Below are 72,089 nucleotides of genomic sequence, written 5' to 3'. Positions count from 1 at the left end.
TGGCAGGCACTTTCCCCCTCCTTACTGACGTGTGCCTTTCATTTTTCTTTAAAAACTAGACTTTTGGAGAATGGATTCTTTGAAAGCTCTGATCAAAGTTAAAAAGGCATACAAAAAAATAAAACTGAGCTTCAATCCTAAATTTGCATTTTTTAATGTGATTTTTGTCTGCTGCTAAGCCAGCCCAAATCTTTGACAGCTCTAGGATGCCAACTTGTTACAGTTCCTGACAAATTCACTATGCAGTATCCTCTTTCCTGCAGCTCCAGCTGCCTCCCTCTGGTTCCCGGGACCACTTCACTTGCGTGAAGTGCCAGTGTGAAATTACACCTCAGAGTACCCAACTTCTTGTGTCTGTCCAGTGTCAGATGTAAAAGAGCTGCATGTGGTTGGGATATGTGGAGGCTGTCCAACCAGGCTTTGGGAGCTAGGGCTATTTGCACTTCAGATAATTGTGGCACTAATTGCTTTCTAAAGTGCATGCGGTACATTCAGACACACTTGGAATTTTGCTTAGGGCATGGTGGATTAGTCATTGTGGAACGAGTTCTGTTGGTGTTCTTACAAGTCAGCAGTCTGCACACCTGCCGAATTTTTCCTTTAGCTCATACTTAAGTATGTCCTTACCTAGTTGTCAGTCTTACAGTATCAAGGCATCTCAAAATTTGGTGCCTTGTTCCAAACAAACAAGTCCAGGGCACAGTCTGGACAACTCCTGCACTAGCATTTCCATGTCAGAGCTATAGTGTCTTGTGGGTGAATAGATTTCCCTACATTCAGACCACAAATGCGTTCTAGTGATAGTCCAGAAAAACACTTTCCAATAACTTGATCCTTGGACCTTGGATTTGAACTACTGCTTTAGCTTTTCCCAATCCTAGGTTTCTATGTAAGTCCTCCATAAAAATCTTAAAAGCCATTTTTATCTGCTGTGTTTAACCATCCATTATCTTAATCAGTCATCTCTTGTGTATTTTATCCTATACTTGAGTGTGTAGCATTCAGTTAGTGTGCTTGCTGTATAAACATCTGTTATTGCTAACAAAATTATTGTTTTTTTACTGTAAACATTAAGAATTGGACCAAAAGCTGCCACTACATTCTTTGAGGTAATTGGCTCTTTATTGTTGGTGCTATCTGATATACAATTACTGTATATTATTTTTGTACATAAAACATTTCTCAGTTCTATATACAGGCTAAGATCCCTGTCTTGTACCTATATGGATGCTATAATGATAGATGGGTATCTATGAGGATATGGATCCTGTATATATATCAGCAGGCATTCTACTTTGTGCAGGAATTTGCAGGAGCTCTGTGTTGTTCTTATTTGCAATATGAATTCAGGCGTCTGCACATTACTCTTGAAATGACATATGCACACCCTGCAATGCAAATTCTCCTCATTTTTCATTAATAAAAAGAATGTATCTCTTTCCAGGTTCCATCACAACCCTTTTTGTGTGCGTGTGTTTGCAGCTTTAGAACTCCAACTAATCTCAGTCTGCAGAAACAAGAAGTTAAGAGAAATCACTGTTCAGTTATGAAACTTCCATGTTACTCTTAAAGATCAGTAATGAACTAAGAAAACAGCAGAGAGACTGAACATATATGCTGCTGTGGTACAGATGACTCATCCTAATCTTGGTGTCAGCAATTCCTTGGGAAGTGATACTGACAAAACAAGGCTTTCTGGAGGTGTAGGAAACCACACAAGATGCTCTGATTGTAGGACATGGCAAGGAAATAGTTTTACTTCATTTTCAGAAAGACAGGTACTTCATTCTCCACTAATTTTTAATGACACTTCTTTTAAACAGACTGCAAAAAGCAGGAACATTTCTCCTCTCCTCTCCTCTCCTCTCCTCTCCTCTCCTCTCCTCTCCTCTCCTCTCCTCTCCTCTCCTCTCCTCTCCTCTCCTCTCCTCTCCTCTCCTCTCCTCTCCTCTCCTCTCCTCTCCTCTCCCCTCCCCTCCCCTTCCCTCCCCTCCCCATGTGGTTTCCTTTAGAAAGAAATTGCACTTGCTGTTCTGAAAAGCCTCTCTTCTGGATGATAATAAAATTAGATGTATTGAAGACACCATTTGACCTCAGCAAATATGGATTAGAAGTTCAAAAAATCACCATGTCTCTGGCTGAGGAATTAGTACACAAGACTTTCCATTTTATTCCTCCCACTGAAAAAAAAAAATGGTGAAGGTGAAGTAGAGGGGTGGCATCACTCAGTTTCATGGGTCTGTTAGTCACCAGGCTGAGTATGTCCTAAGAATAAGACTTGGAGGCATGTAGATGTCTGGTGCTGATACATACCCTTACATTAATTTAATTACCTACCATATATTAAACAAGCTAATACAGTGATTTTTTTTCCCCCCTTTATGGAGATAACACAACGTTTCTATTCAGCTGAGCATTTTATGAGAAAGTCTGATAGATTAACATGAAAAAAGGAACACAGTATACAACTGTTAGTTGTGACTGCTAGTTACAACTACTAATCAATAATAATAATTATCATTTAATATACTGAAGTACAATAATACGATACCAAGTTGGTTATTAATTGTAACAAGAATTAATTAACAGCTTGGTGTGGAAGGGACCTTAAGGATCATCCAGTTCCAACCTTCTGCCACAGGCAGGGCTGCCACCCACCAGCTCAGGCTGCCCAGGGCCCCATCCTGGCCTTGAACTCCTCTAAGGTTGGGACATCCAGCTTCTTTGTACAGCCTGTGCCAGTGCCTCACCACTCTCTGAGTAAAGAGTTTCCTCCTAAAACCTAATCTAATTTTCCCTCTTTTACTTTAAAGCCATTCCGCCTTGTCATATCTCTATCAGAACATGCAAAAAGTTGTTTTCCATCCTGGTTATAAGCCTCCTTCTAGTACTGGAAGGAAACATAATAATTATTATTCATATGCCAAAGTATGATAATACAATAATACTTTTATTCCCTCTTCATGATCCCCCAAATAACTTCTCAAAGCTTTATGCCAAATACATATGGAAGGAATAAAATAATAAAGGTTTTGACTGAAGGTTTCTTTTTCATGTACTTTTGTTTCCAGTTTAATGCTTGTTCTTCTAACTATAAGAACAATGTGCTGTTCTGAGATGCTGTCATATGGCTGCAAACAATACTGATACTGCATTTATATGCTCGTAGAAAGAACTGAATTCTGAAATATAGTTTTGCAGCATTCTGCTAAACAGGTATATTTTGTATAAAGGGAGCACCATTCCGTTGTTTGACACATACAGCCTCCCCTCACCTGAAGCAGCAATTGTACAGTGAATGCTCCCTAGGAGTATACATCTATATAGAGATCTGAATCTTTCTGAAATATGAAGCTGATTTACAGCATGGGCTTGATGCAGAAATTACAGAGTACGGTTGATCCCTACTTTCAACTCTGTAAGTATAACATTTGTTCCAGGACTATTACTTTGGAATTACATTACATTACATTACAGAGAAAACTGAATTTGCTCCAGCAGTCCTACATCTACTCAAGGCCAATATATTGTAAAGGGATAGAGCCAAGGAAGAATTCCCACTTGTAATTCTCCTTTTTTTGTAAAATGGACACTCAATATCAATGTCCAAATTCATCACTTTCTCTATCAATAGTCATATGTTGACACATTCCTTTCCTTTAAACACAGTCTGCTTTATAAGCTCTGTTGCTTTTTGCTGTTTCTTTGAAATCTATACTCTTATGGGAGTATATGGATCTTTATTTAGAAGAAAGTCTTGGCAAAGTATTTGTTCAGAATACTATGAAAGCAACTCCCTGGCTCAGGAAAGGACTGACACCAGTGGTTTTGTAGGCTTTTTCCCTCTGTCTTAAAAAAAATTCCAACATTGTATTCCTGTAGTTGTATGTTTCTCTTGATAGAAGATTTTTTTGGGTTTAATATGAACTAGGAAGACCATACATGAAAAACCGTGTTTATTTTAAAAAAGATAACCTGGGATAGGGAAATTGTTAACTAAAAGTTTCAAAAGCAGCTGTCCTTCGGTGACCTCTCCTAAAATCATCCTGGAATACTAATGCCAGCATGAAATCTGCTTCTAGATGATTCTGGGGTTGGTTGGATAGTTACACTTTATGAGTTTTTGTCATTGCGATTGTTGGAGGGAAAATTATATTTATGCTTCTGGTCAGTAGTGCTTTATAATCCCTCCTTTTGAGAGCTGAAGAGTTAATAAATGTTTGGCTCTGTTTACAGGGAGGACACAGCTATGGCAATTCTCTGTCCTCTGACAATGCCCAGAGTAACTATGGACTTTGTGCACAAAAGCAGTGTCTATAGAAGTCGTGCTGAGGGCTGAGCTCCATGAGCTCACAGGGAGCAGCATAGGGGGTGCTTCAGGCCTGCTTGTCAGGGATGCATATCTCTCCCTTTGGTTTGGGGCTGAGTTCTCTTCTTTGACTTAACTGTATTAAGCATGGAAATCCCTTTCAGTACTTTCCTCTGAAGATGAGATCATCCACATGGCTCTTTTTACTTTCAACTTGAAGAAAACTACCACTGTAGTTTTGGACCCATTGTCGAGTAATCCAGTGGTTAGGGCACTCGCCTGGGAGAAGGCAAGGCCTTTCAGTTCTTTGTTTTGCAGTGGGGAAATCTTTAAAAGGAGGACTTGGGTGTACCAGAATATTTTCTTGCCTAGAAAGCAGATGATGGAGATTCAAAGCCTCTTCAAAGGAGAGGATTTATTCTGAACCTTTGATGTCACCTTTGGGGTCAAAGCTTTAATCTGCAGACTGTTGGGGAAAGGAACTGGGAAAAGTATTATTACTACAACCTTTGATAAAATGATTTCCTGTGAAGACCAGTGTTACTGACGACTGGACTAACACATGCTCTACTGTCACGATTATCTGGTCCCTACTTCTTCAAAGAGCAAAATGCTGCTGGGCTTTCAGCAGGAAAGGAGAAGAGATCTTACCTTCAGTAGCAAAGGGACTCAGTGTCTTTAGTCTGAGGCCTTATTTAAGATTTTGAGTTTTGACTATTGGCTTTAAAAGGTTTTTGTTTTGTTTGTTTTTGTCTGTTTGTTTGTTTTCTTTCTTTTTGATGGATGGTTGCTTAAAGGAGAAAGAACCCAACTTCCTGGTTTTAGGAAGTCAGTTCGTGTCTTAGTAGGTTCATACTCAGAGTCATGAAATGAGCTTTGTCAAAAATAATATCTGGGGAGAATCCTTCACAGAATCACAGAATCACAGAATGGCTTGGGTTGAAAGGTTCTCCAAGGATCATCAAGCCCCAACCCCCATGCCACAGGCAGGGCCACCAACCTCTGGATCAGGTACTTGACCAGCTTGACCAGGGTCCCATCCAGCCTGGTCTTGAACCTCCAACATTTATTTCAGGTTTCTGTTAAGAATGAGGGAGGATATCAGATCATAGCTAAAAGACAAGGACTAAGAGGAAGGGTTAACTTTTATTTTTCCATGTGCAAGCTTCAAGGCATATGCTACACCTTCAATTCACGTAGAGTGCATTTGTACTTCCTAGTGGTGCAGTCTGACAGACTGTTACATAGAAATCACAGATTTCAAAGCCTAAGCTGTCAAACTACAATACAAAAGCTTTTAAGACGAAATTACATACTTTCCTTTAATTTACCTGCAATATCTTTGTCACAATGTACGTGCTAGTTTGCCATTACATCTCCATAATAGACAAGTGATCAAACATACACCTTTGAATTAAGCTGTTTATTTATTTGAATGAAGACAGAAATAACCTCAGTCTGCCTGTACTAGTTAAGTGTTAATGAATTCTGCCTTTCCTATTGCTGAAATTGAAAAAATAATGATTGAATTGCCATGTGATTGTAGATGTACGAGAAAGCCTTTTTTTTTGTAACTAAAATGGAACAAACTGGCCAGTATTTGAAGTGTTAAATCAATGTCTCAAACTCTAAGTCAATGTATTTAAAGTCTTCATAAAGTGGCAGAACAAACTTGACAAAGTTACCCTACAGTATATTCAAGAAGGGAAACTACAGTTTCCCCTCCTCTTATTTAGAGACTTAAGTGAGCAGGAGATCTCTGAGCCCAACAGAAATCTTTTAAATTAAGGGACGTATAAAACTGGAATACAGATTTCCACGTGACTTGAACTGTAAAAAAAGAAGAGAGAATAGAACCTAGAGATATTTCAATAGTTCTGGGACTTCTGGGTCTTAAGGAAAATGAAAGAAATAGTGAAGTAATTATAGAGCTGCTTTTGTAATTCTTCATCAAGGAAGATGATGGGACAGGATCTGCAGTTTTCAGGGAAAGATGAAGTGTTCAGATATGAAATGTTGAAAGAGAGATGCACTAACTTAAAAACAAGCAAGCAAACAAAAAGCAGAACAACAAAACAAAACAAAAAGAAAAACAACAACAACAAAAAAAAACAACCGAAAACCAGAAAAGCAAAATAGAACATTTTATCACAAATTGCTAAACTGCTCTGGAAACATCAACAGGAGCATTGCAGCCTACCAGATAACATATACTGTACAAGTAAGGGTTTCAAGGGTACTTGTATCTAAGTCCTCAGATTAAAGCAAACTAAAGAATGAATCCTAGCTTGGGGTAAGATCATTCTTGTTAGAAGTCCCCTTTCAGTTTTTTCTGAACATGGAAATGGTTGTGGCCAAGTTATGTGTCATAACAAAAGCAAACTCACGTGGTGAGTACAGAACAAAGTAAGTTACAAATGAAATGCAGTATGTGTAGTAGGGCTGGTAGTCACTGGTGCATGATCTTAAAAGAGAAAAGAATAGCAGAAAAAGTGGCAGAAAATCAATCCTGTTGAGAAAAAACTTTTAATAAATTCAGTGGGATCAAACTGGATAGAGATATATAGATGTTGCCATGACAAAAATAGAAGTAACAACAAAAGAAGTTACTGAAAATAGAAGACAATTTACAGCACAACAAACCATTTTGATGTCTCATGTTTGTTACAGTGTTCTAAATAAGCCACAGCAAGAACAGAGAAAAACATGATTCTGAATGTTCTGGGAACAGCAGAGGGAAATGGCAATGTATGGTAGATAACCAGAGAAAGAAAAGATCAATGTTATACTAATACATATAAAATGTGTTTTGGTAAAAACAGACTGGATTATATGCAGCTATATTGAAAGCGAAATACTGTGTTCAGTCCCAAATACCACCACTGACCTAATTAGTTATGATAGTTTTGTGTTACATTAGCTTTGCAGCTGCATACAAGTCTGAAAATAGAAAAGAATATGGTGTAAATGGGAAGGAAATATGTTTCAAGATGACATACATCTTCCTCTTCCTTCCGCCATGGAAATGCAAAGAAATTTAATGTGAAATATACTACTGTTGTCACGACCCTTTCCATTTTCAAGTACCTACCCATTACCAGTGAAGGTTTAAAAGCAGAGCCTTGTAGCTGCCTGTAGCTACCCATTACAGCTGGAGGCATGTAGCTGGCAGTGGTAGTTACGTGCAATAAGGATGCTGCAGTGAGCAGGCCCCAGATGCCTCTTACCAAGGATATCAATGTGCTTTCTTTTTGCCCCTTGCGTGACTGCTCAGATGAGTGCCCTTTTTGGGTTCTGCTTTGATTATATCTTCCAAGACTTTTTTAAAATTATTTTTTATTTTTTCCCAACCCAATATGTTGTTATGTACTGAGTAGTGTTTTCTGTGTGCTTATCAACAGCAACTGCATTGTAAATCATTTAGTGTCCAATTCTGCAAAGACCTTAAAAGTTATTTTTGCAGAACATACCGAGCATAGATGGATGTGGCTCTGAGTAGCCTGGTCTAGTGGTTGGCAACCCTCTCCACAACAGGGGGGGTTGAAACTAGATGATCTTTAAGGTGCTTTTCAACCCAGGCCATTCTATGATTCTGTGATTCTATAGGTTACTCATTATTTTTGTATTGGTAGTGTGCTAAAATTCAAAGTAGTTACTTGCTTCTTTCCTAGCCAGCAGTTAGATGCTCAGTTCTTCTCATTCACTCGTGCTCAGCATTCCTGTCAAAACTGTTTTAGCAAATGGGAATATCTACTGCATAGTCTTAATTCTGGGAGACAGAAGTTGTAACTTTTAAATATTTTCTGAATGCACAGCCCGTGGGTAGCAATCACTGAAGTATTTTGGAGAAACAGAAAAATGCTTTAAAGAAAAGAGCCTGAATATTTCATGGGGGGCAGCAGGGGTGGATGGACAAGAGTTTGTGAGCTTCTGGGAAGACAATGACTAGTCTCATGGGTGGCTGAGATGAAAGCAGGTCTCCTGCCATCAAACACTGACAGAAATATTATGCTGAGATGCTTTTGTTCAAGATTCACATCAACATAAATGATAGTAAGATCTCTGTGATGGATTAAATTAATCATTTCATCTTTTGAAATCACAATATCTTTACAGAAATACAGTCCATGCAGGATGGGGCTTTGAGCAACCTAGTCCAGAGGGAGGCATCCCTGGCTATAGCAGGGGGTTAGAACTGGATGATCCTAAATGTCCCTTCCAACCCAAACCATTCCTTGATTCTATGATTCTATGAGACAGCTAATGCAAACAGCTGACAATTATGTCGGATATTTTATGCTCAAAATTCAGTAGAAGAATACTGGGAAGTTGTTTTTTCTTTTACTTTTACAGGCCAGTTACTAGTACAAAACACTGAAGAAAGGCACGTCTACATATATTTTCCAGTCCTTGAGTATTCTCGTATATAAATCAGGAAAGAACATAGCTGTCATCTGGGAGATTTATCATTTTCACCTTTCAAACAAAAAAAAAACCAAGAAATGTTTGGGGCAGAACGTGTTCCCAAAAAGAAGGATCAGGATCCACAATTGATAAGGTAACATGTGGCTACACGCATATATACATACACGTAACACTGCTGTAGAAAGCTGTGGCATGTGGCTGAACTGTGTTTGGGACAGCTAAACAGCAATTGCTACTCTTTGAGCAACAGAAGCATAACATTGTGCCATGGTTGGGACTAACATTATGTGAGAACATAAACAGCTGTTATTAAGAACCACACTGCAAAGTTTGGGAGTTCCTGAGTCTGATAGACAGCCATAGATGGGCTACTTCAAAGGAAATGTAACTTCCCTTTGTGGCTTTGTCTCATACAGATCTGTTTTGTAAAACTAAGACTTATCAGCCCAAACACTTGATTTTGAAGAAGAAACATATGATAGAAAATGCAATGAGAAATTTGTCAAAATGAAATTTCTGATGCTAACATTACCTACCATGGGGCCCACTGCAGCACAATTCCTTTTTCAGACATCAGGGGAAGAGTTAGCAACTGGATTTATTCGCCAGAGTTGTGGCAATGCTGATTACACGTTGTTATCAGCAGATGTAATGTGGTTGAAATGCATGGACAATTCTGCCATTGCCAAGTTTTAGTTTGGCAAGTACTGCCTTTAGGAAGACAAGTATTTTAGATTGTGGACTTTCCCAAAGCTTCCAACACCTACTTCCCAGAAACTTCTCTATTGTTGCTGTCAGGACTTCTTTCAATTTCAAGCCTATTTGATACACTCAGATTCTTAATTTTTAATGTTAAAGGTCACCAGGAGGGTACAAAATTTTGACGGTGCTTTCAGATCGGTGAGTCCAGAATGAAATTCTGTGTGCTGCCCTTCTAGCAGTCAGATGCTGCATAAAGACAGGAGAATACTGCACTTCTGGTTTCTGGTCATCAGCTGCAATCAGCTGCAGGACCTGCTGTACAATCCCAGGTTTATTTCCAGCGCTTATGGAAATTTTCTTTGTGGGGCAGGGATGCAGATCTTACCAAGCTCTGAAAAATGATGGGTGTTTTAAGAGATTAAGGATGAAAGTCAAGCCTATAAATTAATCATGTAGAAGATGCACTTCCATTACTTTGTTCTCATAATTAAAAAAAAAAAAAAAAGGTTCTCAACTCCTTCCCAGGTCCAGCATGGCTGTTTGGATTTCTTTCTGTCAGCATAAATTCTAATCCTGCTATTTAAAATACTACCCAATGCCACCAGGAGGTGTCCGCGTGCTATTTACTGGTTATTTTCTGGAGCACTTCGATTATTCTGCTGGGGAGGAGGTTCTGTAATAACAGAACAGTGGTAGAAGTTTATAGAATCTTCATTATTATGTAGTGTTGGTGTTTCACTACTGAACAAATGAGGATGTCATAGCTGTGTTTGGAGAGTGCGCTGAATTCTTTCCCTGGATGAGAATAATTATAGATGAAAAATGCCTAGTAAGTCATCCATCTTTTCTCCCTTACAGCATGCACTATTCTCTGAAATTTACTGTGTAATGCATTGAGGATATCATTCTGTTGCTAGGGAAATGATGACTGTAATGAGATGTTACACAGCCTGCGTTTTGACTGCACTGCAGGATCAAAGATGAGGCTGTAGAATTGAAGATCTTTCCAGGAAACATGTTAAGTTGTGTCTTATCTGCATTCATGTGTAACTTCCAAGTTAAAAGTAAAAAGACGACTGCATACTATGCAAAGCCAAATATCACAATGTTGTTATCTTGCATCCCCACCCCCCATTTGGTCTGTGATATTTAACTGAAGCATGTCTTGTGTATTTTCAGTGTAAATATAGGGATAAAATATAGAGATCCATGATGACCGGTAGAACTTTACAAGTAACTACAAGACTTCCTATACAGCACACTTACCTAAAGCAATGCTGACATTTATTACCATTTGGGCATTCTCAAGCATACATCGGAGTGAATAGTAAATCTGTTTTCATCTGAGCATGAGATAGGTAAAAAATAATTAGTTGATAAAATATGATCAGCCATGCATGGTGACACACTGTTGCCAGAGGTTCGAATCTATTTGATAGGGTTCTTTGAAAATAGGGTCCAGCCACGACTTAACATATCACTGAGTATATGGCTCCCCAAATAAAGCAGCAACCCCTGCAGCTCCCCACCAACTCCTCCTTTCCTGAGTTTATTTATATTCTAGGTCTTTTCTATGTGCCTGTAACAGTGACACCTTCCACCAAAACTTATCATGGCTCATCCAGGAGTGGATTCCCACCAGAAATAGAAATTCCAGGTAGTTTTTGAGTAGTTCCCAGCCTCAGTGCTGTTTGATTGATAAAGAGAATTATTAATGCAGCAGATAGGACAATGAAGCTGGTGAGGGGTCTGGAGCACGTCTTATGAGGAGTGGATGAGGGAACTGTGACTGTTCAGTCTGGAGAAGGGGAGGCTCAGGGGAGATCTTATCACTCTCTGCAACATTCTGAATGAAGGTTGTGAGATGGGGGTTGGTCTCTTCTCCCAAGGAAAAGTGATAGGATGAAAGGTAATGGCCTTAAGTTGCATGAGGGGAGGTTGGTTTTCTTTTCAAAAAGAGTGGTAATACACTGGAATAGGCTGCCCAGGGAGGTGATGGAGTCACTGTCCCCAGAGGTGTTCAAGAAATGTAAGGATGCAATACTTCAGGACGTGGTTTAGTAGTCAATATTGGTGATAGGTGGACAGTTCTCCAGGTCTGGAGCAACTAGTACAAGAAAGACAGAGAGCTATTGGAGAGGGTCTAGAGACTCACAAAGATGATCAAAGGGTTGGAGCACCTCCCCTACAAAGACAGGCTGAGGGAGCTGGGCTTGTTCAGCCTGGAGAAGGCTGCAGGGTGACCTCATTGCAGCCTTTCAGTACTTAAAGGAGCCTACAAACAGGAGGGGAGTCAACTCTGTAAGGGTAGATAACAGCAGGACAAAGGGAAATGGTTTTAAGCTGAGGGAGGGAAGATTTAGGTTGGATGTCAGGGGGAAGTTCTTTACTATGAGTGAAGTGCTGGAACAGGCTGCCCAGAGAGGCTGTGGATGCCCCATCCTTGGAGGTGTTCAAGGCCAGGTTGGATGGGACCCTGGGCAGCCTGGTCTAGTATTAAATGTGGAAGTTGGTGGCCCTGCATGTGTGGGGGGTTTGGAGATTCACGATCATTGAGATCCCTTTCAATCTGGGCCATTCTATGATTCTGTGACAGTTGGACTAGATGATCTAGAGGTCTTTTCCAACCTCGATTCTACAATTCTAAACTGTTAGCTTTCACATTCTGTGTTCTTAAATCATTAGACAGCTAAATGACTAACATGACAATAATGTGGACAGTAGAAATTACTTTACAGGCAAATGAGTCATTGAAGTAGTAGATTTAGTGAAATTCCAATGCAAGCAAGTGATACAGCCCATCCCATGACTCTAGATATAGTTAATCACAGAATCATAGAACCTTTTGAGTTGGGAGGGACACCTAATGGTTATCTAGTCCAACTCTTCTGCAGTTAACAGAGACGTTCACAGCTAGATCAGGTGCTCAGGGCTTCATCCAGCCAGACCTTGGATGTCTCCAGGGATGGGGCATCCACCACCTCTCTGGGCAACCTGTTTCAGTGCCTCACCATCCTCACTGTAAAATACTAAAATACTTTTTCCTTCTATCCAATCTAAATCTCCTCTCTTCTCATTTGAGGCTTGTCATTTGACATTCCAAGTGATAGCAGAACTTTGCTGAGACAAATGCATGGTTCTGCTGATGCAAAGAAATCAGCATCATAGTGTGCGCACAATTACATCTATGCTGTTCTTAGTAAACAAAAAAAAGTGACATATGAATGGTACTGTATCAGTAATGAAGCAGACCCGTCACCATGCTACACAGCAAAAATCTGCCTTTCCCTTTGCTGCCTTGGAAGCCACTATTTATCTGCTTATACTTAAAAATCATGACTGGTTGTGTTTATAATGTCCATGTTTAGTCAACAGAATGAGATTTAATTTACATGCTAATGCAGCTTCACAGATGTAGAACAGATCAGCTTACCTGCAAACCTGCATTATTCAAGTCACACTAGTGCTGATGGAATGACAAGTAGCTTTAATCCCAACACCGGTTTGCAGAGCTGCTCAAGATCTGACCTCCCAGCCAATATCTCACTTCCATCTCTCAGATAATATGTCACTATTTCCTATAAATTACAGCTGATTTTTTTTTTAATTTCCTCTATCTTTTTTTTCTTTTTTTTTCCCCTCTTTCCTAACAAACTGTGATTGATTTTTCAAGATGAAATATTTTTTTTTCTTTCCCACAGAAGTAGAATTAAGCATTACCTGTTTAACCATGCATTCAATAGTTTTATTATTTAACAGATACATTTTTGTATTCGTTTGCACCTCAGACATTTTGGGAGCACTCAAGGTTCTGCCTTGGTCAAGTCTGTGTCAGGCTAGTAACTGTTAGACAACACTCATGGAGAATTTCTTAATGGCCAATAGAATTGAGTATGTATTCTGATGCCAGTCTGCATCAGTGCACTTACTTAAGGACTTGTAAGCTAGAGATTACTAGCATCAGTCTTTTTATTTTACATCATTCCAGGCTACTGAAGCATAATGCCTGAAAACACCAAGTGATCATTTGTATATATACATCGTGAGTTGACACATCTTTCCTGCCTCTACCTGAAAAACTAAGCAGATCCAACCCATAATGAAAGTGTCAGTGTAAGAGGGTACAGCATGGTGCTCTGCTAATTTCAGAAGCCCAAGATGCTGCTTAATTGCAGCACTTATTAAGCATTTATGCTTAGCTTTACTCTCTGCTTTTAAGAGTTGACTCTTGTTAACTAGACTTCTTAGTCTATATCCATATAGTTCTAGTTCTATATCCATATACTTAGGAATTGATTCAGTACCCTATTAACCTATTTGACCAGATCACTGTATTTGATTATTATTTATTCTCTGCAAGATATTAACAATATGTAACATAAATGACATGCACCAAACATCCACATTAAACACCCCTGTTCTTAGGCATTCTCTGGCATTCCATACAGTATTGTTAATCACGACAAGAAAGCAAGAAAGAAATGTCAGCCCACGAGGCTGAAGAGAACAGTGAGAAGGTTCCTGCTACTACCTTGATTTCTATAATTTTCCTAGCTGTTAATAGTTTCTGCTTTTCAGAGTCTACCATATATTATCTCATTCTCTTTCATTAGAACCTGATTTTCATTCGTCTCAGTGGTGTGAGCTACAGATTTATGTAATCTTCTGGAGCACTGTTGAATATCTGGAGTTGTTTCTGATGTCAAAGTATCACCCTAAGTTGAGTAATTTCTTCCTTTTAGCTGGAGATCAGCACATGCTGACTGCCTGTCTTATGATGAAGGAAGCTATTTTCTGCTTCTTCACATGCCTTACTTTTAAGAGAATATATCCTCCTAATATTGTTGGCCTTCTTGACTTCACATTTCCTTTTTGGCTCTTTTGCTTCTATCTTACGTTAGGAACTTTGTGCTTTGATCAAGAAGATGAAGAGAAACACTCTACTACAAGACTCTAAGTTAAATATACAGAAAATCCAATACAGTACTCTGTGTCCATTGAATTCTAGGATATTGTTTTACTTGAGGGAAGCAAAGAATAGAAAAATATCCAAATGCAACAAACAGAACAAAGACACAGGTCAGGGCACAGACACACAGCAGTTTAGCACGAGACTACTGCTGAGGCAAGACAAACTTAGACAAAGTTCAACTTGTATTACTGTGCTCAGTTTCAGCAGCAGCTCTCAGTCTTTGCTTTGTGAAAACATCACAGATGTTTCTGAAACATTGCATATAAACATAAAGCACACCTGGAAATCTTCACTGTTTTGCTGAGGAAGCCATACATGCAGTGAATTTCCAGCTTAACCACTTCAGTTGTCACTTCCTTCTTTGAGACACCAGAAAATTCCATCAGCTATGTGTATGAAACCTAACTCGTCAGGACCTGCTACTCATACCAACTTACACTTCTTCCACCTGAAACTTTAAAACCATGGGCGGGGGGGGGGGGGGGAAACCAGCATGACAAAAGTTATGAAAACAATTAAGCAATTGTTGTATAGAAGATCATGGTAAACTTTTGGTTAAAATGATAGCTTGATGAAATCATTGTTTGTGCTTGCTGGTATCTTACAATAAAAGCTTTTTGAAGCTCATGGTGCTGAAGTATATAGCTATCAGGGTGATTAATCTTTTTATATTGCTGTTTGTATTTGCTTTACATTTAAGCTGGTTCACATGAAACATACAGGTTCACAGGATGCTTACAGGTGCCACAGGAAAAAAGCAATAACAACAACGAGAATGAGTAAAAAGAGCCATCAGAGTTCAAGTAAAAAAGTAAGCACTTATACTTTTGGGGATAAAGAACACAAACAGCCTTTTACTCTACTAAAATTTTCTGTGCCATTTTCCATCAAAGAAAGATGTATCCGAATGCATTGAAGGCCTCCATCTTTGCTTTAGAAACAAAGGAAAATGAGAAATAGAAGGAAGAAATAGATAGAAAATAAAGAGGAATGGCTGAAATTATTTTGTCCCATAACATAGAAGACTTTGGAAGAAGGAAAATGCACTGAAATAATAATTAAAAAAAAAAAGCAGTGAAGTAAAATAAGGAAAAAGCCAACACTTTAATATACTGCATTACTTATTCTATTATTACGTTTTCCCGTGACAATTTATCGACGGAGTTTCATGGATCATCAATAAAGTAACACTATATAAATCCCTAGAATCTTATTTCCTTCTGGAGTTAGTGCTAAATTGGTGCTAACTTGTCATTTATGACAAAAGGGCAACCAGTTTCTTTGCTCAACTTGAATACCCAATTCAGGAACATCAAGATAAACAAATTAATAAATAATTAGTTTCAAGGTAACAGTATTTTCAAAGCAAATGGACAACTTCTGTTACCAAGAAGATAAAGCATTTGACAGCTAATAAGACAGCAAGGCATTCAACTTTCAAACAAGAAAAGGTGAGAGTTTATATTACACTGATGAACCACAAGCATACTGCTGGCTGTTTTTTTTATTAACATTAATGAATGAGCTCATAATACTGATCAGAAGTGGTGGTGGTGGTTTTTTTTTGATTTGTTTAGGGTTTTTTTTTCTTTTTCTCTTTTTTTTTGTTGGTTTTTTTTTTGTTTTTTTTTTTGTTCACACACGTCACAAAAAAATTTCATGTGACAAACACTATGATACATATGGCAGAAACAAACAGCTGTGGCCACAAATATGTTTTGTTAACTGATGATTAATATATTCAGGAAGCAATCACACCATTCATTAGTAAAAGTTTACAAACATTAAAAAGTGCGTAACATTTGAAACCAACAACAACACAAAAATATATATAATATATATAATATATATAAAGAAAGTGACATCACCTCCCATTAAGAAAAGATCTTTCCACTTTGTGATTAGTGCTTATGTGATTGCCATGGTTTACTAGTCAGTCATTGTCCTTACTCACCTTAATCACACTGAGGTGTAACTGCCCCATCCTGCATTGTTCGGCCTCATGTACGGCCTTGTCTACTGGGGCTGATGTGGGAAGGAAACCAATCAACACAGCTACTGCAGAATAGGTTATGGAAAAGCTATCCCAGTACTTCAGTGAATGTTCAGTTTGGACTGCCATTTTGGAATAGCTGAAATGCAAAAAATCCAGTATTTTGGGTGCTAGATTACAGCTCTCTCACTTCTGTTTCCACAGGTTGGGCCAAAAGGCTGCTGTAGCAGCTTTTACCGTTTGGCTGTGCCCAGTGCATCATAAACATGCTACTGGCTGTGTGAACTCAATGGCCTGATCAACTGAGGCAAAGCCAAAGTCTAAATGAAATAAAATATTTCTCCTGGTTGGATCCACTTCATGATCCACTACTTGGACTATCCCGCAATCTGAAAATCACTCTAGATAGATAATTGGCAATTACCTATGCCAGTTATTTTCCCATGTGTAAACAAGACCCATCTTTAACAATGTGAACCAGACAAATCTCTAGCACCATGGAATTTGTTTGAATTTTAACCCATAAAAGGTAATAAATGTATTCTTAAAACTACCGTAACGATAAAATACTTGGACTAACATTTTAAAAAAATAGCTTGGAGAAAGATTAAGAAATGGGGAGAAAAATTAGAAAATGGGAAAGAACAACATCAAAGATTCACTTTGAGTCTCTGATATGCAACTAACTACAGGCAAGTGGCAAAAATGTACCAAGGACACAAAACACGCCAAAGTATTCACATTAATGAATCGTTTTGAAGGCTCATCTAGTAACAAATTAGAGTGTTTCTGAGTCATTTAGGTTTAGGCATAACCAATTTAGCAGTTGACGTTTTAAAACTATCATGTGCACATCACCACATTATGCAAAAAACCAGCCCTTTCAAAACGCGTGGTAGAAAAATTCACAGTAACAGAAATATTCTTCATAAGCAGTTGAGAAGGGGCAGTGTAGAGCATCTAAGTTGTACAATACAAAAACCATTGTAAGTAACAGAGCTGTAAAACAGATGCAAGTTCTAAAAACAGTGCTTTCTTTACAGTTCTTTTAATGGGTGAACACTTTGGCCAGATAACTTTAAACTCTGAGGATCACACAAGCCTTTGCTTAAGATACACAATTAGATCCTCTAATGTTTCAAAGGCCATTTGCTACAAGATTAACCTGTTTGTTCTACTTTCTAGAAGTGTTCCCATCAAGTAGTCATTACGAAGGGATCCATCTGATGACACTATCCCACAAAACATTACATGTTCAACCATTGCTAATGACAGAGGTAGAGAAAATTCTGTCTTCTGCCACAGCTTGTACCCTCATTTTTAGCATTGCGTTGAGTGGGTTCCAGCAGTGAAGACACATGCACTTTCCTTTCCACCAGCTTGCTCATGGAAACAAATTTGTTCCAGCATGCTCTTGTAGTCTGAAAACATCCAGCAGCTGCTCCAGTCGGTCAAAGTCAGATGTCAGCTTTCTTGCTTTGCTGCCTCCCCTTGGGCCTCCCCGGTTTGCTCACTTGGATTTCGTTGTGCATCTCCTTCTCCTTCTGTAAGATACAACAAAAGAATGAGTGATCTACCTTAGACCAAAAAAATCTTGTTTGTAGAACCCTAACTCTTCTTCCACTAATCACAAGAACAAAGTAAAAAGAAACTGAAATGGAACACATATCTTGCATTACATATAACACCTTTAATTGCTAAAACAGCAAGACTGCGTCTCAAAGGACCATCAGCAACAAATTCCTTGCTGCATAAGCCACTATCATTTCAAATACACACCTGAAATAGTTATAAATGACAAAAGTTAAAAATAATTGTGCTTTTTTGACAATTTACTGTTGATACTATGACAACAGATAAGAAAAACCTCATCATACCAATTCTGAACAGAGATTAATAAAAAGAGGTGCAGCTTCAATAGATGCAGTAGTTTGTTAAAGCTGTATTCATTCTTTGCATTCATTTTCAGTGCCATGTCCCAAGGCTGTCAGCCCAGCTGTCTCACTGCAAACCACAAAACCATTTGAAGAATAGAAGGCATCTTACAATGACACAGTGAGCAGACACCTCAAAGCCTGTCTAAAGAAAGCTAAGAGGTGCCTTGATAATGGTCTTTAAGTACCTATATGCAAAGCATTATATTGCTTCCTATCTTCTGCCTAATGATTAAAGACGTAACACGTTCAGATGATTAAAAGCTAAGTCCTAATAAGAAAGAAGTCCCTGAATGCTGGTGTAATTATGTAGAGAAATAATGTTAGGACATAGGACATACCTTGTATCTTGTAAGGATTCTGAATCATTTGTTTTAGACTGGCAGTAATTAAGAGAAGACAATTCTAAAGCCTAAGATGCAAAGAAGTTGAACTAGTTTTAAGTCTATACCTTATTTTGTAGGTCACCCCACTATTTAAAGTCATTATAATAAAGGCAGAATTCTCAAGGCAGATATTTATTGTTACCCCATTTTAAACCACGCTGTACATCTGTAGCCTTATTTCTGTATATGGAGATAAACACTGTAAATACCTTCTCTTTTCTACATAGGAGAAATAGCACAGTGGTAATGGAAAAAAAAAATCTTTGCACTGTAAAGAACACTGCAAAGTGCTCAGTTTGATAGCTGTGTTTTGTGCATGGACTGTATTTCTGCTGAAAAAATGCCTCAGAATTTTGATAATTATGAAATTCAACCTGATGAAAAGTTGTATGGAAAGCTGATTACCCTCAAAATGTTTGCTGTTTGCTACAGACTGAGTTAAAAGTAAGAATTTGCTTTGCAATCTACCTTCTCAGAAAACACTCCTTATTTTTCACGTTTATTTCCCACATCACAAAGGATTCTAGTTCATCTATAGGCTGCTACTTCCTACTCTACAGAAATCCCTTTTGCCTGAGTTGTGTGAGCATTTTCTACAAAGCTTTCAACGTTTGTTCTGATACTGTGTAAGAACAGACGAGTGTAATTTCATTTTTGTTTCCTTTTTTTCCCTTTTTGCCAATATCCATACTGACAATTAAAAAAACCAACAGGATTCTTTATTAAAAAAAGACAAAACTCATGAGAAAAATATTTGTATTTATTTGCAAATTTGAGAAAATTCACCCCAGACATTTTTTTATCTAAACATTAAATGTAGTGCACAAGAATACTGAGAATGAGCATTAAGGTTCTAATATACTACTTCTTCAGTGAAGAAAAGCTCAGAAGTGAGCTCTCATAAACTCACTGAGAAACTCATGAGCCTACATCTGCTTAATCTATTATACACTTTTCTGGTACTACAAACTTGTTCTTCTGCTGACAGACTTCCCCTACCAAAAGCCTTCCAACACATTTATGGAAATAATTTTTTGCCTAGGTTCTGAGAAAATTCAAAACTTGTCTAAGCATACTCTGGAGCTATTCCTTGTGCAACATGATTGCTATAAGCTGTTAAAAAAAAGAGTTGCAATTTTTATGTAGTGTTTTGATTCAATTAGGTAGTATTCAATAAAAAAATGATCCTTGAAGCCATAACACAGTAGCTAAGCCAGCAAAAGCTATTAGTTTTGCCAATATCCAGTTTTTAACTTATTCCTCTTAGAATACTACAGGCTCTTCAGGGTCTGTTAGTGGTCACAGTGGTTACATCTTAAACATTTCTATCGTGATCCAAAATAATTTTTAATGACAAACTTCTACAGTCAGTCCTCCATTCCAGTGCTGTGTAACCTGCCTGGATGCCTACCTGTGCGACCTGGTGTAGGGAACTTGCTTTGGCAGGAGGTTGGACACGATGATCCCTGGAGGTCCCTTCCAACCCCTACAATTCTGTGATTCTGTGATTACTTTTACATCTGCACTATCTTCATTTTTGTAGATAGTTGGACGCAACTCTCACAAGGAAGCTTCCTTCTCATTCCTGCACTGAAGTACATTCTTTGGCAGATATGTTTTGGTAGATATGTTTTGATATGCTAGATATGCTCTGAATATGTTTTGGTAGCTAAGAATATTAGAAAGTTGTTAACTTACTATGGACAAAAAAGACTGTAACTGTAGTTTCGAAAGGACTATTATACAGTCACTACACATATTACACATGATTATGCAGTCAACTCTTGGTTATGTGTAATTGGCTTATCAATGAGGGGATTAACCAGCAGTCACTTCAGGTATCAAGTCGGGCATGAGAGAAAATCTGTCGTCATGGAAGAAGGCTTCACCATCTATTGCTGTTCAAAGCTGCTCCTGTTCTTTGCAAGAAGTGTGTCTACATGCTTTTCAAAATGAATGTACTAAGTATGCTTGGATACCTTAATTTACATATATTTGATAATAATTTTACTCTTTTTTTGCTTTATTTGCATCATCCTACTTTGCCGTTACTCTATACTGTAAAAAGGAGTTGTACTTGCATTTTTGCAAGATGCATATGGCTTTGTAATAAGAGAAAAAAGAAAAAAAGCACAAACTTGGTGTATGTGTTTGTATAACTAGGCATTACTTAGAATAAATAACCTTCAAAGAAATAAGATGTAACTCCTAAACATTTGCTTTTCTATTAAATTTAACCTATTTAACCTCTATTTATGCTGCAAATCTACATCCTGTGAGCACCAGCATATTCTAAACTAACAATGGGGATGCAAAATATTTTTTTATCTTTTCTTCAGTTTGGAAAGACAGGATATGATAACACTGTAATACTCATAGGAATGATAATGCAGTATATATTCCAGTATTTTTGGTTTGGAGGTTTTTGTCCAGCACCACAGTGAACTAATAATAAAAATATATTTTCATTGTATCTAATTCAAACTGCATGCCCAAAGAAGTATGCTACCATTTCTGTACGTCTACCACCTAAGGAAATTTTATAAGCAACTCTGTATACCCCTGAATTATGTATTAACATTTAGGAGAATGGTTATTTAAGTCATTTTCATTGCTACAGCGTTAACTGCATGTGCAAAATGCACACTGACGTATATTACAAGTACAAAGTCACTCTCTTTTTATAGTTCACAAAAGAACATAGTTCTAGCTTAGAAGCACTCCAACAGCTAACTGAAAGGTAGGAATCATGTATATTTTCTAAATAGACAGATCAGACAAGATCAGTGTAAATTTGAGACTGAAGAAACAAAGCAGGAAGGAAGGCTGGCACGATGCATTTCAAATACCTGTCCAACATTTTAGACATATCCCCACTTTAAAATAAATAGACCCCTACACACATGCTCATGTATTATAATTCTTTTTTGACGGAAAAAAAATTAAGAGCCCTGTGCAATTAGAAGTGCATGCTTCTAAAAGCCACTTATGCCCAAAGGTGGCAATGGCAGAAGCAGTGACTTAGGATTAAGTTAGTTTGTGAAAGTCAATAAAGAGCACTACAACCACTGCAATTTTGTATGCCAGATCTGATTGTCCAGTAAAGAAATTGTCTCTGTGAGCACTTGCCTAGCTCTGAGAAAAATATTTTCACAAAAGAGGAGAGCTGCTTATCAACAGTTCGCTTTTTGCTGCATCTGTTTCCTTCTGCTACTAAAATAAGCATAAATCTCCTTTCCTGAAACCCAAAAAGGCCTTCTGAATATTACTAAGATCAATTCACTAATTCCCACCTAAGTGACCAAAAAAAAAAATATAAACCATGTTACTGTTTTTATTTAATGTAAGGCCTTTCACTGTATACACTGACTCTCCTTTCACTCACTTGAAGGTGCAAAACCAGCTAAAATTTTGGATAGCATTAGCAGCAGGAGTAAGGTTTAGGACTGCATTAGTGCTAATCACCTTGAAAGAAGGAGAAAGCACCATCAGAAAGGGGAAGAGATGACTCATCTGGAAACAAAGATTCAAATGAAAGAAACAATGCATCATTATTTCTCTGTCCTCTGGTATCTGAAAACAAAACTAAACCTCCACAAACTTTTAAGCAGACATATGGTCTCTCCTTCCAGCTACAGATTGAAGAGATTCCTTTTAAAGGATACTATGAATAAGCTGGGTCCTTAATAAATACTTTACTATAAAAAAATTAATCTTCAACTAGCAAGCATTCACTGCAGAAAGTTCTTTCTTATTTGCAAACAAGTATCCTTCCCTTTTATGAAATCTGTGTTTTTACTGCAGGCAGTATCTGCTTATCCTAGTTTCAGGAAAAAAAATGTTTCTGAAGGACTTTTTTTCTTACGAAATTTTAATTCATATGTTAAAATACCAAAAAGCACTCACCTGCTTTATTTATATCCAGCTCTGATAGCTTTAAGGCCAGTTCACTAGAGCTCCCACCTGGAGAGGACACAAGTATGTCGTGTAGTGCATTTCTTCTACCTGTTCTTCCTGAAGCAATAAAGTCTGCATATGTAGATTCCACATCAGTCATTGCTAACAAATATCCACATAGCAGTACCTGGGTGAGAGAAAACACCAACACTTAGAAGACCAGTGGAAACAGATGATGCTATGGAAGCAGAACAGAAGAACTAAAGGGCTCTCACTGAGCAGAGAACTGGGTGTGTAGCTAAAGGAGATACTTCAATCTTTAAATCTGGAGAAATTAGATCAGAAACATAATGGTATGCAAAACAAAAACAAAAACACAAACCAAAACCCAAAACAAAACAAACAAAAAAATGGTGAGGATTTTATGCGATTTGTATTCAACAATATTTTAAACAACTTCATTTACCATACTTCATGAAGTGCTACTGAGCACTTTCTAAGAGCAATGACCTCAGCAACATAATTTCTTTATAAAGCTGTTTCTGCTTTTAATATTAGCTGGAAAGTAGGAGGAAAGTAGGGCGTGGAACAAAATTCTTTTCTGCACAAAAAACAGAGCACGAGGATTAAGAAAGTACAGACTGGTAACACTATGTGCTCATGCATAGGCTCTGATATGTTTTGTGCATTTGCTTTTCCACTAGTATGGTTAATTTTGGCTTTGTGTATGGACTCTTCTAATTTATTTTGGTGCTGAAACTACACCAAGGTGAATGCATTACCAAAAAGTCACTGAAATGGAGTCAAGTTAACAGAGGGCAAGAGCTGAACTATAATGAACAACTTAAAAAGCTATCTGCAAGCTAGATATAGCTCAGAATTCTTTTTCACTGGAAAAGAAGTTATTTTTCATATCACTATGGAATATGAGATGATGTACTTTACTATAAGGTTTGCCAACTTGGAAACTTGTATTTCAACCTCAGCAAGAGAAAGATTTGCATTTTTGCTGGACTGTCTGCCACAGCTTTAACCTGATGGGTTACAACTTTCTTTTGCTGATACCATTTTTACTGTAGTTCTACTTGTACTGAGGCTTTCTGCAAAAAAAAAACCCAAACAAACAACAACAACAAAAACCCAACAGATTAACACACTTTAAATGTAACTTCTCTCACATTTTATGTCTAGATGTAGGAGGACGATCAGGGAAGCTTTCTGGTAGAGCAGTACTCTGAAGAAAAGCAGCACTAGGGAACCACCACACAGCCACAGTACCCCCAAAGCTATATGCTTCCTTCAGTTCTAAGCTGCTCTTCTTGGACTTTACGTACTGCAAAGAGAGAACGTGGCCAGAAGAGGTAGGTTTAGCTGTTATTACTGGAGTAGCTGTATCTCTACATTTGCACACAGTGTACAAATGCTTTTAACCAGTTCCTGCTATATACAGTTGCTGGATGGTGAGGAAGCCCCTACTAAGAGCAGCAAAAGATTCCGTTTTTTATCTCTTTAAGTAAAAGGAAAACAAAACTCATTTCATATAAACTCTTTATAGGTATGTAAGACAAGAGCCAACTCATTCCTACACTGAATAATCTTCACAAATTCCATCCATTCATCTTCATCCCAGCCCTCACCTCCACAACTTCAGCCAGCTGTATGGGGGGTACATGTAAGTTGCCTGAGAAGCCAAAAGAGGGTTCTAAACCATATTTTATCAAGACTAAATATAACTGTATCAAGTATCACTGCAAGACTGACGTATTTGAAAAAGTTCAGGGCTATCAAGCTTGGTGTCTCATGCCAAATGCTGGATGGCTGACATGGTAATTTTACTCCTATGAACAACCACTATGAAACAAGAAACTGCGTTAAAAAAAATAATAATAAATTTAAAACCTAACAACAAACACCCAAGGAATGGAAGGGGTCAGCACTGCCTGAAAGCCTGCCTGACACGCATAAATGGTGCTGTGCCCCACAGTCAACTAATAGTACTATATTAATACTAATGCCTTCATGAGCACATGTACATTTCTCCCTGTGCAGTGCTCCCTTCTTGAAGCACCCCAAGAATACTGAAGCAAATGAGAAATCTACCAGTTGCTCTTTCCCAGAGGTGCAGCTGTTTCAGTACCAAATATTTCAACAATGGGGTAATGAAGCATATAAAATGCAAAAGTGAAAAGAAACAGTGAAGACCTGTTCACCGACAAATATCATCTGGCAAGATCAGAATACAAAATGTCTGAAATGAAACTTTCTGCAGTTACTGTTTGCTTGTGCCTACAGAAAAAGTACAAGATCTAAGTAATATATGTACAACTTGGATTTTGTCACTAGTTTAGTGTCAGTCCAAAGTCATCATAGGTATCACTCTAGCCAAGCTGTTGATTTTGCTTAGTGCGGGTGAAGAGAAAATAGAACCAAACCGACCAACCAGAACTACCATAGAAGAATACTGTTTTATTACTTTGGAAGCTGCAAATCAGTGCATCAGGAATAGAATAAGGAGAGAAGTCCATGACTGAGATGGTACAAGCTATTTGTCTATAAGGCTAGCAGAACGAGGACTGCTCTACTCCAAGTACAACTCCCTGGACTTGCATGCACTGTACTCCCTGGACTTGCACTCCACAGATTACACTTCTGTGAGATTATCATCTTCATGAAACACTCCATAAAACAGAAAATACCAAGGGAATTCTCAGGCTTAACTTAATTTTAGCTAGGAAACAAGCTATAAAGCCATACCAAAATGTACTTGCGGAGAATTTTAAAGGCTCATTTTCTATGGGCTCAATATGGCATTACTAGCAACACCCAGAACAGAAAAAGAATGTTACCAAACACACATTTATTAACACTTCCAAGTTTTCCTGTCTGCAACTTCTTTTAAATGTCAAACACCATTCTGTTATGCATTGGCATTATCCTGAGACATTACAGTATAAATATGGAACTCCACTGACATCACCTGAGAGCTCCTCTTCCAGTGACTGCCACAGTGCCCATCAGCCTCGAATAAAGTCACCGAATCAGTCATTAAGGTATTACCATTCACTTCTCTTCATTCTCTATGGAACAAATTGAGTTTGAGAATACTTCTGTGAACCATAATTTCAATTTTCTGATTTCATTAACAGATACTCTTGCAGAAAATGTTGTGGTCCCAGTCTTCTTTCTACCATTTACACACTTCAAGTTACAAAACCAGCATTTTCCCACACGCTATGAAACTGAAAAAAGAAGGCTGAAAACCTCACTGCTTCTGCCAACTGAATCAGCAAACTAGAAGAAGCAGAAACAAGGAGAAAGCAGTTGTGTCAGAATAAGGACAAATGAAACCTGGTGCTGTGGAACTGGATACAAAGGTAAGTGGTAAGATATCATCTCACCACAGAATAGTAGAATGGCTTGGGTTGGAAAGGATCTCAGCAGTCATCTAGTTCTAACCCCCTTGCCACGTGCATGACTGCCATCTGAAGGCATCCCCAGCATAGAGCCATTTTGCTTGATAAAAGGTTAGAACGTCAACTGCAGCACCGGGGATTTTCATAAAGCCACTTTCCTCAGCTTCCTAGTTTCATTAAACTTCTCAAAATGCATGAAAGAATTCAATTTCTTTTACATTTCAATTCCTTACTCTCTATGGAGGTTGTGTTCAAAATTATTTTCAGGCTCTTAAAGAATTACAGAGGATGACGATAGGGAGGAAGGTAAACAGATACAGCATGATCACAGGAGACTTTGCAGTCTTGGATTTTAGCCCATGTAATATGACATCTTTGCTATTATAAATGACTATCTCAGATAACACATAATGCTACACCTGCAAAAGGTCTACTTTTATATCCTATGAAACTGAAGTTGTACTGTAAGCATTGTGAGGACTAGAATTAGTATTCAGAGAACTCAGAAGGAGAAAAATATGACAGGAACAGCATTATAAAGTATGTATGAAAGAATCAGCATTGGTGTTTTTAAAAAGCTCCCTGAATACTTCTTGGCCTATGCAATACAACTTCTGTTAAATTTTCCACCTCCAATTTCTTGAGGTAACTGTCAAATTTATACTCTTTTCCTTCTTCTACATACTTGGATTCTACTGAAAAATAATAGTAAAAGTCCAACATTTAGTGATGGCTTTCATAAAAGAAATTCCAGTTTGATGAGATTTCACAACTCAGTGAAAGAAATTTAACACAAAGATATTGCTATCAAGAGTTCAGAAGTGAAAGTACATGAAGTTCGTGACATACCAACATAAATTAAAATCAGCATCTCTGCAGGTCATGGGCTAGAAGTACCCTGAATTGTTGAATTTAATGTTTTCAAGAGATTAATTACCTAAAAGAACTCCAAAACCCTGTAATAAAAAATATCAATTTGCAACAATGTTTTATTTTAAAATGGATGACAGAGAGAAAGAATGAGCATTTGATACACGGCTTGTCTACAAGATTTGACATATGCTACCTGCTAATAAAGGAGAGCTGCAGTTTTCTTGGTGAAGATGCAGTGTATGTTTAAGAGGCACAATCCTTCAATGTTTACTTCCCTTCTTTCTTCACACATGCTTAATAATGAGGTTGAATTAAAGGATTTTTAGGTAAAACTCTCCCAGGCTTTGGCTGCTAAATGTTGTATCACAATCAGCACATTATTTAAAGAGAATTATCTATGTTCAGCTTTCATAAAGGAACAAAACAAAAACAAAAACAAAAACAAAAAAAAAACTAGCTTGTCATTTAATAACATGTCTGTTTTAGATATGTATAATTATGCTTGTGAGATAAATTTTGGTTTCAAATCCAGCCTTAACTTAGAGACAGGACAGGAAGGCGATAGCTCTATTCCACAGCTACCCGTACACTTAGATTTCCATCTAATGCATGGACTGCTATGTTGGAAGCAAATGAAATAGAGCAGCAACTTGATAAAAGTAAGCTTTTTCCACAAGAGATTGTATCTATCATGCTAAGGAACAGTACTGTTTTTGCACAGACGCAGTTGAACAATAAGACAAAAATATCTTACTGGAATTTACTGGGTAACTCAACTGATAAACCATGAAACACAATAAACGAAATTATCATCCCAGACTTTTTTAACCAGAAAAAATGAAAAGTTGTTTTAACCTGTATTAAAAAAGCATTATGAAGGCACATATTCATAAGCTCATAACTTTTATGAAGAAATCATTCAAAAAATAGTTAATATGTTTCCCTTCTAAAGTAAGTGCTGTTTTAGTATATTCTGACTAACAAGATCTACAGAACTAAAAGGCAAAGATTTAAATATTCTGACTATGCTTAACCACAATTGACTATGCTTTTGACCACAAAGATTTGGACTCTCATTTACCACTTAATTTTAGTTCAATATTCCTTTCTGCAAAAACACAGTAGGTACACCAGGACATTTAGTAAAAAGGAAAAAAAACAAAGAAAGTCATGGGTTTTGCTCATGAAGTATCCCTGTCTTCCTTATTCAGGATTCATGCTGCAAACAAGTTATTTCTCTCAGACAGTTCTGTCAACAAGTACCAACCACTGCATCAGGGCTGGGAATAATAAGGCCAAGTTGCTGTGGATAAGGATCAGAGGAAGGCCAACAAGACTGACATCCTGGTGGGATCCTGTTACAGATCACCAAAACAGGATGAGGACACGGACAAGAGATTCTACATGCAACTAGCAGAAGTCACGTAATCACCAGCCCTCGTTCTCATGGAACAACTTCCCTGATATATGCTGGAAATACAATACACTCCAGGGGAAGCAGTCTAGGAGGTTCCCAGAGTGTGTGAAGGATGACTTCCTGACGCAGCTGGTAAGACAGCCTAATAGGGGACCTCCCCTGCTAGATCTGCTGTTCACAGAGGACTGATGGGAGATGTTGTGGTCATGAGCTGTCTTGGCAGAGAGGCTACAAAATGGTACAGTTCTCAATCATTAGTGAAGTTAGGAGGGAGCTCAGCAAAACTGTTACCTTGGACTTCTGGAGGGCAGACTATATAGGACACTGATAAGGAAGGTCCCTTGGGAATCAGTCCTGATGGACAAAGTTGCTAGCATACACAGGGAGAAAATCATAAAAGCTAAAGCCCATTGTGAGCTCAACCCTGCCACTGTGATAGAGGACAACAAAAAAATGTTTTTACAAACATATTAACAGTAAGAGGAAGGCCAAGGAAAATCTCCATTCTTTACTGGATGTGGTAAGAATAAGGGATAAGGAAAAGGCTGAAGTTCTCAGTGTCTTCTTACATTTGGCTTTAATGGTCAGACCAGTTACCCATGGGGTAGAATCATGGAATCACCAAGGTTGGAAAAGACCTAAAAGATCATCCAGTCCAACCGTTCACCTATTCCCAATAGCTCCTACTAAACCATGTCCCTCAACACAACATCCAGCCTTTCCATAACACCCCCAGGCTCGGTGACTCCACCACCTCCCTGGGCAGTCCATTCCAGTGCCTGACCACCCTTTCTGAAAAGTAATACTTCCTAATGTCCAGCCTGAATCTCCCCTGCCGTAGCCATCATACTACTTCAGCCTTGGGTACTCAGACTCCTGATGTGGAATTCTGGGGTGGGGAGCGGAATAAATCCCCCATGATACCTCATTGTTTCCACCTCATGATTTCCATGAGGTGGAAAAAGTTAGGGGCTTGCTACTCTGCCTGGACTGCCAGAAGTCCATGGGGCCAAACAGGATCCACCTGAGGATACTGAGGGGGATGTCGAACATGATTGCCAAGCTACTCTGCACCATCTAACAGCAGTCCTGATCAAATGGGAAGGTTCCTGATGACTGGAGACTTCTAATATGACTTCCATCTATAAAAGGGTTGAAAGGAGAATCAGAGGAACTATAGGCCTGTCAGCGTGACCACGGTTCTAGGAAAGGTATGGAGTAGATCATCTTGGGTGCAATCACACAGCATGTGTGGGACAACCAGGGAATCAGGCCCAGCCAGCAAAGGTTTGTGAAAGGGAGGTCCTGCTTGAACAATCTCATCTCCTTCTATGACTATTTTGATTTTCCTTCTCTAGAACAGTTTCCACTATTTACTGTTGGGCCAAGTTCTAAAATAGTTATGGCCTATAATTTATTTCCAGGCAGTACTCCTATCACATTCCACATTCTGACAATTTGATTGATACAACATCTACAACATCAGCTTGCAGATAACATAAGAATTTCAAAGAGGAAAGTACACAGACCAGCAAAAAGAAAATGCCTAAATACTACTATAATGACAGCATTTACTGATCCTTTTTTATAGCATTTTACAGCATTTATAGCATTTACTATATACTGATCCTCTGTGGACAGGGGGGTGCATCAGCACTCTCATGAGGTTTCTCCCAGACCTATCTGCTCTGATTCTTCTGTGTTTCCTTACAGTGTGTAGTCTAGCTATCATGTAGTCAAGGTATATAAAAGCTCCACAGTTCAGCTATTTTAAAATTCTTCCTTAGTGTTTAGAAGGCAACTGCCTTTCTGTCTTTCCAAGGCATTTTCCTCCATTTTTTAATTGTAACCTACTAGACAGATGCAATGTTGTATCATTAATCTTTTCAGCAGGTTCTGTTGCAATAGCTTGACTGTCTGCATGTGACTACTTTTCAAAATCATGATTCACCATCAAAGTATTCATTGCAGCATCCAGAACAGAAGAACTTATTGCTGTATCTTCTTGGGCAATGAAAAAGTAGCAATGGAAGGAAGGGAAGCCTTCTTTTTGGATACCAAAATGATGAACAGCTCCATGTTACCAGATTTTAAATACTGGCTCCTTTATTTGCTCTTAATAAGAAATAATTATCTCTTGGGAAAAGCAGAGTTGCAATGTGCTTCTGTTGAGATTTCACATTTCACATGCAGGCTTAGAGTTTGCCAAGAATACACCCAATGACACTGTACTTCTCAGTATTTGCTAAGATACATACCATGGGCCAGCTTGGAAATCTGTGAATGTGAGACAAGTAGCTTTTTAATAACAGTCTTTTTGTGCCACAGAACCTTACTCAATATTTCATTCATAATATATTTGGTCAACTTCTGGCTCATCAATAAAAAAATCCAACACCTCCACGCAATTTGTTTTCTTTTGCAGCCATTTAACATCTACTTTACATCTGAATTAGTTTTTCCAGCCACCAGATTTTCTATCTTTCTTTTAATGGCTACCATGAAGCTACAAAAAAAAAAAAAAAAAAAAAAGCACAGTTTATCTGACAGCACTTCAGCTCTGGATTTAACAGCAGTTCAATTTATTATCTCTCACATGATAAATTCACATTCTGCACTGCATATCATTTCACTTTAGTTTGTCTTCATCTCAGTCATACATTTTTTCGAGGTTTCCATCCTTTTTGCATTCCGTTCCCATGTGTACTCTGACTGCTTTAGAGTCTAAGGACTGCCTGGCTCTGTTGCTATGCAACAGCATAGCCTACTTAAGGCTTCCTGAAATAATCCTCTCAAACGCCCTTTTTTTAGACTTGTTTCCAGCAGGAATACTTTACTGTTTCATTATAATGGACCACCTATACTATTATCACAAGATCAGACCACGGTCACCTGGAGAGTCTGGGTACCCAGATGACAAAAACAAGGTCACTGCATGTACCTCTGGCACTGAAACAGGAAGACATAAACCTCAAATACTGCTATATTCTGGCTAGATATTCTCTAGGCGTAGAAAAGTCGTGTATTTCTTTACTAGGGGAAAGTTTTTACCACTAAGGGAAAAAACAAAACCACAAACCTCTACTTAACTTAAAATAAGCCACCAGAAAGAAAAGCAAAAGACAACCAACCAACCAACCAACAAAACAAAACCAAACCCCAAACCAACCAACCCTGCAAAAGCCTCCACTTATCTGAATTAAACTTTAAATTTAATATAATCAAGAGAAGAAACCTGTATGCAAATATTCCAAGTTGCCATTCATTATAACATACGTGGATTTCAGAATTCCCTAGGGCAAGACCTCGCTTCTTTAAAATCACACGCTGGATGTCATGAACTTGAGGTAACTTTGTGCTGCCCTTTAGAAGCTGTCCTGTGACATTCAGTCCTTCCAGCCTCAAACTGCAATTTTCTCATTATGACCTTCTAGTGCTGCTGCTGCTGCGAGGGCAGACCAACGTGTTTTGTTTTCTTATTGCTGGCTCATTTGGGAAGCTTCAGTTAATTTATTTCTGTAACAATATGTAGAGCAATATAAACACAAGGCTCTTGTTAAAGCATCAGTCAGTCAACCCAAGAGGGTCAAATGTCTCACTGTGCGCCAGGCAGAAGGGACAAAGGAAGGTCTAGTAATACAAAGGAGATTTTAATGAAAGGAAATATCTTACGTCATCCTCTTTTTTTTTCCTGTCCATTTTAGCATGCTCAGCAGCAGTTATGTCTATAGAGAGCAATGCATCAGTCCAGCACTAAGGTAAAAAGAGAAAAGATGTTTCCCAGACCCAGAGAAAGCAGACACAAGGCTTGAATTAAGGCCCCCTCAGAAGCACATCTGCCCACACACTTTTAAAGGGAAAACGGGAACATAGCAGCAATTTTATTTTGTTCACAAGATCCAAAGTCTTTGAAATGACTTTTTCTTTTAAAAGAAGCATTGTCATACAATACACACTTTATGTTCATGCCAAGAAATGTTTTTCAGCCAACCTAGTACAAATTTTCTGCAATCCAAGCTCCAATTCTAGCTCACAGCACAGTCAGAGCACTTGCTGAGTACTAAGAAATGTTAAAAAAATAAAAGCACAAGAATTTGAACACGTAATTCTTACATACATGCATAAAAACAGTAACATGTAATGAACTGCAATCCATGTTTTCTGGATATGAGCTAAGGCATCCATATGCAGGCGCGAGCAGAGATCAAAGACCTTCACGCTTCACAAAGTTCCCAAGGAAGGAATTCATGTTGTCAGACCACATGAATACTTTCACACCAAACCTAAGGCCCTCCCTCTTTTTATCTACCTGTTTGTGTACTGTGGATGATGAAAAAAGTACCAGCTGTCTTCTTACAGTAAGAATGTATGTGTGGGTAGAATATTTTCTAAGTCTTCCAGTTTTGAAATCCTGGCAAAGGGAAAAGAACTCCTGAGAATAAGAATCACCCACAGGTGTGAGTTTCTGGGCATCATATTTTCATCAAAAATCAGGTGCCAGAATAACTTCAGAGAAAGAAAGTAACTATGTGTATGAGTTGGTGTTGCTCCACATCTAAAGCATCAGGGAAACACACATACAGTTCTTAAAGTCACTACAAAAGAGCTGCCTCACATTGTAAAAGACCTGATTTAGAAACAAAGAGAATAAAATAGAGAAAATGAGAACCAATGTTGAAAAAGGGCATATATGCAGACTGTGATAAGGAAGCATATAAAAATAAATCTAAGTGGACTTTAAAACTGAGCAGGAAGAAACAATCAACATGAAGTCTCTCTTGGCAACTAAGGACAACTTTTACAACCATTATTTCTCTTTGTAAAGACCTTGGGATGCTGACAACCAGCCTTGAGCCTCTCTCATCCTAACTTAGTGTCCATCTTTAGAACTAGATGAATATGGGAAGTACTACAACACCAGAGGAAAGTAGCAGAAGGAGAATTTCCTAAACAAAGTTTGAATTGTATTATCAAAGCTTTTCTGTGTCAGTATGGCCAAGTATTAGTAGTTTCGTAAGTGAACTGTTTCCTGTACTTTAACTGTTAGGAAGTTCACATAAGGTAGGTTTCCCTTTTTGCTTATAACAATGCTTGTAGTGGTCTCCTTTCACCTTCACAGCCAAGAGTCATCATAGCCCTTTAAAAGAGTTGACTGAACTGCAGGCAAATCGTAGGAACTGCTGTCATCCCCAAGTGATGGCAATTCTGCCAAGGCCTCCCAGCTATGCAGCACTACAGTAAAAGTAAGAAAAGAAACTGTAGGGAAACATGATAATAGGGAGATTTTTACCTGCTGTCAAGAGTGAAAGGGTAACTATACACATGCTGGTCTATTCTCCCTGATCTGTACATCAACAGCCTATGTCCAGCTTTCTGACTGGCAGACACTACAGTCCATGGCTAGGAGGGACTTCAGTGTCCAACTGTTTTTCCATGCAGTAATGAGGAAAGAAAAAAAGGAAGATGCACTTCAAATATAATATTTTGAAGTATGTATAGGGTTTATATGGCAAGGTTTTGGTAGCAGAGATCTGTAGGGATAGTCTCCATGAGCAGCTGCTCCATGTCAGATCAGAGCCAGCTCCAGCTGCTCCCAAAGGGACCCACTGCTGCCAGAGCTGAGCCACGAGAGATGCTTGGTGTGCTCTGGGAGAGCAGATTTAAGAGAGGGGAAATCTGCTTTGCAACAGCAGTTGGAAGAGAGGAGTGAGAAACGTGAGACAAACAGCTCTGCAGCCACCAAGGTCACTGCAGAAAGAGGGCCCCACGGTATGAAGCCATGTTTGAGCAGTGCTTGGAGAGCTGCAGTCTGTGTGAAGGCCACAGGGGATCAGCTGGGGAAGGATGGCATCTGTGGGAGGGACCCATGTGGAGCAGAGTGACAGGAGCAGCAAAGACAAAATGCTATGGACTGACTGCAGCCCTGGTCTGTGTGGGTATAAAAGATGGTGAATGGAAGGAAGGTGTTTTCAGTTTGCTTTTAGTTTTCTCACTGCTCTAGACTGTTATTAATTAGCAATAATTGCCTGTGTGACATACTTTGTCCCTTCTTAAAAAAAGAAGGCAGAGGAAGTGTGAGTAAAAAGTGAGAGAAACAGCAGAGGAAACGCTAAGGTCAAAGAAGAAGGAAGGGGAGGTTGTGCTGCAGGCACCAGAGATGCCCACTTTTCCCAGGAGTGGCTGTCAATAGCTTGGTCAGTGGGTTCAGCAGATGGAGCCAGCTGGCACCGAGGCTGTACAACGCAGGGCAGCCCCCAGCCTCTCCTCACAGGACACCAATGCAGCCACCCAATTGCCAATATTCTGACACCAGCACGCTCATCAGCAGAATTCATGTTTATCACAAGATACTATGCAGATATAAATGGCCACGAGAAGCAGTTAATAGCTGTTTCAGTGCATTTTTCAAACTTTACCAGCTTGCTGAAACTGCTCTGCTGTCACTTTCTTTCTTCTTCAGACTAGGAAATCACAGGCACGTGATAACCTCGTTTGTCACATGTCCCTGATACCATGTAGCTGATACATGACAGTCTCATTCCAAGCGAAGGCTACGTGTCAACTATGCTAATAGCATGAGCAGTGGATAAGGTGTTATCGTCTACACAGCAGTCTGTAACATCATAGACCAGGATATTCTCTATGTTCTCAGTGACTGTGATCCTTGTAGCAGTGATTTCTATAAACAACAAAAGCAATGTGATTTTCCCAACACTGAGGCCCATTTTTTTTTTTTTTACTTGAGAAAAGATGAGGACTCTTTTTTCTGTTATTTTAAATAACTTAAACATAAGATTAGTCTTGACATTTTTAGGTTTCTGTACCAGAAGAAAGGTGGAGGAGGAGTACATATCAGCTTTTCAAGCCTATAAGCAGCTTCCAAGAAAGCATTCACTATAGTAACAAAATTGAGTTCTTTTTTTAAAAAAAATCACACCACATTTTTCTGCTGGATTCTGTCAGAAGAGCAAGAAGGGCCAACGATGTAAGCATGCTGCATGGAGTGACATTATGGCTTGTAAGCTAAGCTTTGGTTAGTTTGTTTAAAATGCAAATAGTCCACAAGTGCAGTAAGTTAAAAAAAAATCTAACAAGGTAACAACTGAAAACAACAAACAAAAATACAATTGCCCATACACAAGAAGTGTGCCAAGTTCAGGATAATGACTGGTACGCAGAGGCTCATTTTCAGCTTCATGTGGCCAAAAGGAGATATTACGAAGGATTTCAAGCTTCAGAGATGAGTAAGAACCAGCCTTTACAAAAATATCTTAGAGTAAGCAGTGAAATAAAATGGCAAACCCAAATCTTTTATCTCTTTTGAAAATTCAATTTATTGTAACGTTGAAATGTAGGACAGTACCCATGAAATTTGGGTTAATTTCGAGATGTGTTGACGTTGATGAAAACTCCGTAATTTGAGTCAGAAATTCACCTACACTGTTAAAAAATTAAAGGAGAAAGACATTTTTCTCTCTGTTGTGAGGCAATTGATGCCCACATTTTCTGACCACACTGAATTAAAAACGTCAGTGAATAAGTGTTTCATATTTTAACTGATTTTTTTTTTTTCTACCCTTACTTTGAAAAAATATGTCCATCACCTCAACCTTAGACCTCCCACCTATGGCCTCCTCATGAACTGACAGAAACAGCACCAATGTGTCCACACAAATAGCACAGACATTCGTGCAACATAGAAATCCATATTTATGCCTTCCTCGTAGATCGAGATGAAATCAGAGGTCAACTGAAAATGGAAAGACGTCTTCATTCAGAAAAAGCTTTTCAGTCCAGTCTTGCCTTCATATGACAGTTCATAGATATAGCCTGCTCAGCCTCAGTGTCTGTCTAAAATATTTATTTCCAAAATATCCCTCCTATTCCCAAGCAGTTTTGTTAAAGCACTGTTGTGCATATCTAAGCCTGACATCCAGAATCAGACAGTATTTTTCCCCTTTTAAATTTTGCCTTTCTTGCTGCTCAGCACCCTACAGGGATTATTCAAATATCACTACTTGAATATATACATAAATTAATATATTAAATTCCATTATTAACTGTTAAATGTATTTTGTTAAGAGTTGTTAAGAGTACCTGAAACACAGGAAAAATATTCAAGAATCTGTAAAGCTGGAGCGAAATTGAAATCTCTGCTTCTTCTGCTCTTCTATATGGAACAGAGCTGAATCCACATGCCTCAGCATGTGTCCACTCCTTTCCACAGAGCTAGTTTATATGACATCATCACTTGAACAATCCTCTGTATCCCAACGACAGTGATCTACATGTGCCAATACATTTCTGGGGAAGCACAACAAATCTTTGAGTCATTTGACTCACAAGCCATATTAGTAAACTTATCTGTAAGCTCAAGCGGAATTTGGCTATTTACTTAAAACTCCACATTAAATAATGCAATGATTTCTGAGGTCTGTTAAAGCTATTTTCAGGTGAATAATTCTCCTGCTTGGTAAACCTCAGTATACTGTTTAAGGAGCTATCAGTGCTGATGGGTTCAATGCTGATGGGTTCAACAGAAAGTGAAAGCAAACAATCCAACTTTCCCTACCAAAAATTAAATACAATGGAATTCTTTTCTTTAAGAATATAAAACTAGATTGTAGAGAGTGAGAGTAAAGATGCTCAGTCTCCAGGTCTGATGATCAGAAGACAGTATTATTAGAACATAAGCGAAGAGCTATGCCATCCCTGGGATAAAAAAACAGCACAGAATACAACAGACACCATACATACTTTAGGAATATAACAATACAGAAGGGAATTTATTAATTAAAAAAAAAAAAAAAAGCAAACAAAGCCCCAAACCCTGGAAAACAAACCAGAAAACCACGACCACCACCACAAGAAACCACACCGTGGTCCCAGGGAAAACAAACTGCAATTCTCATATTCTCAATACTACCTAATCCTAAACAAATACATCACAAAGCCTATTTGAGACACTTGCAATTGACTTTCTAGTTAACTGCTAACTTGAAAGATAAAAAAATCCACACAGGAAAAGTAAGAGTATAACAGAAAAACTTCTGTAAGTTAAAGAAAACATACTACCACCTCTGATTTGAGGCAAATATAGCTGGTGATCACATTGCCAACGCAAACTGTTTCAGTCCGATTATTAAGCATGTAATCAAATATTCCCGTGAGCTCTACTAACACTGCATAAACTTTCTATGAAACTGCAAAGCATCACATCTTTTAGATGCTATGACAGGAGCAATCAAGTATTGCAGAGCTAACTCTTACCACTCCGAGACAATGTTTGCTCTGCTCGGCTTTATATTAGGCTTTCTTCTGCACTTCTTCCTATTAATCTTTGGGCACTCTAAACCAACAAGAATAGAGTAAAGGAGCTCTACAAACAGAATTACACCTGATACTAGAGAATGGTCTTAGAGGTCAAAGGCTGTTAAGATATGTGCAGAAGAATAAGTAGCTTTTACTCAGCTTGTATAATTCACTGAGAAGACTATTCTGAGTATACTTTTCCTTAAAGCAGAGACAAAAACACGATATTGCAAGGCCATTTCTATATGGCATGACTGAGCCCCAAAAGCAGGGGTGATTAGGTAATATCAAATAAATCAGCACAGAATCAAGTAGTCATATTCCTATACTAACTTTGTTACAAAGAAGGAAGAATTATAAACAAGTAAAAGCAAAGTATGAAGTCAGTAGTACAGGACAATTAGACTAGAAACCTGTGCTTTATGTAAAGCAACTTCTTCATATTCTGATACTAAGGACAATACCAGCAAATATATCTTCTTTTCTGATTCTTCCAGAATTTTTCACTAGCTATCCCTAACAAGCCTGTGCAGAAAGCCTTCAGGAGTTGTTGAAAGTGAATACCCCTAAGGAAAAGAAACTATGAAGTTCAGAACAATGTTGGCAACATTCACAATTATAAAATGCCACCATGTTCTACAGTTCTTGCTTGATTTCTGTTGTTTCTTGCCCTACACCAGCACAGTTTGAATGCTGAATTATAAACAGTTATTAAGTGTACTCAAATTTAGATCTCAAGATTGCTTCAGTCTTCAGATTACAGCATGTGATGGAGCTTTTCTTGAATATATTCTATGTGGGTGGGTTTGACAGAAGAGCAAGTTTAGCTTGCAGTTCTTGTTGGCACATACCTATTTGTATTTTTCTGCATTAGAATAAGATATGTTAAATAATTACAAACTCAATAATGCATAAATTTGGGAAAGGTTAGTTAGTTTGCTGCTCATTGTCTTAGTGGAAATTTCACTTTACAAGTCAACCAGGGACATACATGTACAGCCAGGTCCCACAGTGATTATGGACAACTCCTATCATTGTTTACTTACTCTTATCATAGAGCTACATACAGTTTGAAAATGTTTTCTTGGATCAATCACAGAATCACAGAATAGCCAGGGTTGGAAGGAATCATGAATCTCCAACCCCCCTGCCACATGCAGGGCCACCAACCTCCCCATTTAATACAAGACCAGCCTGCCCAGGGCCCCATCCAACCTGGCCTTGAACACCTCCATGGACAGGGCATCCACTGCCTCTCTGGGCAGCCTGTTCCAGCATCTCACCACTCTCTCTTAAAGAACTTCCCCCTGACATCCAACTTAAATCTTCCCTCCCTCAACTTAAAACCATTTCCCCTTGTCTTGCTGTTATCTACCCTTTCAAAGAGTTGATTCCCCTCTTGTTTGTAGGCTCCCTTCAGGTACTGAAAGGCTGCAATGAGGTCACCCTGCAAGCCCAGCTCCCTCAACCTGTCTTTGTAAGGGAAGTGCTGATCATCTTTGTTAGGATCATCAAGAACCCAGTCTCAACAAAAGAACTGTAAAAGCACGGGGTACTGGTCTGCATACACATTGCTTAATCCATGATGAGTGAGTTCAAAAAGTTGTTACTATTATCAACATCATGTCATAGATGAAATAAAGCCTCCATTTACACATAACTGAGTCTTATTAAGATGATTTCCTGAAATTAGTTTGCCGTGCTCTAAAGCTGCTTGATCCTGATGCATACTTAACCAATCAAATATTTTATTTTTGGTCACCTCTAAACAGGTTTATAAAACCAGATTATAGATCTATTTGCTGGAGGATAACAGCTGAGGTTTAGAATGAAGTTGATACTCCTTTCTATCCTGCTACAATACAAACTGCTAACATTACAGGCCAAAGCCACTAATCTACAAAGGATTAATCTATAACACTAAACCACAAAGGATGAGAGCTCTGACTTCTCACATGGCAATCCGTTCTCTCAGCCTGTGGTCTCAGGCAATCATTACCTCGATCTCTGCTCAGAGGCCTAGAAATGTAAGCACTCAGACTGCCTGCAGGAACCAACCACTGAAAGATCCAACTGGGAGACTGAGGCAGCATCTATTAAATTACAGTCTGAGTAATTAGGCACAGTAAAGGCCACCTCATCTTCTGCAGAAAGACCTGTTAATTACTTCACTGTCTTTATTCTGCTGCCATTTCTTGTCCTGAAGGACAAGCTGACATTTACCTCTTTCTTTTCCCCCTGTGCTTACATGAGTCTATTTCTCTTCTGGAAGAGGGGAGCAGAAGACACTGGTTCTAATATTCAATTAGGAATATGTCCCTTGATATTTTTAAGCCCAAAACATTGCTACAGATTGAGTAACTATTAAAATTCGATTAATTAGGGTTGCAGAAATTAAAGTATAATCTGATACAAAATTAATGCAAAGAGTTCTCAAGATACCAGCTTTAATTATCTTTACTGGGGAACTTTCACTAGTGAAATCCTCATCAGATTCTACCCACACAATCAAAAATATTTAATTTCTCAAGAGAAGATAAAGATATCCATTTTTCACTCCTAAATTTGCAAGACACACTTTGGCCCTGAACTTGATGATAACTGGAACACTGCTATATATTTTACTACTGACACCTATGCATAGTCTATATAATAATGTCTTGCATCTTATCTACAACCTGGGTAGCATAGTACTGGAGGCAGAACTATGATCTCCATTCTGAACTGCCACACAAGTAACAGTCTTATGAATGCATGAAGTGAGAAGGCACTGAAAAACAACCTTGTTTTAAAATCAGATTTTGAAACAGTAAAATAATAAAAAAAAAACATTAAAAATTTCATCTGCTTCCATCTGAAAAAATGCACTTTTGCAGTGCATTTTGTTTTTCCTCACTAGTATACTGACATTATGAACTAAGACAGACTTGGAATAGTACGAAGCAAATCACTCAGACATATGGGTCCAGAGTACAACTTTGATCTTTGTCTTTGCTCTTTATGGGAAAAAAAAGGAAAAAAAATAAAAGAAGAAAGGGGTGGGATACAAGAACAGAGTGAGCTGGAACAGCCAGAGGCCAAAGACAAAGGAGTCTACAAAGGCACCTCTCATACCGAGTTCTGGCTGCAGCAGTGAAAAACAAATAGTTTATAAATTTGTTTGTTGGTGTTGTGTATTTTTAAAAGCTGCTTCTCAGAGACTCTTTGTGAGAGTTTACTCATTTTAATTGCTGACGTTTTTTCCTCGTTTCTTCATCTTGTGTTTCTCATGCCATTTTCAATAATTAATTTGAAAGACCCAGCCAGTATCCTCTGAGTGCAACTTATACAAGAGGTTTTCTTCATGCTACTAGGTAGCATGCATCTGGCACAGCTGGTAGTCTTCTGTTTTCACAGCAGTTTTCATTTCATCTACTGCAAGAGAAGTAGGGAAGGTAATGCAATGTTAAACTGCCCTCTTGATCTTTAGGCAACACGCTGATGTCTGGAAGAATATTATCCTGTTGTAGATGGAAAGAGAAGCTGCAGGGGAGAACAGCCTGTACCAAAGTTCAAAATGCAAAAAGACAAATGAAACAAAGTTCATATTGTCCAACAGAGACAGAGGAGAAAGAACCAAGACATACAACGTAACCGCAAGGGATTAATGAAGTGTAAAACATTCAAATGAGGCAAGCAAAGTGATGAGTCATATGGAAAGAAAGAAATGCCCAGTTTCAGTGTTTTAACAGTTTCATAGGTTTCTAGCAAGAAAGTGTTAAGTCTGGTGGATTTAATATGTGAAACTACAATGAAGATAAAGCCAGATGGCTGTAAACAAGTTCACAAAAGCTAAATTTAAACTTTTCTCCCCCTGTTGTTTAGAGACCAAGAGCTGGAAAAAATATCACAGACATCACAGGAAAAAAGAAATAACTTTAAAATGCGTTTTTCAGAAGCTTTGTCAGGACACTAACGTAAAAGCCCTTTCTTAGCTTTTTATAAAACCAAGGGCTCCTGTAAAATTACTGCTAGGAGACTGCTCAGATCTCTTCTTAACTTTGCCACATAGACAAACACTTGGAAAAAATGTGGTCTGTATTACATAGAAAAAAAAAACAAACCAAAAACAAAAATCCTCATAATGTCACAGAAGCCTTTACGATAGCTGAGGAGAATGCGTTGCTCTGTTTGTGCTGTCTCTGAACACATCTAACAAGCAAACATACTTTGCGAGCCCTACTAAAAGGACATTTAGAGTACTGTTAATAAATTGGCTATATTTAAACTGTAATCCTGACTACTTTTGAAGAAGTAATTCACATTTCTTTGAATGCAGAAAAAGGTTCCCTTGTTGGAGGCCTGGGGTGGGAGGAGGTCATGGAGGAGAAAAAGTTAAGGGAACACTCACCAATATTGCAGAACATCGCAGAGACTGAGTAAAAAAGGGAATGCCTTTTATTACTGAGTATGTATTCAACACATAGATTGCTTTGGTATTTAACAAGCAGATAAAAACTCTTGTAAGTAATCCATTTTTAGAAATCCTTTTACAGTGAAGTCAAAAGCAGCTGCTCAGTCTGGGTCAGTGCTGACCGAAACACCACCACATACTTGTTGGAAGACATTCATCACACCTCTGTGACAGGTACAAAAACGTTCCAGTGGGTAAAATATGCTGTGAATGTCACATACCACATGCTCTGCTGCAACTGTCGACCGCCATGTTGCCTGGCATTCAGAACTAAGCAGCAAACCTGGCAGATAACTTACTTGAGGTGTTTGGGTTGGTAGACATAAAGTGGTATTAACTTCACATCTCTGAAATACACCACTAAGTTTACATCCTGAAGCCAAACAAACTTGCAATCTCTAAGAATACATAGAGCCAGTATGTTACAATCCCTTTTGTGGGGATCATTTTTCCTCTGTTAATCAGCAGCAATTGGCATTAATTATATTACTATCCTTGAAAGCTTTAAGTAAAAGGAGTATCGCTTTTTATACTACTGTGCATGGGAGTAACATCAGACTGACATACTCTGGTAATTTTAAGTTATTATATTTATCCATATTGAATAAAGACATAAGCTTTTATTTGACTCTTGTAATTTTTTCACTGTTCCTTCACTCGAAGGAAGAGCAGAGGAGCATGAAAGACGGAATGACGGGCAGTTCCTTTTAAATTTTGGTGTCACTGAGTTGTTTTTTTTTTTGTTGTTGTTTTTTTTTTTTTTGAGTAAGCTGTACTCAACAACGTGGGAAAAGTGAATTCTACTCTGTTTGGTAGCTTGTACACACAAAGCAAAAAGAAACAACTAGCAAATGTGCCACAAATGTTCATTCCATTGGATGCCACAGAAGTAAATGTATTTCACAAGTTCATAGAAAGAACAAAAATCAGGCAGGGAAGGCTTAAGCAGTTTGGGGACAAAGTCAAAATTATTTCAACTGATAATACAAAGCATCACATCAGAAAGGCACTTTAAGTAGCCAAGACTATGAATGACAAGTTGGCAAAGCCATTTTAGCTCCCTCCCTCACAGCACCTGGCAGAATGTTTGGATGTTTGAGATAAGTCTCACATGTGTAAGTATGCAATCTTCATCTCAGGATAGAAGAGAAAGCACAACCTCTTCGAAGCAATTATGGAAATAGGAATATTGCCAAAACAGGTATTTTTTATCAGAATACTAGAGATCCTGCTGCAGATGCTCCAGCAAAGAAAAATTAAAAGGCAGCAGTACTACTCAGTACAATAGTAGTGGTACTGTGACTTCTGTCATTCTGAGATGACAAGAAACTCCTAAAGAAAGTTTGTTCGTAGAAAAATGTAGCAGAGTACTCTACAGAACAATAAGCAAGATTCTAGTTATGTTACAGTTGCACACTCCACAAGTATTTGCAGATTCGTTATGATTAAATCTTAGAATGAGAGCTAGGCACTCCTATACCATTCCAGTTTCCACAGGGGGAAAAAAAAAAAAAAAAAAAAGACATCTACTTGCACACAGTCCAAGTAGGTGTGCTGCAGATGATTCAAGTGCACTCAGCTGGGTATTTCAGAGCTTATGCCAGTCTTGTTTATCTTGTGTTCAGAGATGTGAAGATTTTCAGAGGATGAAGGATCCTTTATGAGTAACTAGTTACTGTTAGGTATAGTGGCATGCAGCTTCTCCCACATGAAACCAAGCAAGCAGCTACAAAAGCCAGCATGTATTTAAGCTATATGTGGAGATCTTGAGAAAACAGAAAAGTCACAGAAAGTGGTCTATGTTTGACTATGGCTCTTTTTCAGAGAAAGAGTTGACAAAAGCTAAAGATGTACTGAAATCCCTGGCAACAGTTCAACAGTATAATATGAAACTGTTCTGGTGTTCAGTGTTCACAGACACTGCCTAAATTAAAATGAAGATTACAAGCTTGACCCCTGCTCCATACAAACAAAAATTGAACAACCAAACCTCATATCTGTCCCTAAGGATGCCTAGACACAATGAGGTACTCAAGTACTGCACGGTGCTCAGAGGGTGGCTCAGATCGCACAACCTGGCTAGCAGATTTGTGGCACTCTTCTCACTCTAGTGGGAAATTAATGCAACCTACCACAGGAAGACAAGTGGTCATTTGGATATTGATCTCAGAGCAGTCCTTAAAACAAGTTCCTCATTCTAGGCATCAAACCACTGCCTTGTAGTTTGCCTATGCAAATTTTAAATTTTAAATTTACAAGTACACAACCTGCTAGTTTAAAAAAAAAAAAAGAAGTTTGTGATAGTAGTCAAAAGTGTTTGCAAAATAATGTGCTACCAGGGCGATCCCAACTACAAACTCAAAAATCTTCCTTATGGATAAATTCAGTAAAGAATATGTTTGGGAGATTCGGAAAAGGAGTATCAGTGTCCGATTTAGTCAGACAAAGGAAAAGAAAGGATAGTGGGATAACAGACAGTACAATGAAGAGTGGACTTGGAGAATCTAACAAACATACACAAAGTACACTGGTGTAGTGAATTGTCCCACTAAAACAAGTACTTAAGAAGCATAGCTGCAGCTCGTAATGAATAAACATCCTTCAGAAATTGCTTCCATGAAGCACAGAAGCGACGGGAAAGAGAATTTTCTGCTTAGAAGGAAACAGTATGGCCCAACGTGCTGCAGCAGCTATCAGACATCAGTCCCTTTTTCTAGAGCTCAGCGTAAATAACTCCCTGCTTTGTAGTTCTACTCACGATACATCTGTGGGGAAAAAAACAGCCTTTAAACCACACTTTTCATTCCGTATGTGTCAATGAAAATGGAAGGGCTGTTAAGTGTTTTGAAGTCTTTCATGATCAGAAGTCCAGCACAAGTAACACAATTCTCCAAAATCTGAGAGAGGGAAAGTAAAATAAATTATTCTTGCTCTTTGGTTTGTATGGTAATCATGAAATGTGAAGAATGTAAAACTGATCCACTTCTAGAATGACAATTAGTGCGTAACGCAAGTATCTTCATGCAGCTCCTTCCTTATGCACTAATGAAATCATTCCCCATTATTAGCTGCCTGTGTATTAAAAGCTTATTGCTATATCTATATATAATGAATATAGAAGTATTAGTGAGGAAGTGATGTCACATGCTTGTAATTCCTTACACACAGTATCTGTGCTCCTCTGGATGTGTGGTTATCATGTTTGTGTTCTATAAATACCCTTGCTGTATGTGTTGAGGGTTGGTGTGGTACTTTCCGTGGAGACTACATCTTTTTTCACCATTTATCAGTGTTCGTGCTTCTGTGAAACTCAACAGAATGCTGCCATTGCCTTGCCTTGTGACCTTATAGCATCACACTTGCTATAGCTGCAACAATTTAACTCCAAAAGGATATGCAGGGTTGGCAGTGTTCTTTTTGCATGCTGTCACTCAGAGTGAATGACACTGGCATTACATAAAATCTTCACTGCCTTATAATATTGTAGTTGCCATTCAGCATATCAACACTTGCACTTCTCACCAAGAAATCTACACACAAAAGAATTATTCAAGAAGTCCTCCAGCTGTTCAGATAATTCAGGGCACTCTCTACTCAGTATCAATATTCTGCTTGGAAAAGGTTTTGATGTTGGTCTAAGAAATGAATGTAAATATTAGCAGGCTGTATATAAGCAAATACATGATGAAATGTGCTTATCTCACTGACAAAAAGCTCTGGTGTCCTCAGGCTTTTAAGGCATGCTGTAATCAATATTGATAAGCCAAGTCTCTTCCTCAAGTCACACAGCTTCTATGCTCACGCATGCTCCATTCACATCTTTTATCACGTTTTAACACCATGAGACTTTATAAACAGTTAATTAAAACATGGAAGCCTATTTTTGGGCTGTTTTACTTTTTTATTCATGAAGCATTTCACATTATGCCTGGCTTTTAGAGTATGATTTTTTTTTCCCCACATGCTTATACACATTAGTGGAGCCTTTTCATTCATTTCTGGATCATCATGTCTTTACTCACACACATTAGCCCAGCTCCATAACCTGCCATTATCCCACTATTTCAAAGTGTAAGAAATATGAAGCAAAGAAGGTATGTATAATCTCTCTTGCTTTGTAAGGCTACACACTATGTGTTGGTGGGTTTTTTTTCCTTACATTTCAAGGCACACACATTTTATATTTTCTCACATTTGCAAGATGAACATTCTGATAACCAGCTATCAAATTCAACTAACCTCCTGCTAACGACACCCATTCACGGGAGACCCGGCACAGTCTCATGGCAGTCATCCTACAAAGAACTTCACAACGGTGCCAGAGACCAGCCCAAGCAAAACATAGAATTAACATCTGTGGGGGGAAAAAAAACCAGTATAGTAGAAGTCTAGGAAAGGAATGGAAGAGAAATAGAAATTACCATACCACCAGGCAGAGTTCCCAAGCTCTTACAGACATACATTAGTAGGAAGGAAAATATATTTTTTAAAAAGTGATGGGGAATCAGATATGGAACAGTCTACAGATGCAGAAAGAGTAAACAGACCAAGAAGAAACAGCTCCTAAAAAAAAAAAATGGCAATGCAATAGACCTAATGAAATCACCTGGTAAATCAGGGAAAAGAACAACTGTTTAACATTTCTCACATCAGAACAATTAAAAAGGTCCCTAATTAAACAATCAGGCAACAAATTTAAGGCAAAATGGAGACTTACTCCACATAGATGCCAAAGTACAGCATGGAGGCTGAGAATGTAAATCTGAGTAACTGAACACATTCACCGAGGACATTATGTCCCCTGAAATTAAATTGTGCAAATATTACTAGAGCTCACAAGACTCTTCATCAATGCTATCAAGTGCATGAAAACTCCATCAAAAGATGATTACTTAATACATAATGGAGAAGTAATATATGACTCTCCAACTATCCTTTACTGAAAGCTTGCCAGCAGCCTTATTCCAATAGCAGATTCTGCTATTACGGGTTAGCTTTGTACTGATATGCTACAAAACTCTCTTTCAGAAACATTACGTTCATCCTAGACAGCCTGAGCAGACATCTGATAGGCAACATCGTAGGGCAAACAATAACTTTATTTGCTCAGAGCAGGAGATCCTATGAGCTATAAAGCATATCCTTCATTCCTTTTTCTGCTATGTGTTTTTTCCAGTGCGTAGCAGTGCTTTCTTGGAATTCACAAGAAACATACAAACACCACGAATGTACCGTGCCTTAAGCAAGAACTTCAAAAAGCTGCAGTCTGTTTACTCTGATCACCTTTTTAAGTTTACATCCCAGTGAAGTGTGAACGACAATGAACTGCCACTTTAACATCACGAATTTTTGTTTGCCTTCTCATGGATAGATGATTTTGAAGTAAAAATGCATTGAATGCATTTCTAATTTCTAGTTTGATCAGGTTGTATCAAAGCAAACAACAAATAAACACCAAAACAACAAACAAACAGAAAAACAACAAAAAAATCTCTAGTCAATCTCAAGTCTAAAGTTATAGGAGAATTACATACTTGGCAGAAGTCTTTGAAAGCAAAGTTGAGAATCCAGGTCACTCTTTAGATTGGACAGAGAAAACACAGAATTGATGGAACATGTACCTGGATAAATTTAGTTTAGTCAGCTTGGACTTGGCTTTTCCATGAAAAAATAAATGAATAATAAATAAGTACATCAGGAGATGCTCTTGATCAAGGCATAACTTCTCAGGTTATTCTCTTTCCCTTGCCATAAAGTGCAATAGCTCTGCTCTTGAGTCTTGGCACAAAGAAGTTCAAAGCAACTGAGGTCAAGACAGAGCATTGAGAAGCTGTGTAATCATACGTTTTGAAGTTCTTTGGGTTGATCAGGTATCCACATAGCAACAGCCATTTTCACACAGCACTTTGCACACAACTCAATGATCCGTTTCTCACTGCAGATCCCAGCTTTGACTCTCCTACAAAGATGGCCTCTTTCCTACCTACAAACAATCAACAGATTGAATGAAGATGCCAAACACAAACCAATTTAAGGCTGCTACTGAAGTAATAATATCCTTTACCAATATGATCCACAGTATTTTAAGTGAGGTTTAACATGTACTATAAACAGTATCGTGGAAGGACCATTAATAAGCATCTGTGCTATTTTAAAACAACAGGTGGTGAGATCGTTTCACCGCAGTTATGTGCTCACCATATGTGTAAATGGAAATTCTGTAGGAGGTAGAAGGCAAACGAGAGAATAGTTAGCAAATATAGATACATAATTATATAGATATATTAAGATGTATATGATCTCATTAAAGCTGTAGCACATTTTACAGGCTAACTAACAGGTGCCAGGATAACTTCAATGTATTTTTGAGTCTTTTGGGATAGTTTCTGGAACAAAGATGTGACACAGAAGTAGTCAAAGTAAGAAAAACTGAGACGGTTATGTTGGGGTTAGACCTATTTATCTGTCACTTCTGATGAATCACTGGGGAACTAATGCAGAAAACAATGCACAAATGTTCAAAGACCAACTAGCTGCACTGAAGTATTTCTGAAATTGCCCATGAAACCTGAAAAGCCAAAGAACAGTTAAAATAGCCAATTTTAACATTCATTCTAATAATGCTTAGAAAATAGAGTAATTCTGTAACAGTATAAACCAGAAGACTTTCTTGACATTAGTCTCTCAATGCATCATGAAATTAATATGAACAAATTCATGCTTGTGTTGTCTCTCTTCGAGGGAGAAACTTCAACCAAATTGCCTTCCCCAAAGGATACACAAACTCTTTTCTTGTATCTCTATGCTTCAGATACTAAATCTGTGTCCTTAGTATCTGGGCTGTGAAGTGCCCATGTATTATTACATTAGGTGTATACACAAAAGTATTTAAAGCCTGTCTTTTTTCCACTGCTGATATGCATAGGTTGCCATGAAAGTAATATCTCCTATTTATTTCCATGGAAACCACAACAGATACAAAAAGCACAATAATGCTATTTGGATAGAAAAAATTCTCAGCTACAAAACACTGTTTTTCAGCACAGCCATCACCATTAGCTATGCAAAGATCTGCATGGCCATCCAGAACATGGTTTGCCTTTCACGCTGCTGTCACCACTGCTGAAATGCACCATCCACCACCTCACTGCACTCACACCCGCTGTTTGGTCTCCATAAACATTCAGCAAGTGTTAACGAATGTCAGTGGTTGCAATTTTTTGTACATGGAGGACTTTAATTACAGCCCTTTGTTTCACACTCATTTTCATGACAGATGCCACTGTGTCAGACCGCCCCTCTGCTGCCATCTGTTGTGCAGCAACAAAGTGTAACGGGAGGAAAGGTTCAGCCTCTACTGAGCCGCCTCTGATGACACGGCCAACACAGTAAAACAAAAGGCATTACTTTTGGAGCAGCCTTCAGATTAGGGATGAATAAAACTTACTTCTAACAGTTGTTAGTTCTGCACTTGACTGACTAGAGATTTTGTTCTGACCACAATTAAAGAGTCCAACAGAAGGTTCACCTGGGTAGTAAGAGACGAAATATAAGTTGATGGCTGGCATTTAGTTCTAAAGTGAAAGTTTTTCCCTCACCTAGAAGTGCCAGTTACATAAAGGGCATCATATGATTTGAAAGCATTTAAACTTTTTTTGTTATGGAGACCACTGCTAAAATTCTGCCTGCTTATGTCAAGTGCATGCATGTCAGTGTAAATAAGATACCTGCCTTCTCACATTCTATTGCAGTCTCTTTTTATCCTAGTCCATAATGAATTCTTAGTTTGGGGAAAATATGCCAACTCCAAGCCTAATAACAACATTACTCCGGAAGGAAGGCTGTTATTTGGGTTGGATCAAACAGCGTTTAGAAACATCACCTTCAGACATTCTCCCATTAAGACAAATTTATTAGCTGAACTGTTTCATTTCAGCCTCGCAAAGGATCACAAGAAAATCAAACTGTTGTTCTTTCAATTGCATTCAGAGTTACTGGGTTTTCCACATTGTTCTCCTAAGGACACAAGCTTCATGCAAATCTATCCGCCTGACCCCTGCTCATAAATTCGGTTAAACGAACACGCTGGTTCAGAGGCCTGGCTATGGCTTAGAAATCTGAAAGATAATTAAACTCCTACAATTTCACAGAACTAATCTAGATGAAGAAATTTAAACTAGCAGACCCTCAGAGAAAAAAGCAACTAATTCTCAGCTGCTATTCAGTCTGCCCAGCATCAACCAGCTGGCCAACTGGACTGTTCTGCCAGGCAGCAGGGTTCCTGCCCCAGATTAACTGCAACACAGATTGTTTTCTTTGCTTGGCAGAGGGATGGAAGTTATTGTAACAGAAGGTGGAAGAGGAGCTCAGAAAGAGAAATGAATTTACATCAGCGACAGTGTTCAACTAAATTAACTAAATTGACACTGATCATTATACACAAACTTTTTCCCCTGTCTATGGACACATGCACCCTTCCATTTGGCATGATTACACCATCTGTCTTCGGTGTACACATAAGATAAAAACAGAAGCAATTCAAGTTTTCAGTGTTAAACCAACCAGATGTTCTATGGTAATGACTCTTGATCAACCATTCCTTCCTCCCTGCCTCCTCATTATTTTAGAAAGCATCAACATTCTTTTGAATCATTATTTACATTTGCCAGGAAGCACAAATAGCTATACTTACTCTGCTAATGTTTTGTCAACATTAGCAAGAACTCATACTACTCTACATTTACAGCAACAGAATGGGAAACCTTTACTTGACGTTTTCTTCAAGAAAGGAATGGGCTCAGTATGGAACGGGTGGACTAACATGACACGTATCTGAACTCATACAATTTCTTTCTCATACATTTCTTTCTCCAACCAGAGGCAATTACAGGAGAAATCAACCAATGACTGCTATAGTGCAATTGCTGAGACACACAATCATACTCTTTCCCTCGCCAGAAAACAAACAAACAAAAAAAACCAAACAAACCAAAACAAAAACAACAACAGATGCGTGATAATTCAGGCTCCCAACTGTTTTATAAGAAAAAATGTAAGTGTTTGGTAGGTAACAGATACACATTTGATGGAACTGGACATCACTTTCCCTGGTTTGAAAGGTATACATTGGATACACCACAGAGTGCTTAAATAGGGTTTATATAAGGCCATAGTTAATGGCCAGAATAACTTGCATGGGCCATACTTAATGACTGGTCTACAGACAAAAAATCCATCTGTTGAACTAATTTTCTGACACTGCAATTCACCAGTCACTCTTTGTTTCTTCCTTGTGAAGCCTCAATTGTCTTTTATATGCATTTCCTGTCTCTGTAATCATCAGCCTTCTGCCTACCCAGCAACAGTACTGAGATAAACAGATGTATTTAAACATCTTCCCAGAAATAATGGCAACAGATCAAGCAACTGCCAGTTACCTCCTTACGTATTATTTTTATCATCAGCACCATGCCCAGGGCCTTCAGCCACAACCAAGGAACCACAACTGCAATTACACGAGCTTGCTCAATAAGCACACAGGATAATGGTATCCTTTACAACAAGCGTGTAAGTAAATAGATACCCAATAAAATAACATTCAGGTTCTAGTATCTCATTTCCACTTTTCAGTAAGGAAAAATAATAAAAAAAAACCCTTACCCTTTCCTCACTACAAGCACAATCACTATTTTCAGTTCCAAACTGAAGCATGCAGAGCCAGCCATTATTTAACCACTGCTCCATGCAGACAGAGCTCACTCTAATGATCTACCTACGCATGCCATCCCCAGCCTCCTATACTGACATGCCATCTTCGGAGCAACACTTTACAGAGCAGAAGAAAGAAAAGAAAAATAACACAACAAAAATGCTGAACAGATTCAGGCCAAGCAAGTGCTGTTCCATTCCTGCTCTGCTCTGAAGGAGTGCTCATTTAACATACTGCTGTGTACACTCCACAAGGAGGGTGCAAGTCAATTGACTGAGCTACATGGTTTAAAGTGTTCTCATTTTTTCACTTAGAATCATAGAATCACTTAGGTTGGAAAAGACCTTAAAAATCATTGAGTCCAACTGCAACCTGACCATACTACCCCAGCTTTAACAACCCTCCATCATACCCCCGAGCACCACATCCAAACAGTTTTTAAACACATCCAGGGATGGTGATTCAACCTCCAGCCTACTCCAGTGCTTAACAGCCCTTTCTGTAAAGAAGTGCCTCCTGATATCCAAGCTAAACTTACTCTGATGCAACTTCAGGCCGTTTCCCCTTGTCCTTTCACCTGTCACCAGTGAAAAGAGACAAACCCCGCTTTTGCTGTAAGCACCTTTCAGATATTGGAAGAGAGCAATAAGAGCCTCCTTTTTCCCAGACTAAACAGCCCCAGTTCCCTCAGTCACTCCTTGTAGGGCACATTCTCCAAGCTCTTCACAAGCCGTGATGCCCTTCTTTGGACCTGCTCCAGCACCTCAATGTCCTTTCTGTACTGAGGTGCCCACAGCAACACAGTACTCGAGGTAAGGCCTCACCATGGCGAAGCAACCCGTTGTTTCTTCTATTTACTAAACAATACCATTTACGTATCACTGGTATTTCTGTTTCAAACCACACACTAGCTGATGGAAACTGAAAAACAGAGAGCACAGAGGCCCCCGAAGACCCTATATAAACCTTCTCGCTATAAGGTCTGGGTCTGCAGCTCCCAGGCCCTTTCAGTAGATTGTAAAGCGACCTCCAAAACCAGGCAGCCCAATGACACGATGGACCCTGCAGCATTCCTGCCCCCAAACACGTCTCTCCTCCACTTGCGGAGCGCCGCCGAGCCCGCAGCGCGGCCCTGCACCTGTCGCAGCCCCACGGCCTGTCGCGCAGCGCGAAGGGCAGAGCGAGCGGCGGGCAGGGAGCTGGCACCGAGCCACGTCCCGGCAGCAAAAGATAAAACGCAGCGCTGTAGCTCTCCGTCGGACGGCCCTGCTGCCGTAGGAGCGGCGGCTTTCCCCACAGGCGAGCGCTCGGAGCAGCCCGGGTGCCGAACCGCGGCCGCTCCACCGTGCAGCGCTCGCCCCCGCGCCGGCAGTCCCCTCTCACCTTCCCAGCGGCCGGCTCAGCGCATCTTCCTCCCTCCCGCCCTTCTTTCCCTCCCGGAGCCGCGGGCCCGTCGGCACCGTGCCCGACTCTGCGTCTCCCTCAACCGGCGGCAGCTCCCACAAACGCTTCACCCCCACATCGCGCCGGCAGCTGCCGCTCCTAAATTCACGGCGCTCCGGCGGCATGAAGTCATCTTCCCCGCCCCCTCCCTGGGCCGCCGCACTCCGCTCCCGCCGCGGAGGGGGAGGCCGCCCCCCCAGTTACACCGCCAGCGCCCCGCGGGTCCCTCCCGCTCCCTCCCACTCGAGGGCCGGCGCTGCCGCAGTGCTGCGAGCTCCGCGATGCCCGGCGGCACGCGGGAGGGCGGCACGTCCCCCAAGCCGACGACGGGATGCGCTCGGGGGTCCCACCTGGGCCCGGCGCGCGATGGGCCGCTCCGCACCGCTCCCGCCCGCCCCTCGCGGGAGTCCCTCGACGCGCTGCGGGGCGCTCCCGCTCCGTACCAGCGAAATGCGAGGTCCCGGAGCCGAGGGGCGGCCTCCCGCGGGGAGAACGTTGCTGTGCGCTCGTGCGTCCGTTCGGAAGGAAATCCCGTTGTAATTCGTGCCTGTGTGTGGGCGCCCGGCTCCCCCCGCTCCTCCCGCCGCCTCAGGGCGCGCAGGCGCCGCGCGGCTGTGCCCCCAAATGAGGCTGTGTGGAACGGAGGGCTGATATGTTGGGGGCTCCCGCTCTCTGGCTGCGGGAGGAAGAAGGGCGGTGCGTCAAGGTCACCACGACGCGCGGTTTCCTAGCAGGGGCGTCCTGATATTTTTAAGAGCCGCCAGTGGGCAGTGAGGCTATTTTTGTTATTTATAGAGCGCTGTGCGCGTGCTGGGTGACCGACCCGTTGGTGAGGAAAGCCGGATTCCTGTCACAGCCCTCTCCCCCGTACAGGATGAGTGCAGCTGTGTTGCTGCACAAATAACAGCGGGCAGCCCGGGTCGGGCATGTGGCCGAGTCACCCCGGTCCCACAGCTCTTCGTGTTCCCTAAGCAGAGCCAACGTGGAGACGTTGCGATGGAACAGCTCCCAGGAACGCGACGCTGTGAGCACAAGTGGCCCCAGGGCACTTAGTTCTGTGGAGCGAGAGGTTGGGACGAGTTGGGAACGCCGCAGGTTTCGTGGTGGTCTGAAGTCTGAAGCGGGAGCAGAGCTCCTGAAAGAGTTATTCAGCAGCCTAGGGCTGCTGGGAAGGTCCTCTGTAATGGCAGAGGAAAGCAGGGAGGGGGAGAAGAGCCCTGCTAAGGTAAGGACGTTCAGCTCTGTCTCTCAGGTGAAACAGAAGAACTAAGAGCCTGAGTTCCCCTTTGGAAATTCCTTGTGTCTATTTTTATCACGGTTATGGAAAGGCTTCAAAGCGTGCCATTATCTTTAATTTGATTCCCTGTGCCTGTGCAGTTGCACAGTTGCACTAATTTAGAGCTGCTCCTGTTTACTCCCTGCCTTACTATTACATTGATTGCCGTGGCAGATCTAAGCGTGCTGAGCTGGCTGCATATCAACACCGATGCTTAATCTCTGTTTACAGTTTGTTGGGTTGTGTGATTAAGCTCATCAGGCGTGCAAAGGAGCCCAGGGGCACGTGGGCAGGCAGGGCTGTCCCAGGGGGAATGCCCAGTCCCACAGGCGAGCCAGAAGCTCTCTGGGTCACCTCACAGGCTGGTGGGTTTATTGCCGGGAGGGGGTAGGGTGTGTTATGGGATGCATCATAGGAAGAGTATTTGGGGTTGTACGAGGTTTGTTGTTGGGTGTTTGGAACCAGAGAGCAGGACAGGATTACACTGTTTGTGCCGTCTATCTTTGCATGAGTGTTTGTGTCTCTGTTATCTATGAGACTGGCCACGTGTGTATTTATAGTTAGTTGTGTATACATACAAAGCGTTTGGTTTTGCCAGTTTGGAGTACGTGCTCATACTTGCTACTGGCTGAACCTCAGAACGTGGAGACATGGCAGCGTTGCTTCTGTTGGGCTGCTGGATTCAGCAGCTAATTCTCTAAATGATTGATGTTCCAGGATCACTATTTCTCTGGTATCATCACTGCATCACAGAGTCAAGTTTCAGTGCTCTTGGCCCAAGGACATTAATACTTTTCTACACTGTTACAAGAAAAGCAGAAGCATATAGAGCAAACACCTACAGAATTTGAGTTACTGAAAAAGTATGTTGGTGTCCATCTATTAGCAATATTCAGAGAGCTTCTGCTAAGACAGTATAATATTAGATGTACTAATGTTATTATAACATTAGATTTACTGATATGGACTCAAAATAAATGAAAACACAAATCCATAAATGGTCAGAAACTAAGCATTTCAACTGTAGAAGGATAGTCTGCAGGAAAGTGAAGAAGAAATTAGTTTAGGAGCTCAATGTGGGCAGAGATTGGATTGATTTATTTATTATTATTTAGGGAGAACAATGATAAGGAATAATTCCAAACAACTGCAAAGGGGATGACTTTAAACAAGATGTTAGTAGTAGGTTTTCAACCAACAAGTGAAGAGAAATTTGTGGCTTAAAGGTTAGGAATAGCAAGGAAAATGTGAGATTTGCCAGCATTCAAATTGAATTAGATTGTTAATAATTTCTGAAATAAATAGCAAAATGTTAATTGGTTGTTTAAAAAAAAAGAAAGAAAGAAATCCTGAAATAAAGAAGTTGAGTTCTTTTTCACTGAGGATGGGGTGAAAAACCTAGGCTTTGCCCCTCAAATGGAGCATTTTGCTTTCTTGATAATTGCAGCTGAAACAAAGGGTGGGTGGAGCGAAGGGAATGAGTGTATGAAAGTGTATGTTACTGTTTTCACTATGAAAATAAAATCAGAAGAGTGTGTTCAAGTCAGAGGAGTAAATGTCTAAATGTATTAAAAAAGTAGGATATAAAGTCAGAAGACAGTTTTATAAATCAGTTGTGGTGCCTTACTCTTGGGGTGGCAAAAAGTTGTCAGTTAAGGCAAGATGAAATTTTAGAGAAAAGTTGATGGTAACATTTCAAAAAGAGCATTCTTGTGTTTTATTAGTATTTTCAGCAGTGGTCTTGGCAAGTAAGTAGAAATGAATTAAAAGAAACATTATCAATGTAGAGGAAGTAATCGCCAATAAAGTGTGTTACCAAATAGTGATATATATCTACCATATTTTTCAAACTATTTGAGAGAATAATTGTTTATGTAAATTCTGCTTGAATTACTTTAACTCTTACAATCTTACAAATTAAAAAGAAAACAAGTCATGCTGCAGCAGAGATTAATTTCTAACCTTCAGCAAAAGGCAATTTAAAGTAAAACAGTCTGGCTCTAAACAGAATAGCCAAACTTTGATTGCAGACTGCCTCCATCACTGTTTCTCAGTATTCAGGATAGTCAGGTTTTCAGGGCAGAGACCATAGGTGTTTCAGTTTGTACAACATTGTTAGGTACTTGCAAAATGCACTGATGATTCTATATACTGCATGTGCTTCTAATGTAATGGCTTGCCTATGCACAAGATGCAGTTGTTCCTTAAGTTTCATGTTGTTTCAGCTGAAAGTAATGGAAGTTGTGCCTGCGCAGGGGTACAGCCTGGTCCTTAATCTCTTGAGGTCAGTAGGAACAGAAGTGTTCTCCTATTTTCTTCTCTTAGGGCTTCAAGCTTTTTCTGGGTACAAAGGAGTCTGATTTTCTTAACACTTTGACAGCAATGCAGCTTTGATTTTTCTCATTTTCCACCATCAATTTCATTGTTTGATTATACATTTTCTAAACTTCATAGGAAAAATAGTCTTGTAGTAGCATTTCCTGTGCTTAAACATACATTACTAACACTATAACGTTAAAGTGGGAAAAATTTCCAAATGGAAAAAACTGCTTGTAATGATATAATGCTGTTATAATGTACATGCTATACGAGGAGAAATTAAAGTACTAACTTTCTCAATTCTGGATTTACTGTTGTGTTTTCCCAGTGCTTGTCTGATTAAGCTTAACTTTTCCACATATTTAGATGTAGTGTGTGGAATCTGTTCTTCTTAGAGAAGAAAAATAGACTGTTATGTGACAATTTGGATACCAGCGTAGGTTTTCAGCACACTTGTTTATGTGAATGGGTATGTGAGATGTAGTGGTTATTCCACAACTGTTTGTCAACAGAGGAAGAGCAAAAATTGTAGATCTCAACGTACATTTTTCATGCCTTCTTCTAATTCAAGCTTTTCATCCTCCTCAACCTTCCAACCAAAAAGTGCTGCCTTCAGGTTTCTCATTCCAGTCCCCACATATGTTAGTCACCAGCAATCTTCATCTCAAACTTGTAGCCTAGTAATCATTGCTTTCTTTTTGCAGTGTCATTTTTCAGATTCTCCCACCTATTGCCAGACCCTCTGGCAAGTTATATTCCATTTTACTCTTTGTTCAGATTATTCTTTCTTTTCATCTTACTACTTCTGTTTTTTTTTTCCTCTTAAATTCCATTTTGCCTTCCTTCCCCTTCATCTCTTTCATAATGTAACTTGTTCTTAGTTCAAAATAGCCCCTCTGCAGATCATGGAATTTCCAACTTGCAAATAATTGATGGCGGAGCAAAGATATTAGAGGCTCTGTAGTTAAGTTTTGCTGCTTCTTCATGTCTTCCCAACTACCAAGTATCACTTTGGCTCATCACCATACCTCTTCATCCCTTTCTGAAAAGCTTGAGCCAGTGTACTCCTCTTTTTAAGAGAAGCTTTTTACAGCTCATGTCTCCTTTGCATCTTCCTTTTCCATACAGTCTGGATCCAGATAAATTTAACAGTCAGAGAACAAATTGGTGAAATCTTCAGGTTTCCAGAACTGTTGCCTGGGTGGGTACCTAATGGGAAGTTCTACTGACTTTATTTTGGTGCGTGCTTTGTACGAGTGGCATCTCAGGAGTGTTTTTTGTAAAAACTCTCTGCTTCTCCTAGAGCACATGTAGTTTTCATACTGTAAAGGATTTGAATAGGTTTGAATCAAATCAGATGTGCTAAGTTCCTCATCCAAAGTATGTGGACTAATGAACAGTCATTGGATTTCTTTTTATTCTGGTAGGATCTACCATGACAATTTTTGGGAAAAAAAAAAGCCTTTTCTTACTGACATGACATTACACTTTGAAGCTGGTACAATGCTGAAATTTGTATGTCAAATGATTAAAATAAGTGAAATTGTAGTGAAGGGAATCTAATCTAAAGTAGTGAGTAACTTATACCAGATAGGCTCTTCTCTGTAAATGTGTGTGCAGTGGCCACAACTTCATTTCCAGTTTGATTCCTTTCTGTCCTACACACTGATCCTCCCAGCAGTTCAGCCTGCAGGGATTTTTAGGATGCCATGTATAGCCTTTATTTCTTTCACTGCCCTGCTACAAATTTAAAATTATATCCTTACTTTTCCACTTAATCCTTACTTTTTTCTCACCTTCCTTCCTTTACAACTGTTTGTGATCTGAACAACCTATTTAACACTGGAGTTAGTGAGTGCAGAAGTTTATTGCTGTGTTTGATCCTTAGCAGAACTTGGTTGGTCCAAAAGAACATACTTGTCTCTCCAGTTTGCAGAGCTGCTGAGAGAATCCTACAACATACACAAGACCTTTATTTGTTAAAAATTACTTCAGCATCTAAAGTGCCTCACAGGGAGGAGAGGAACAAAGCTGAACAAAGAGGAACAGAGCTGCCAAACAGTGGAAGTGTGCAGGAGCGTTCTGTGTACTCAAATTATCTGACAAATATTCACTGACAAAACTATTGAAATCAGCCAAGAAATGAGAGGACACCATCAGTTTGATCAGAAAGCACAACCATTCCTTACTCTAAGTCTAGCACATTCTATGATCTGGATATTAGGCATTATCACATGCCAGCACCTCTAAAACTTTGGCTACAGCTATTTCTAAAACTGACGAAAGCATGCGTTGACTTTACATGTTAGCTTTGCCTCCTGTTTTGCTTTCTGTATTCCTTTCTGTTCAGCTTGTTTGGGCAACAAAATTCAAAATTCAAAGGAAAAAAAATTCAATTTTGTATGGTAGCTAATCTTAATTCTCTAAGTAACATAACTTTTTGTTTTGGTAGCTTTTCAGTTGCTGGTGAGTGGGTGGTAGTTAAAAATACACAGTTTTCCTGGCTTTCAACACACTTGCAATTCTTGATTGTTTCTTTTGGTGCCAGCTGCTGAAACTTTGGTCTATCTGCTTAGTCCTGCCTTTTCCTACAGAAGCGTAGTTCTTCCTGGCTGTATTGCAGTCAAGATAATAATTGGACTGTTGACGTTTGAGGTGGCTGATACTCATCCTTAGGAATTTCTTCTATATCATTTAGGACATTTGCCATTTCTCAAGGAACCTTTTAGTTGCTGTACAGATGTTTGTATTTCAGTTTTTCCTTCTTCAACAGGAAAAACAGCAATTGTTATACCAGTAAGTAAGGCTTGTCAACGATTTTAATTAACGCAGTTGGAGTGTTGCAACTTTTTGCTTAAAAAATAATTACTCCTCAGTCAAGTGCTTTAGTGATTGCATATCAATGCCAGTGAATCTTTTCCTCCTAAGGAGTTTTATAAAAAGTAAATAGCTTGTGATTATTTTGTTCCAATTGTATGGCTTCATTTCTGGATGTGTACTGGAAAATTCTGTAACTGTTTCTTGTGCCTGTCTATTCAGAAACTCATGATGTCTATAGGAATGCCACTTCAAAATCTTATGTTGTGATTGAGGATTTCTTTGAGTCTATTTGTGTTCCTGTAGCAAAAAGTGTCGATCGACACAGGAACACAGTAGCTTTTTGGAGACAATTGAGTCAAGAAGAAATTAATAAGTTATTTGTTGTGCAGGATGAGAAGAAAAATGGAAAAGCAGTTCAAATTCCAGAAAGAGCTAAATGGAATATACAGCTTCCACAAAATCCTTCTGCAAACACTCTTTGCAGTCAAAAAGGGAAGATTACTAGAGATGAATTTGCAAGGTATTTAGTTACTGTTTGAATGAACTCAGGTGTTACAAATGAGAGAATCACAGAATGCTTTGAGTTGGAAGGAACCTTTAAGATCATCTAGTTCCAAACCCATACTATAGTCAGGCACACCTCCCTCCAGACCAGGTTGCTCAAAGCCTGATCCAGCCCAGCCTTGAATGCTTCCATGGAGAGGGCATTTAAAAGCTCACCAGGCAAACAGTTCCAGTGTTTCATTATCCTCACAATAAAGACTTTCTTCCTAATATTTTGTCTAAATCTACGCTCTTCCAATTTAAAACCATTTCCCTTTGTCTTGTTGCTAGAATATAGAGTAAAACCATACAATACCTTGAGCATCAATATTTATGATGTTACGATTTTATGATGGAGTTTCACTGTAGTTGTGTAGGTAGGAACACTAAACAAATAAAGTTATATATGAGTCTTGAAAATCCACACAGGCTTTACCTTCCAGATGGAGTATCAACTTGACAGTGGAGCAGCAGGGCATGCAGCAGCCAGCTTTTTTTTTTTTGCAGCCAGCCTATGGGCAGTGTATGCTGTCTATCTCAAGGCAGTAAGAGTAAGTGGGTAAGTACCTGGACTTGTAACTTAATTTGTAGGCCAAATGCATCTGACTTCTAGTTTTGCAAACTCAGATTTCTGAAGCTGATTCTGGAAGCTACAGTTTCTTTCACTTCGGCTTCATAAGGAATTTTTTTCACCAGTCTTTGAATAGAATATAAACAGTACACATAATCCAGACTACTTCCCTTTTGAGACTGGAATTTTATTAGAAATATCAACAAAATATGGGATTTGAATTACTATAGCATGAAAAAAGCTTTGATCCTAGTCCACAGTGTAATTAGGATAGGCCCATTTCCAAGCTAGGCACAAAAAATACTAAATTGGACACAGAACAAGGCTTTCCTTGTGTAATTTGTGGTCAAAGGATTAAGATGCTGGATAGTATAACAGTTGGATAAATCAGTCCTGGTCTTTAGCAGGCAAGAATCACGAAACAGGAGCAGCTTTAGTACCCATTTTTTAAAAGCATCATAAAAAGGAAGGGAATATTAACTAGCAATGAGATGTCAGCATGGGATGCAATGTGTTTTCTCTCTGGCCTAAAAGCTGTGCGGTGAAAACTTAAATCTGTCTGTACTGAAATTGTAAAAAAAAAAAACAACAACAACAGAAAAACTGCAATAGCAGGAGTGAGAGCAGACCTCATAATGACAACTGATATACAGTTTTTGATGAAGATCATTCCAAAACTGTATGAAGATTTGGATGCAAATAAGGTGTTATATGAGTGCACAGAAATTAATTCTACAATTGGTGCCGATGAGATTAAAAAGTTAATTGTAACAGCATTCTGACTTTGTACAAGCAGGGCATTTGCCAAAGCCAAAAAGGACATTGTGATAATTCATAAGAATGAGATTTCATGGGTAAATAGGAGAACAAAAACATATTTTATATGTGTTGTGAAGAGAAAATATAGAGACGTATTTATAATAATACTTAGAAGACCAACCACAGAGTAAGGACCAGATTCTAGAATCTGAAGACAGAAGTTAGGAAAGATACTTTGAAGATCATCATAAAGGAAATTGAATGAGACCATGAGCACTTCTTCACAAAAAGAAGATAGTATGAGATTGCAGTGTTAGTAGGTTAAAAGTCAGAAAGGAATAAGGAGTAGGAAGTACTGGTTCTGGGATTCCGGTAGAGTGGTGAGAGGACAGAGCAGAAGCATAGACTTCTTTTTTTTTTTTTTTTGTAAAAATTCTGTGGTTTATTAAAACTTACAGCAATAATGTTTTTTTTTTTTTTTTTTTTTTAAAACCTTGCTCTGTATTTTTGAGTTTTTGGGGATTTGGCAGATATACAGCCACTGTATAGCATGGCTTTTCAGCTGACAGTTGTCATTAGGTCAGGATTAGACTTTCAACTTTTATGCTTAGGTTATTTTGAATATCCCCAAGACACTTTGGGTTACAGTTTTCCATTTAATTATTTATAAAACACTCTAAATTGAAAAGTGTGCCCAAAGATGGACATATCTTTGTGGCATGGGCTTTTTATGATATTTTGTTCTGTAATGTCAAATTTATCAAAAATGTGAAATTGAAGACAATCATTTCAGAAACAGCAACATTCCTGCATGTTGTAAGCATTTAATGGAAGTTACCTGTAACTTTTTTATTATTTTTTTTAAACACAGATTGATTTCACAGCTATAGCAATCTCCATTAGGGTAGTTAGTTGATTGTGCTTTTAATTCTAAAAGAGAGACAATCTGTTATACCAAGAGAGTTGTGATGATTATTGCAATATTCACTGAAAACTCTGTTGGGCAGACCTTGATATACTATATAAAAACTTGAAATAGGCAATGTGTTTAATAAATCTGTGGAACCAAATCTCTGTATTTCATACAATAGTATACAATAAAAAATACACATATTCATGATGAGAAAACAAAGTTAACCTGCTAATCTTTGGTAGTGAGATTTTTTTTTTTTTATTGCTGCTCTCTGAAGAGGAGTGGACCCTATAGTGTCCTCAATGTACATATACATGGCAATAAAACTCAGATTTGAGTCACCTCAGTTTTGCCTTACTATAAATCTCAGTCTCTAAATTTTGCTTAAGCCCAGCATGGAATAGCTCTCTGGAGCCAACTTCTCTTTGACTATCCTTAGAATTTCTTGTATACTTGAAGTTAGGCTCTGGAAAAGTGAGGAACAACCCTCACTGAGAATAGAGAGGCTGGGCCTTTGCTGAGGCCCTGTTCATTTTAGAATTTGTGTTTGTTTGCTGAAGTCTTACAATAACTGTCCTGTAGGCTAGACAACAGCTAACTGATGCTTATGGCTCTGGCACCATTAAAAATCATATCCTAACAGTCCCGTTGTGCAGCTGTACAATGTGGTAAGTGTATATATATTGGGTATATTGGTGGTGTACCTATATACTTATCTCATATCTCAGTCTGAATTATCAGTGCACAGGATAAAAAAGAAAGAAAGAAATCTTGAATTTCTGCTTTCCAAATGGAGACTAGGAGTACATTGAAGGCAAATAAGTAATATCAAATGAGAAGTCTGTGACAAAGCTGGAAATTGTACTGACAATTTTGAGTGCCTTGAGCACTCTATTTTCCATTAAGTGTATGGTGTTTTTTTTTTTTCCCCCTCCACTCCAATGCTTATCAGAAGATGACTTTTGTTCTTTAGCCTAAATTCTACTTGTGTTACAGTTTAAATTTGAGCTTTTCAACAGCTGCTGTTTTTTGCAGTGATGAAAGACAATATTGTGGAGCAGATTTTAATTTCCAGATGGAAAGCAGTTATCAAAAAGAATTACTGTATGTATATTTTTCCTTATGACACGTAAAGGTGTTCAAAGAGCATTCTGAGAGAGAGATCATAGCTTTGGGAGGTGGATTTTACAGAATAAGCTTGTAATATATTGGACCATGTGTCTCAAAATTCCTGTAGAATTCTCTACAGGAGAGCAGAATTATAAACTGTTTCTTCTTCTGAAAAGCAATTTTATTGTTTCCTGTGATCACTTTTTTTAGTATATGATAAAATAGCAGAAGAGATTTACGTCAACTTGAAGGTGAATGGAGCCAAACCTGAGTATGTGGCACACTGTTTTATTTTATTCACTTTATTATTCCATTAAATACATAATGCTTTAATTTTAGTCAGTATATATTAAGGATTATTTGTTTGAGGATTGTTTTGTGCCATATAATGAACCTTTACTAGAACAGCAAATCAGAATAAAACTCCTCTCTTTATGTTTTTACTCTTCCAAGCGGTTGTCCTTTCTATTGAAGTTTCTTTTGCAATTTGAAGATCTTTTTGAACAAATGCATCACTTCAACATTAACTTAGGTATTTAGGCTGTTATATAATCAATGAATATGCAGATGTTATAATTAAGAAATACACAGGAAAGTTAGGCTAAGTAAGATCATTGCAGGTGGGAGATAATAAATGGAAAAGGCTTACCAATGTTGTAGGCATGCAGTGTTCTCCAAAAGGAGTGATCTTCAGGAAGAGATCTTTTCTCAGTGGCAGTCAGCACTTAAATGGGATCTAGGAGAGGTGGAGCCATGCTCCACCCCTTCTGGTTGCACAGGTGAATTGCTTTCATCTGTGCTCCTGTGGCTGACTCATTGCTTGCCTCAGGTGGTCCATCAGAGATTCAGGTTGTGATTCAGCAGTTCCCATATAGCTGTCAAAGGCAGTGGAGACAAGTCCCCATCAATCTTTGTTTTTTTTTTAAAGGTAACTGTATTCACATTGTTTCTGTGTTGGGTTTTTTTTTGTTTGTTTGTTTTTGTTTGTTTTTTCTAAAGGGGCTCAGCCACTAAAAGTTTGAAATCTGCTGGAAATGTGCTTCAACTTTCCAATGCTAGGTAGATATAATGATTGAGTTTGATTTCAAGATTTCGCTGAGGTTTTCTTGAAGACCCACAAAAGTAAGATAATAACAGGCTGAAAGATTATTCATGTCTGCCTGTCCCTGTCAAGTTTTTATTGACTCTTCGCTATTCCAGTTCTAAATTGAATGCAGCCTCAGGGAAGGAAACATTTATATAAGAGGGTTACAGTGGAAGGATTTTTCTATTGATCCTGCATGCAAAAAAAGGGCCTTGGAACCAGAATGCTTTTAACTAATTAAATGTGACAATTCTTCCCCTTGAAGAAGAGATGTTTATCCAAAATCAAACCTGCAAGTTACCAAGGGTCTTTACAGTATTCTCTCTTTTCTGTGACAGACAATACAGCAAGTTAAAAAAAAAAAAAAAGAATAGAATTCATGTTATGCAATATTTGTGTGCATGTATCTGTGAATAACTTGGAACCTCTGTGTAGGGATAACTTCCTGACCATATTATTAATGCCATGTAGCCAGGTTTGTTTGCTTCCATTTTTCTCTTTATTTACCATTCAGAGAAATAACGTTTTGGGAAGAGTGTTTTTACTTGGCTTTAGTCCTGACCCCATTACCCCATTTGATGATACCAGTGGCAAACAATAAGGGGATTCAGAACACTGGTATTTTAATGCTGTTTTGCATTGTGTCATATCATGTAAGCGTACTTTCAGTGACTCCTGTAATTTTAAATGATGATTTGAAGTAATAAGATTAGAATCATAGAATCATTTGAGTTTTCTAAAATACCTTTAAAGGTCAACTAGTCCAACTCCCCTGCAATGAACAGGGACATCTGCAGTTGTGTGAGGTTGCTTGGAGCCTGGTCCAGCCTAACCGTGAATGTCTACAGGGATGGGTCATCCACCAGCTCTCTGGGAAATCTGTTCTAGTGCCTCTCTACCCTTTCTGTAGAAAAACTCCTTTCTTATATGCAATCTAAATCTCCCCTCATTCAGTTCGAAACCATTTCCCCTTGCCCTATGACCTTTTTTTCTTACAGGCCCCCGGTAGATACTGAAAGTCTGCTCTCAGGTCTCCCTGGAGCCTTCTCTTCTCCAGGTTGAACAGCTGCAGCTCTCTCAGCCTGTCCTTGTAGCAGTGGACATTGGACTACTTTTGTGGCCTTCCTCTGGACATGCCCCAACAGGTCCATATCTGTCCTGTACTGAGGACTCCATTCCAGATGGAACCTCACCACGCTTAGGTGGTATAGGGGCAAGATCACTTCCTTTGCCCTGCTGACCATGCTTCTTTTGAGGCAGTCCGGGATATGGCTGGCTTTCTGGGCTGCAAGGGCGTGCTGCTGGTTCATGTCCTGCTTGCCAATCACTATTACCCCAAGTCCTTTTGGCAGGGCTCTGCTCTATCCGTACGTCCTCCAGCTTGTATTTACTGTGTGGGTTGCCACAACTCAGGTGCAAGACCTTACTCTTGGAAGTTGAAAACCTCTTGTTCTAGGCAAGGTAGCTGCTGTATGTGTCTGTTCAAATCTACATCATGTGAAAGAGCATCATGGAAAAAAATAAGGCAAGTGTTTAGTTAGAAAGGCTACTGAAAATCAGCTAGTTAACTGTAAAAATTTGAAAATACAGCTGTGCGCTTAATCACGCGGAAGCTAAGTTTATCACTTACTCAGCATTCTTTATCTGTAACAATGCCATGGAAAAACAATGGCATGTGTTTTTCTCTTAAAATGGACTGGGCAGCTCTGTTTTTTTCCTCCCTTGTTTGATTTACAATATACATGTTGTCTGAACACTTTGCATGAATTTTTTTTACAGTGTAGGCATTGTCTCTGCCTTGAATGCTGTAGGTCCAGTGTCTGAAGGTTTCACTTGCATCAGTGTCTGTGTTGCATCGCTTGATTTTGTGTGTAAGCTGAATGAAAAGGATCAAAATAATCAGGAAGATTATTTTACTTTTTATTATTTTACTAAGATTACTAGAAAGACCCTGCTTTCTAGTAGCAACATGCACTGTCTATCTGTATTTTGTCCACAGAATTTGTTCTGGGACATCTCGTACAGTAAGAAGAATTGAAGTTTGCACTGGTAATATATCTAACTGACAGTATAAGAGAGTACAATAAGCAGCCAACAGTAGAGAAAACTCTGGAGGTATGACAGTGATATCTGGAACATTTCTACACCTTGAATATACTCTGAGTTGTTGATTCCTGTAGGAATGTCATATACGAATATGGCAAAAAAGTTTATATGAGCTTTTTGAAAGTAAGTTGAAAAACTGAAACAATAAGCATAAAACTGAAGTCTTTTGAAGTATGTAAAAAAGCTAGATAGAAAAAAATAGGGTAGGACTGACCTAATGATGCAAAAATGCTGGGGGATTTATAAAAGATCAGGTTGTGACTTGTCCCAGATTCCAAATACACAGAACTAACTTTTGTTGAAGTAATTAAAATTTGCCAAGCAAAGGAAGTTTGTCAGCCCACATGAAAACTTACTGAAGAAAGTTACACTCTTGGCTAGCATGAACTACTTTTCTGCATTAAAAAAAAAAACAGAAGAGAATCCAAAGCAAAAAGAAGAAGCAAAGCTCAGATTTGGAGTCCATGAAAGTCTTGTTGCACAAATCACATCAAATAATATCAGCAATAATGATGTCTGTAAATTGATAGCATAAATAAAAAGAACTGCATCAAATGTAAGAGTTGGCATAAGTTGTATACTATAGACAGAAGAGAATCTTACAGCTCAGAAGATATTTTGTGAGGAATTGGACCAAAGCAGCAAAAAACAATTGGAAAACTGGCTTAAAAATAAGTAATATTTGATTAATGTGTCTATGTTACTTAGAAAGCTCATTTGCCTCAGAAAGAAATAATGTAGGTTATAAACGAAATACATAGATTTATTATAATATCCAAAGCGTTAGGAGAAATAGTGATGAAGGAGCTCTGAAGAGGGAGAAAGTTCCAAAATATGTCTACTTCTTTTAGGTCTAATTAACAGGACACACTCCTAAGTAGGTTAAATAAATACAGCATAGAGATAGGCTACCTGCTGCTTAATAACTGTTGCCCCTGTTGAAAATTTACAGAGTTATTGTAGGAAGTAGTATTTGCTAGCACAGTAAAGCAAAAATATGTGAAGTACTAGATACTTCATTTTTGTACTAAATGAAGCTTTCTAACAAAGTGAAATTTTAGCAGTTCTATCACAAAATGTCTTTATGATGTGTTAGGCATATTTTGATATGCCTTTTTATAATCACTTTCTTTGACTAAGCTCTTAAAATATTGATATTCTGATGTGATTCATCAATCCATTTGTAAACTAGTTACTAACTAGTTTAACATATAATGCACTGGTTTACATGCCTTGCACCATTAATCCTTGAGCTGTTTATATACTTTATCATTTCATTGTCAATATGTGTGTGATATTTTCAAATATTAATGTTGTACAAGTCTTAGACAGTAAAGCCAAAACTCACTAATATGGACTGATGCCAAAATATTCTTGTTGGTTAGTCTATAAATGTGCTAAACATTAATGTACCTATTACTAATTGTTTTTATTCATTAACAACAACAACAAAAAATATCCACTAACTTCACTAATATGTTCACACAGTCACAGAATTGCAAGGATTGGAAGGGACCTCTAGAGATCGAGCCCAACCCCCAGTTCATAGTCCATATATTCGTATGTCTGTAACAGGAAGTAATAAACCTTTAGCTAGAATCTCAAAACAAATAGTTACTATTTGATTATAATTTTTGCACAAGGAACAGTGTTGTTGACATCTTGTGAAAATGCTTTTTGTATAGACTACAGCTGATAGAATCCACCCATTCCTTAACTTATACTTTTAGGAAGGTTTCCCTCTTTATCATTCAAAATCTAATGGCTAGATATAATTCTCTGCATCCTTTGGTATTCAAATAAAGAATAAAAATCTGGAAAAAATTATTATGCTCACTAGATGATGTCAGCAACAAAATGAAACTTACAAATCCATAAATGCTCAACATGATCCTGAACCCATAGTGACATTTGAATTTCTCTATGTAATTGGCAACTTTGTTGAAAAGTGAAAGCCTGGAGATCCCTACCAGGTATATGGAAGCATATGGAATTATATCTGTATACTTTTCTTGAAGATAGGAAAGTACAACATGCATGGTCTTTTTGTACTGATGTCACATTAAAAGCAGTACCAAAGCAGTTGTTAAGAGCTGATGCAGTTGCCAAAAACTGTGGCAAAGTTGGAAGGTGATCCTGATGGTACCTAGGGAAAGATTGGAGTCATTCTGGTTGGTTTATATTGACTGAAAGCAGCAATGTACTTGTCTTTTGTTTTTTTTTTTTTTTTTTTTTTCCTCATCCCTATCACTTTTAATCTAGTGAGATAGTGGACATTACTATTAACGAGGAAAAAAAGATTTTAAAGTCAGACTCCTGATCTGTAACTTTGCAGAGTTACAGGGCAGCAGGAGCAAAGAGGCATTGACTTACTTAATTCACAAAACACTAGAAATCAATTTCTGCATGGTTAGAAATTGCTGTCAGAGCCGCAAAGATCTTGAGGAGGTTTCAGAGACTCCAGGGAGGTGGATATAAAGCAAAGAGCTACAAGGAAAAGTGAAGAATGTATTTTATTTATAAGTTCATTATGGGGGGGAAAAAAATCTATTTCTTCTTACTTCAATATGTACAAGTCAACATGCAACACATCGCTATTTAAAATTGTTCCCAGCATTAGTGAGTTTCAATACACAAATAAAATCAAGACATTTTTTTTTTTCAGCAATAGACATGAAGATACACATGCAACATTTTGAGGTATCCAAGAGCAACAAACTGACATAGCTTCCATTATCTTGAAATTCTGAAAGAGAAAAAAAGGTATTTGAGAAGTATTTTTACATGTTTGGTAGTGTAAATTTAGGGACATGCTGTGCCCTGCTCCTGGTCACCAGTGGCAGGATAGAGGAGTGGCACAAAGCTGCACCAGAGGAGGTTCAGACTGAGCATGAGGAAAAATTTCTTTACTGTGAGGGTAGTCAAACACTGGAACAGCCTTTCTATTGAGGTGGCCGATGCCCCATGGCTGTCAGTGTTCAGAAGGCATTTAGATAATGCCCTCATTAACATGATTTAACTTTTGGGTAGCTCTGAAGAGATTTGGCAGTGGAAGTGGATGATCTTGTAGGCCCCTTCCAACTGAACTAGTAATAGTTGGAAGTGAATATTCATTTTTAGTTTCTGTTAACTTGCAAACAGAGGCATATCCTGAAAAGTTCACATTAAGTTCACTGTAAGCCAGAGATGATAATTCTATGTCAAAGTTCAGGCCGTTTGAATGTAGTAAACTTTTTATTATTTCAGAATTCTGGCTAGAGATTCATTGCTTATTTTGGAAAGTAATCCATCTGATCGTGGATTTGTTGGTTTTCTTTTTCTCTAAGCATGACAAAAGTAGAACAATCAGAGTATTTATTTTTTGAAGTACCAGTAGCCATAGAGGAAAATGTGTTTTTATTTTTTTCTATCTGTTTTTAATTGTTTATTTAGTAAGGAGAAAACAATAAACAAAGCTTTGTTTTGCTGAGGGGTAGTATTTTAGACATCACTGCTCTTAGAAAGCCTTGCTGGAATCAGATGATTCATGCGAATAACTCCAAATGATATGATGGTATACTTTGTTGCTTTTGCAGCATCCACTATGTGGGTGTTTTCACGTTTATTTGCAATAAGCAACACAAAATCAACAGCTTTGTTCCTAGATGCTAGAATTATTTGCAGGATTTACATTGCCCGTGTGGGGTTCTACTACACACAATCCTTGTGAGCAGTAGAGAAACTGCTGCATAATTTTAGCAAAAACTATAGCCATACATACCACTCAGTCTGTAATTACTGAAAGATCTAAATGTACTCTCCTGAAGGTATGTCTTTTATGTAATGCATAACCAAGTAACGTTTTACCAAGACTGTCATGATCCATGGGAGGATGTAATTTAACAAAATAAAAATGAATAATGCATGGCTCTACCTTAAATTATTATTCCCATGCCAATCTCTATAATTAATATATTTATATATAATTAGTAAGTATTATCTGTCAGTCTCAAGATGCTATAGTTTATAACAGATAGCATTTAGCATGCAGTAAATGTAAAAAATAAAATCTTTATTTGCTAATTGGCTGAATGTACTGTGCTATCCCAGCTACAGCTTTTGTAGGCAGGCCAGAGCAATTCTGGAGATGTATTTTTAGGTAACTTTTTCCAATGATGATTATAATTGTTTCTGTCAAAAGATCCTTATATTCCTTAAAAAAGGTAAGGTTTCCAGTCTTTTAGAGATGTGTGCACATTATTCAATATTGAACAAATTGCACTTAATATCAAGCAGCATGTTTGTCTGGGTAATGAAATAGTCACTAGCTGCTATAGCCTTGATGAAGCATCTCAGATGGACCTCTGCCTCAACATCATTAATTCCCACTTTTTTTGCTTCTCTAACCAGATTGCCCAGTTCTTGTCAAGTTGTGGCAGTGGAGAGTGGGAGGGGAATAGTCTTCCCCTTCAAACTGTCTTCTGAAAATCCCCACGCATCTGCTCTTTGTGAGCCCAAAGGGAGATCGTCTCTTATCCAGTTCCAGTGCCTGGTTTTCAAGTCCTTTGATTTTTCAGTAGTTGAGAAAAAGACAGCGTCCCAGGAGGCTAGAGTACTCTTTTAAACCTACAAAGCTTTACTCCCTATGAGATATTCACTAAACTTTTGTAGTAAAATGTATGATTGATCATTTCTGCTTATACAATGATTAATTCACTTTTCCAGATTTTCTTTTTTATATGCCAGTTTTCTTTCCATGATTACAATATAAAGAAATAGGACTTTAGGGCAGAGTCTCAAACTAAGAAGCCACATCAAAGATTTTTATTACAGGTACAGGTTTAGGATAATAAAAAAGGAAGATATTTTCTGAAGCTGCGTGGTTGATTTTTGTTAAGGGGCTAGGCCTCCTTAGGCTGACTTGCTCTGACTATTACAGTGTATACACTGCAAAACTGTAATTGTTTCAGTCTTTTGTTTCTGCATGCTACCAACAAAGGAAAATGAAGTGATGGCTTGAAATAAGGATGAGTACTTTAAAAAATGAAAGAAGATTGGCCATTTTCCAGGTCATGCTGTAATACAGACCACTTAAGTTTAGTTGATAGAATGGACATAAACATTTATTTTTATTAATTATGTGAATTTAAATAGGCAGGTAAGGAAAACTGGGTGGAACTATAAATATCACTGCCATATACGAGTTGAAAATAGGTGTTAGGTTTTGACTTGTAATAGCTGCTGAGCAGCATAAATCAGCTAGAAACTTGAAGAAAAATTATGATATTGCAGAAACTAGCAAAATGAAGAGATTCTAAATAAATGTTCCAGTAAAGTCAATTTAATAAGCAATTGATTGTATTTATTTTTG

General features: G+C 38.6%; 1 protein-coding gene across 3 annotated transcripts; it reads right to left on the bottom strand.

Annotated features, from left to right (window-relative positions):
- Positions 1-15,233: 15,233 nt before the first annotated feature.
- Positions 15,234-53,828, bottom strand: PKIA (cAMP-dependent protein kinase inhibitor alpha). Of its 3 annotated transcripts, none has more exons than XM_042870073.1 (3): positions 53,682-53,828; positions 22,628-22,805; positions 15,234-17,945 (listed from the first exon to the last, which is right to left on the bottom strand). In XM_042870073.1, the coding sequence occupies exons 2-3, from the start codon at positions 22,776-22,778 to the stop codon at positions 17,866-17,868; spliced, it is 231 nt and encodes a 76-aa protein (XP_042726007.1). In that variant the 5' UTR covers positions 22,779-22,805; positions 53,682-53,828; the 3' UTR covers positions 15,234-17,865. The 3 variants fall into 3 exon arrangements, with proteins under 3 accessions (XP_042726007.1, XP_042726005.1, XP_042726006.1); XM_042870071.1 differs by lacking the exon at positions 53,682-53,828 and adding an exon at positions 53,179-53,348; XM_042870072.1 differs by lacking the exon at positions 53,682-53,828 and adding an exon at positions 23,797-23,950.
- Between the last annotated feature and the right edge of the window lie 18,261 nt (positions 53,829-72,089).

Source organism: Lagopus leucura, unplaced genomic scaffold (genome assembly GCF_019238085.1).
Source record: "Lagopus leucura isolate 7727_CA_CO unplaced genomic scaffold, USGS_WTPT01 Super-Scaffold_100002, whole genome shotgun sequence".
NCBI lineage: Eukaryota > Metazoa > Chordata > Aves > Galliformes > Phasianidae > Lagopus > Lagopus leucura.
The sequence above is the reverse complement of the archived record's forward strand: the minus strand, read 5'-3'. Positions and strand labels throughout refer to the sequence as shown.

Excerpts from the sequence above, each read along its gene's own strand:
- PKIA (XM_042870073.1), bottom strand. The coding sequence starts at position 22,778 with ATGACTGATGTGGAATCTACATATGCAGACTTTATTGCTTCAGGAAGA. Across the intron at positions 17,946-22,627 it reads GCTGGATATAAATAAAGCAG|AAGGAGAAGGAGATGCACAA; the intron begins GTGAGTGCTTTT and ends TGTATCTTACAG.